General features: G+C 41.9%; 2 protein-coding genes across 2 annotated transcripts; both read left to right on the top strand.

Moving 5' to 3' along the window:
* The first annotated feature begins 13,110 nt into the window (after positions 1-13,110).
* Positions 13,111-33,313, top strand: LOC101831537 (zinc finger protein 157). The gene is given in 4 exon segments (XM_040733661.1): positions 13,111-13,125; positions 32,757-32,832; positions 32,835-32,882; positions 33,159-33,313. Coding segments are annotated over 4 exon segments (294 nt in total).
* A 517-nt stretch (positions 33,314-33,830) lies between these two features.
* Positions 33,831-35,627, top strand: Znf157 (zinc finger protein 157). Its single transcript, XM_040733660.1, is given in 3 exon segments — positions 33,831-33,841; positions 34,515-34,662; positions 34,665-35,627. Coding segments are annotated over 3 exon segments (1,074 nt in total). The 3' UTR covers positions 35,580-35,627.
* Positions 35,628-72,089: the final 36,462 nt, after the last annotated feature.

Genomic DNA, 72,089 nt, shown 5'->3' with positions numbered 1-72,089 from the left:
ACTTTAACTCCCTCTAGTGGCCTTTTCTAGAATAATACCTTTTCTAGAAATAATAACCTTAAAGGGCAATCACTGTGATTTGGGAGAGGGAAAAGAGTCCCCATACCTCCATGAATGTGCAGCCCACACCGTAAATATTCCTAAGAACACTCATACTCCACAATGGACTGTTCTAGTACCCACTTTGGGACATCCATTTAGATTTTGCTTTTCTAAATAAAGCTGGCCTGAAAATAACTGTATTTTTGATTGAATTTTTTTCCTAAGACAAGAATTTGGAAATCCCTTAACACATGAGAGCCTTGAACTGGTAACCCTCCTGCTTTTGCCACATAGGTTTCTAGAACTACGAGGCTCTACTGAGGTTTTGAAGAAATTTTTCTTTCTTTTGAATTTTTGAGACAGAATCTTTCTATATAGCCCTATCTGACCTGGTACTTTCTATTTTAGCCCACGTGTTATCAAAGGAGTTTCAGGGTAACCCTGGGCAGGTTTATTGTATCATAAGAATTGGACAAGATATGGAATAGCAGTAGTGAAAGTATAGGTTTAAAAATCATGAAAAAAACCCCATAGACTTATTACAAGCAAGAGTAAGATGCTGGGCATGGTGGCTCACACTGATAATTCCAGTACATGCGGCAGAGGCAGGTGTATCACCAGGTGGTCCAAGACCAGCCTAGGTTCCTGAGTTTCAAGATAGCGTGGGATACTGAGTGAGACCCTGTTCCAAAACAAAGAAAAATTAAATAACAACAAACAAAAAACTCATGTAGACTACATGGGAGACTTTCAGCAAGCATAGGGCTTAAGAGCCTTGAGTTCCTTCTAAACCTAACCTCAGGGGTAGGAATGGTGTGTATCCTTACCCTGACTGACAGATGCATGGTTACATGACTTTGGAGTGATATATCCCATACTCTGAGCACGTGTATGCCCAGTCATGCATATGTGTGAAATGGTTAGCAGGGGTTTTCTTCTGACAGGCCATTTCAGGAACAAACTGGGCTTCACCATACTCATACTAACTTCTGGATTAAACTAGACTCATCTGTCTCTGTCTCTGTCTGTCTGTCTGTCTCTGTCTCTGTCTCTCTGTCTCCCCCAGGAACTGTCTGACCTCAAATTACCCACAGGAAGGAGGTACTGGGTGTGGTCGTAGTATGCAGAGGTGCCTCAGGTTGCTGTGCTATGTCTAAGCTTGCCTAACCTAATTAATCTTGTATCCTGCCACATTACTGAAGGTTTTTTATCAGCTGTAGGAGTTCCCTGGTAAAATTTCTTGGGGTCACTTATGTGTATTATTTTGTAGAAAGCTTTTTCAGCATCTAGTGAGATGATCATGTGTTTTTTTTCCTTTCAGTTTGCTTATGTGGTGGATTACATTGTCAGATTTCTCTGGGATGAAGGCTACTTGATCATGGTGGATGATTTTTTGATGTGTTCTTGGATTCGGGTTGCCAGTATTTTGTTGAGTATTTTTGCATCAATGTTCATGAGGGAGATTAGTCTGTAATTCTCTTTCTTTGTTGAATTTTTGTTTGGTTTGGATACTAAGGTAATTGAGGCCTCATAAAAAAGGATTTGGCAATGTTCCTTCTGCTTCTATTGTGTGGAATAATTTGAGTAGTATTGGTATTAGCTCTTCTTTGAAATTCTGATAAAATTCTGCGCTGAAGTCATCTGGCCCTGGTTTTGATTGGGAGACTTTTAATGGCTGTATCTATTTCCTTAGGGGTTATAGGTTTGTTTACATTTTTTATCTGGTCTTGATTTAATTTTGGTATGTGGTACCAATGTTTTACATTGTCCAGTTTTGTGGAGTACAAATTTTTGAAGTACTCCACAAATTCCCCACAAATTCTCTGGATTTCCTTGAGTCTGTTGTTATGTTCCCCTTTTCATTTCTGATTTTGTTAATTTGGATATTCTCTCTCTGACTTTTGGTTAGTTTGGATAAAGTTTTGTTTATCTTGTTGATTTTCTCAAAGAACTAACTCTTGGTTTCATTGATTCTTTGTATTGTTCTCTTCCTTTTGATTTTATTGATTTCAGCTCTAAATTTGATTATTTCCGGCCATCTAGTACCCTCTGGGTGACTTTGCTTCTTTTTGTTCTAGAGGTGTGCTATTAAGTTACTTGCTATTAAGTTACTTGCGTAAGATTTCTCGAAATTCTTTATGTAGGTACTTAGTGCTAGGAAATTTCCTCTTAGCAGTGCTTTAATTTTGTTTGGGTATGTTGTGCATTCATTTTCATTGCATTCTAGGAAGTCTTTAATTTCTTACTCTATTTCCTCCTTGACCTGGAAGTGGTTCAGTTGAGAGCTGGCTGAGTTCCACTGTAAGCATTGAAGAGTACAGAGATTTGTGTGGTGGTTTATACATACAATTCCAGTACTTCTGACACTGAGGCAGGATAATTGTCACAGATTTGAGGTCAGGGCCACCCTGGGACACAGAAGGAGTTCTAGGACATTCTGGGCTACAGAATGAGACCCTGACTCAAAGAAAAGCTGATATTTCCTACAAAGTGAAGACCTCATTTTTATGGAGCATACTGTTATATGCGGTGTGAATAAATGTTCCTAGAAAAAGGACAGGCCTGTTTGCTCTACAAAGGATGGCAAGAACTTCAGAGACTGTGGAGAGGTTGGAATGTTGGAGATCTAGGGCCTACTCACAAATTATCCTGGGTTATCTTTTTTTTTTTTTTTTTTGGTTTTTCGAGACAGGGTTTCTCTGTGGCTTTGGAGGCTGTCCTGGAACTCACTTTGTAGACCAGGCTGGCCTCGAACTCACAGAGATCTGCCTGCCTCTACCTCCCAAGTGCTGGGATTAAAGGCATGCACCACCAACGCCCGGCTTATCCTGGGTTATCTTGTCTCCTCTTTGTGTGTCCTAACATCCTTGTGGCTAGCACGTGAAACCTTTGGGGAAATGTCTTAACTTGGCAGACCACACAATCCAAAAGCTAGAAATGTCATCAGCTATCACTCGAGGCCTCTAGCAGAGTTTTCCTGTTTACTGTGATCTGTTTACCTGATGGACCCACCAATGAATTTGAAAATGCATTAATTTACTACGTCAGACTGTTTCTCAAATAAAAATTATGGTGGTAAGATGGCTTAGTAGGTAAAGGTACTGGCCACACAAGCCTGAGGACCTGAATTTGGTCACCTTGACTCAAGTAAAGATGGAAGGAGAGAGCCAGCCCTGCAAAGTTGTCCCCTTGCCTCCACCTGTGTTCTGTGTGTGCCCACACCTGAATCCACATATTGTACAAACACACGCACCAACAATAAATAAAATGACGTTTTTAAAAAATTGAAAAAGTGCTTCTGTAACAGAGAAATGAAACAATCTGGGGTTCAGGTCCCCCTTTCCCCATGAAAGAACTAGGTAACCTATGTCACAGCTAACCAATGCATACATATTTTCTTGTCTTTGTTTCATTTTCCTATAAAACTGTAACACTGACACAGAGAAGACAGAGAAACCAAACATCTTTCTCTCATTTGGCCAAACTATGAATAAACTGTTTTTTCTTCTTTACTAGTTCCTATTTCCTAATTTCTTTGGAACACAAGGAAACTGAGGCAGTGAGTTTATGAATTTCAGTGGTGCCTGGTACATGCCGTAGATGTAAAATGCATGTCCAGATTCACAACCTTTTTTTTTTTTTCGAGACAGGGTTGTCCTGGAACTCACTCTGTAGACCAGGCTGGCCTGGAACTCACAGAGATCCACCTTTCTCTGCCTCCCTAGTGCTGGGATTAAAGGCGTGTGCCACCAATGCCCAGCTCAGATTCACAAACTTATTAGAGCAAAATAAATGCGTCACTAAATATTTTGAAAGGATAGATTTGATGTCCACTCCACAGGAGAGAATACACATCTGATACTGTAAACCTTGGGGTTACTAAAGACCACTGATCCCCAACTGTGCTCAGTGTGTTTGCTCCACCTACCTTTAAGAGAACAATGTGGTGGTGCGGTGCTATATATCTTTGAGTCCAGCACTTGGGAGGCAGGAGCAGGTGGATCTCTGTGAGTTCAAGGCCAGCCTGGTCTACATAGAGACCTCCAAGATAGACAGGGTCACACATCAAAAAATGATGTTCAAATCCATTGCAATCTCAGTTCCAGTTTCCTTGCCCTAGAGCTGTGATGTGATGTTTCTGCTCCCTCCCTACGTAAGACCACAAAGACTTCTGCTGATACACACAGCAGACAGCTTCCTATTTGCCAGGGAGTCCAGAATCTGATTCCCACACAAAGACATTGGCGATTTGCAGCCTTTGTTCTGGCTGCCTGGCTTCACATGGTGACAGGGATTAGTTGCTACCTGGTGATAGCTCGCCGTTACCTATCATAGGCGGAAGAAGGAGCACTCAGTCTCTCCTGCAGTCAATTGGCTGCTTGTATCAAGTGCCTCTTCACTTTGCCTAGCAACAGCAGCTCTCTACTAGCAACAGCCTGCTACTTCCTCTCACTGGCAGCCACAGAGCCCACATCCTCCCCCTCCCTCTCCCTCTCCTCCTCCCTCTCCTCTTCTGATTGTTCAAGACAGGCTTTCTCTGTGTAGCTGAGGCTGTCCTGGAACTCAGAGATCAGTCACCTCTGCCTCCTTAGTGCTGGGGTTAAAGGTGTGTGCTACCATGCCCATTTCAGATCCCCCCCCCTCTCATTTTTTGAGACAGAGAGTTTTTCTGGGTAACAGCTCTGGTAGTCCTAGAACTCTGTAGACCAGGCTGACCTTGAACTCACAGAGATCTGCCTGCCTCTGCTTCCCAAGTTCTGGGATTAAAGGCTTGTGCCACCATACCAGATCCCACTTCTTATTTGTAGCTTTTGGCCAGCCGACTCATCTATATGACGATCTCTTAAGGCTCCCTCCCTCTCTCTCCTTTTTTTTTTTTTTTGAGACAGGGTTTCTCTGTATTGCTTTGGAGGCTGTCCTGGAACTCACTCTGTAGACCAGGCTGGCCTCAAACTCACAGAGATCCACCTGCCTCTGCCTCCCAAGTGCTGGGATTAAAGGTGTGCGCCACCACCGCCCGGCCCTCTCTCTCCTTTTAAGAAAGGATTTCACACAGCTGGGCAAGGCTGCCCTCATGTAGTCCAGACTGGCTTCAAACTCACTGTATAAGTCTGGCTAACTTTAACTTCTTATCATCATACCTTGGTCTCCCACAGGCTCCAATTACAGATATGATGCAACAGGCTTTAAAAATGTTATGGGGGCTGGAGAGAGGCTCTTCTATATTTCTTGTTTCTTTTCCCCCCCATTTTTTATTTCATTTTACATTCCAATCACAGTTCTCCCTCCCACACTTCCTCCTGCTCCCCCCTTGCCTCCCACCCCTCCCATCTCCATACTAGTCCACCCCCAGTCCACTCCTCCTCATGGGTAAGGGCTCCCATGAGGAGTCAACAAAGTCTGACATAATAGGTTAGGGCAGAGCCAAGCATAGTATCCCACTGTAGGGAATGGGCTCGAATAAGCTATTTCATGTACTGGGTTTGTATCGTGGTCCTACTGCCAGGGGTCCCTCAGACAGCACAAGCTTCTCAACTGTCTCCTACTTATGGAGGGCCTAGTTCACGCCCCTGGAGTCTCCTCAGTTGTAGGGCTAGAGTTCATGAGTTTCTGCGAGCTTGGTTCAGCTGTCTCTCTAGGTTTCTCTGGCTCACAACCATCTAGAGTCTGGTCACAGGGGATTTGGCACCCTCTGCTGGCCCCTGAGAGCATTGCATACATGTGATGCACTGTGCAGGCAGGGCACCCATAGACATAAAATAAAAATAAAGGAAAAAATGAAATGTTATTGGGGTGGCAAGTTCTGAAGAGATGGTTCAGAGGTTAAGAGTGGTTTCTGGCCTTTTAGAGGACCAGAGTTTAATTACCAGCCTCCACGGTAAGATGCTCACAGCTACCTGTAACTCTAGCTCCAGGAGATTTACTTACCTCTTCTAGCCTCCTCACATACTCACAAGTACAGGGACATACTGACATGACCCCCCTCTCTCATCAATATCTAATATCTAATCTCTCTCTCCTGTGACCACCACACATATGCCATGGCACCCACACAATGTAATAAAATGTTATTTATTTTATTCCTTAATTACATTTTCTTACCATTGTAACTTTTCTTATTTCCGTTTTTTAGAATTGCTTTAGTTTGTGGTACCAGTATTTGGGAAATAGAGGCAGGAGGAGCAGGAGCTCAAGGTCAGCCTTAGATGCATAGCAAATTAAAGGATAGCATTGGGCATGCTAAGCATGATCTTTATCACTGACCTACACCTTTTGGAGAGGCCCACATGCCAAGCTCCTTTGCTAATAGCTAGTGAGGAGTGAGCACCTAACGTTATGTGCATGAAACAGCTTATTGACCCGAGTTTGTTTGCAGAGCATAGGCAATCCCCAAACAACTATAACATCACAAGGTCCTGCTTTATCATAGATGCTGCATCGTGGACTTTCCCTGATGTTTCAGTTAACTTTTCATTTTCTATATGTTTAAGCATCTCCCAAGATTATTTGTAGCTGAAAGGAAGGAAGGAGTAATAGTTTGAATCCCAGGTGAGGGTCATGTAAACCTTCCCTCTTCCAGCAGTAGTGATCCCTTTGGGGGTTGAAGGACTCTTTCACGGAGGTTGTCTAAGACCATTGGAAAAACACAGATATGATTCATAAAACACATTATGATTATTCATAACAGTAGCAAAATTACAGTTATGAAGTAGTAACATAATTCTATGGTTGGGGCTTTCTATTGTATTAAAGGTTAGCAGCGTTAGGAAGGTTGAGCATACTGTAGATGTGGCTGACACTATATTGTTTTGTTGATTAGTTAGTGGCCATAACTAGCTGGCTCAGATATTCTATACCCCAAGGTTACAGTGCAGTAAACATGTGTATTAGGTTTTTTTTTTGCTATTTCTGTGACAAGACACCATGACCAAGGAACTTATAGAGGTTTATCCAGAGGGATAAGAGGTCCATCACAATCAAGATAGGGAAGTGTGGCAGCAGGCAAGCATATCATCAGAAACAGCTGAGAGCTCACATCTCAAACTGCAATGGGAAGCAGAGTGAGCACTATGAATGACAGGAGGCTTTTAAACTCTCAACATCCGCCTTCAGTGACATACTCCTCCAACAAGGCAGCATCTCCTAAACCTCTCAGCTTGGGACCAAGCATTCAAATGCCTGAGACTACAGAGGACAAGACAAATACAGGTTCGTCTAGTCTTATCTTAACTGCTAATATTGACTTTCAGGTCACACATTACATACAACACAGTAAGTACATCAATAAATATGCATATATGTAAGCTATAAGGTGATTATAAAGGCATGAGGAGACAAAGCAGCTTAGCATGCTGCAGGCCTTGTGTTCAATCACCAGCCCAAACCAGTGTAAAGCAAAAAACCAAAACCATAGGAAGAATAGTTGTAGCCAAAGAAAAAAAGATACGTGTACCCAACATTGGGACTCCACATTTATTTATTTAAGTATATGGGATGTGGGGGCACACACTCCACAGTATTGATATGGAGATCAGAGAATAACTGTGGTGTTGGTTCTCTCATTCCATAAAAATATTTATTATATTTCATGTGTATGTGGGAATGAGTACATGTATGTATGTGCACTTGTATTGCTTGTATCCATAATGGTCAAAGGTGGATGTCAAATTCCTTGGATCTGAAGTTACAAATGGTTGTGAGCTGCCATGTAGGTGCTAGGAACCAAACCCATGTCTTCTACAAGAGCAACCAGTGCTCATAACCACTGATCCATCTCTCCAGCCTCCTTTTTTCCCGTTTTTTGAGTTTCAGGGATTAAAGTAAGATCATTGGGTTTGCAAAGCAAGAACCTTTATTCACTGAACCACCTTGCTGGCCTGAGGCTCTCCATTTTATAAAATAAGCAATAATGAATATAAAAGGTCAAATAAGTCCTGATGCAGCTGGGCGTTGGTGGCGCACGCCTTTAATCCCAGCACTAGGGAGGCAGAGGCAGGCGGATCTCTGTGAGTTCGAGACCAGCCTGGACTACCAAGCGAGTTCCAGGACAGCCTCTAAAGCCACAGAGAAACCCTGTCTCGGAACCCCCCCCCAAAAAAAGTCCTGATGCAATAATAATGGGTGATTTTAGTTTCTAACTCTCATCCTTAGATAAGTCATCCAAACTAAAATTCACCAAAGACTCCTTAGATTTAGATACATTCAGCATGCACATTTTCTCAGCAGCTGTGGAACCTCAAAAATAGATCATAGACTGTGTTGCAGTCAACAAAGCTGAAAGGACTTGAGGATTTGAAGAGCGCTTTGACATCAGACATAGAGATGCAGAGTTTGGAGTTTGCACAGCTGGTTTTCAGTCTTCTTTGGTCCAGTGTTTCCTCACCATGCTCCCTTTTCTCCATTTTGCAACAGTAATGTATATCTTGTGCCACTGTATGTTGGACGTATGTGATGTTTTTTTATTTTTATTTTATAAGGGATTGCATGGATTTCAGAAGAGACTTGAACTTTAAAACACTTGTTGCGACTATGGGGACTTTTGAAGTTGGACTGAATGCATTTTTGTAGTACTTTATGGTTACAAGCCTATGGGGGCCAAGGAGTGAAATGTGATGGGTGGGTGACTGATCCCCACAGGACCCCGGCCTTGGAATAGTGCTGCCCTAAGTTAAGGTGGGTCTTTCTACCTCAATTAAGCTAATTTAGATAATCCTTCACAGTCACGTCTAGAGGCTTGCATTCTGGGTGATTCTAGATCCTGTCAAATTGAGAATCAATATTAAACATCATAGCTCCACCTCTCATTCACTTGACACACAAACACATCATGTACTTTTTAGATTTAGATTTATCTTCTATGCATGAATATTTTGCATGTATGTGTGTATGTATATATGTATGTGCTTTATGTGTGTGCTCTAAATGACTGCCACATCTGTCCAGGCCCCACAAGCACGCACCTTATACTTGGCATTGTGCAGTTCGCCTTTAACGGCCGAGCCACCTCTTCAGCCTAACACATCACTTCCCCCTGGGTTTTGAGACAGGGTTTCTCTGTGTAGCCCTGGCTGTCCTGGAACTTGCTCAGTAGACCAGGCTGGCCCCAAACTCACAGAGATCCACCTGCTGCCTCTGTTTATCAAGTGCTGGGATTAAACGTGAGCACCAACACTACCTGGCCCAACACATCACTTTAAAGAGATAAGATTTCACTGGGCAGTGGTGGCACACACATTCAATCCCAACACTCTAGAGGCAGAGACAGGTGGATCTTTGTGAGTCTGAGGCCAGCCTGGTCTACAGAGCGAGTTCTAGGACAGGCTCCAAAGCTACACAGAGAAACCCTGTCTCAAAAAAAAGAAAGACAATATTTCTCTTCTTGTCCTTATAGATTCATGACCATTTCATAATGCAAAATGTATTCAGTCCAAGTCCAAAAGTAATCATAGTCTTTAACACTTCCAATATGCTAAAATGTCAAAATCTCTTCTGAGATTCAAGGCAATGTCTTAACTGTGTCCTATAACACCAAAAATAATTTACATGGCTCCCACATATAAAGGCAGAAAGTAAACATTCATGTTCTAGAAGGGAAGATGTTGTGGGATATTTGTATACTGTGTGAATATGTATTGCGGTGATTGGTGTGATTGGTGTAAGAAAGAACTGAATGGCCAATAGCTAGGAAGGAAGTATAGGCAGAGCTTCCGGAGACAGAGGGGAAGACGAATGGTGGAGATTCCAGGAGATGTAGAGCTAGCAGGATATATAGGAGGAAAGGTAACAGACCGAAGCCATGTGGCAGAACATATGTTATTATAAATGGGTAATTTAACTTATAAGAACAAGTTAGAAACAAGCCTATGCTATAGGCCGAGCTTTCATAATTAATAAGAGGTCTCTGTGTTATTATTTGGGAGCTGGTAGGGCAGAAAAACACTTGTTACAGGAAGAATTAGTGTATAACAAGGAATTATGGGACAAAATAAAGGATAAAACACAACAGGCAAACATAAAACTCTATAAACCCATGTTTAACACCTGGGAATTATGGTAGAATCATCTGGTCTCCAAAGAGTTTTGGTAGTTCCACCCCTCAAGCTTTGATGCCTACAGCATACATAGCCTCTCTTGTGGACCAGGACCACTCAACGGGTCTACTGGAACCAGAGTTACAAATGTTTGTGAACCACTGTGTGGGTGCTGGGAACCAACAATGCATCTGCAAAAGCAACACAGGCTCATAATGGCTGAGCCATCACTTCAGTCCTGCCTTTTAATATATTTTAAAGATAGACTTGAACTTATAGCTATAATATTAACATGTGGGTCTCAGTGGGCAAACGCACCTGCCCCCAAGCCTGAGTTTGAGCTCTTGGATCCACATGGTAAAAGGAGAGAACTGACTACTGAAAGTTGTCTCCTGACCTCCACACACATGTCATGGCATGCACACATCAACACAAAATAAATAACTAAAAACTTACATTTTTTTTGGGTTTTTCGAGACAGGGTTTCTCTGTGGCTTTGGAGGCTGTCCTGGAACTAGCTCTTGTAGACCAGGCTGGCCTCGAACTCACAGAGATCCGCCTGCCTCTGCCTCCCAAGTGCTGGGATTAAAGGCGTGCGCCACCAACGCCCGGCAAAACTTACTTTTTTTTTTTCTTAAAAGATATAGCACTATTGCTCCTGCCTTCCTCCTCCAAAAGCAGGGTTAACAAGGTTTTTATCTTGTCCAATTTAAACTAAGAAAATGGAGGTCATCTAAAAACTAAAACCTGCTCAAAAACCTTATAATAGCCGGTCATTGGTGGCCACGCCTTTAATCCCATCACTCGGGAGGCAGCGGCAGTCTGATTTCTGTGAGTTCGAGGCCAACCTGGTCTACAGAGGGAGTTCCAGGACAACCTCCAAAGCCATACAAAGAAACCCTGTCTCGAAAAACCAATAAAAAATAGTTAATCCATGTGCCCTTTAGTTCATCACATAAGCAAAGTTTTAAAATAGAAAGTATAAATAAATAAATTTGTAGTCAAGATGTTATTTGGTTAGTCATTACCTCAACTCTGATCCCGTAAGAGGTCTAAAATAGTCCTTATTGTATAGATAGATTAATTTGTTCCTAGGGCATGATGAGTCCTGTCCAGGGTAAAGCCTCACCCTCATGGACAAATGCCTTCATCTGCAAGATGATCTTCTAGTCTCTGCTAGTCATAGAATCCAAAGATAAGGACAATGACTTAGCCTATGCTTTCAGTTTTATTTAATTAATATGCTTCAAATGATCTTAAGTTTTATCAAACTAAGTGTGTCAGGATTCTAATTAAAAAATACGAGTTTTGAGAGAGTCAATATTTATTTAAAGCTCTGTCTGTGTCAAGCTTTATGTAAGTGTTATACAGCAATTAAATTTATTTTTTGTATTTATTACATCCCGACTGCAGTTTCCCTCCCCTCCTCTCCTCTGAGTCCCTCATCCTGGCCCTCCTTACCCCCTCCATCCATTCTTCCCCTGTTTCTCTTCAGAAAAGGGTAGGCCTCTCATGGATATCAACCAACCATGACGTAGCAAGTTGCAGTGAGACTCGGTACCTCCTCTCTTATAAGGGAATCAAATTTATTTTTATTATTTTAAAATTGTGTGTGTGTGTGTGTGTGTGTGTGTGTGTGTGCTGGTGTGGGAGGGTGGCTGCTGGGGCCATGAGGGTTGGATACCCATGGATCTGGAATAATAGGTGGTTGTGAGCCACCTGGTGCGGGCACTGGGAAGTCCAATCAATTATTCAATACTGATGATACTATTGACTTTTTTGGGTGTTCCATAAGCACACTTGGAGGTCAAAGGCAATGAAGATATAGGGACTAAAAATACAGCCAATGTTTTGGTCAGTTATATGCCAGGGTATGATGGAGTATCTCTCAAGATGCTCTGACAAATCACCCATCCTCTTGATCAAAGAATCTGTGGAGCCCTAGAAGTTGGACTCTACCCGTATACATTCCAAAAAGTGGAAGTTGGGAACAGAGGCAAATTGTTCTCAAAACTATCAAGGGAAGCCACATGCTCAGCAAGACCATGACCCACCCCAGTAGATGACACAACTAGTCAGGAAGGAAGAGTAAAGGAGCAAATTCATTCACTACTAATTTTATTGAGACAGGGTCTTATGTAGCCATGTCTGGCCTGAAACTCACTATGTAGACTGGATTTGAACTCACAAAGAGCCCCCTGCCTCTGTCTCCTGAGCACTTGGATTAAAGGTGGTCACCACCATGCCTGGCTCAGTTTTCATTTTTGGAGACAGAGTTTCAGTCTGTAGCCCTGGCTCTCCTGGAACTCACTGTGTAGACCAGGCTAGCTCGCCAAGACTTAAAGCAATTTAAACTGCAGCTTTCTAAACCCTATAACATTCAGTTTTCACTTTAATTTGAATTTACTTCAAATTAATTGTATTTAGTAAGTTCTATCACTTAATTAGAAAGAATGACAATTTTCACATTATGTAACCATTTCAAAACACATGCAGAGGTTTGTGAAGTCTAGGATGACCAGTGGTACTCCTAAATGTGAAATCAAACCAAGATCCACATTGTTGTTAAGGGGACACACTATTATATGTTATTATTAGGTTTCCATATCTTACAAGAATATGTTTCTATTTCCTAAGCCTAATGTATCCTGCAGACCATTTTTTCAGTGTAGCCTGAACTTGTGATCCCATGATGTATACCCACCACTTTGCCTTGCTAAACTCCTGAACTTGTGATATATGACTGCCCTTTGCCTTATGAAATGTATCTTCCCAGATACCTTGATGACTCCCCTTTTGCGTGATGTGTTCTTGCAATTATCTACCCCACAGGCATCCTTCAACCCTGAGTCCCCCACTCTTCTGTCCAGGTGCTAACAGCCAATTATCTCAACAGATGTTTTCTACCAACCCTAAGCCTCCCCCATAAAAGGGACCTCGAAAGTTGGTGAGGGGCTGCTCTCTGAAATTCCAACTTTGGAAGAGGCAGCCAACTGGCCAGTCTAAATAAAGTTTGATTGATCAGACAGCTGTGGAAATGGTGTCTTCTCAGGTCTAACACTGTCTACACAAGGAAGGAAGCAATCCTGAACACACAGTGGAGTGCCTTCCCCCTTCCCCTTCTCCTCTCCTCCGCTTCTGGACAGGAATAAAGAGAACACCACTTAGAAGGTGACCTCTGCCTTCCTCTCAAGCCATGATGACCTCTCTAACTTTACCATAGATATGTTGCTACCGCCTTATTCTGCAAGCACTCCTCTCAAGGTTCGTGTATTCTTTCCCCTCTATTTTCTCTACACTGGGTAGACTCCCTCTCCTGGTTCCTTCACTGGTATTTTGCTCCTTTTAAAATGTGGTACTGAGGACAGATAGAAAGACTAGGGAACCATAGTGATGAAGGAAGAGAAGTATGGGAGAGGGAAGAGCCTCTGTTTCCAGGATTTGTTCTGCCTCTTCTGCTGAGAAAAGAAACTTCAACTCTGGAGGCAAGAGGCAAGCTGGTGTGAGTTCAATACCACCCTTGCCTACAGAGTGAGTTCCAGGACAGCCAAGGCTACACATAGAAACCCTATCTCAAGCTGGGCGTTGGTGGTGCACGCCTTTAATCCCAGCACTCGGGAGGCAGAGGCAGGCAGATCTCTGTGAGTTCGAGGCCAGCCTGGTCTACAGAGCGAGTTCCAGGACAGCCTCCAAAACAATACAGAGAAACCCTGTCTTGAAAAAAACAAACAAAAAAAGAAACCCTGTCTCAAAACACCAAAAACTAAACAAACAAAAAACCTCCAAATACGAAAAAAAAGGAAACTTCAGATGTTACCGATAAATCTCAAATGGCCCATGGGCAGTAAGTAAACTGTGCTTACTTGGGACAAAATGATGTACGATTTTGAATTTCTAGTATTCTCCTCTCATTTCTAAATCTAAACAACCTCCTGCCCCCATTCATCTTACAACATTGTTTACTGAAGGAAATTCTACAGCTTTTGTGTATGTCTGGGAGGGCACAAATGCCAAGGGTAACTGTGGGATTGGTTCTCTCCTTTCACCTTCTCATGGATCTTGAACTTAAGTCTTGTAGCCTTTACCCACTGAGCCATCTCACAGACATGTCCACAAGTCCCACTTTAAAATATCCTCTCTCAAACTGGACATGTACTGCACACCTTTAATGCCAGTACTTGGGAGGTATAGGAAGTTTGAGTTTGAGGCCAGCTTGGTCTACAGAGCTAACATTCCAGAACAGCCAGTGCTACACAGAGAGACATTGTCTCAAAAAAAAACCATAAAAGTTAATCAAATAAAATATCTCCTCCCTTGATAGAGCAGTTAGACCACACCTAACTTATTTTTTATAATAATTTTTTTTTCTGGAGCTAGAGAGTTGGCTCAGCAGTTAAGAATACTGGCTGCTGCCGGGCGTTGGTGGTGCACGCCTTTAATCCCAGTACTCGGGAGGCAGAGGCAGGTGGATCTCTGTGAGTTCGAGGCCAGCCTGGTCTACAGAGCGAGTTCCAGGACAGCCTCCAAAGCCATAGACAAACCCTGTCTCGAAAAACCAAAAAAAAAAAAAAAAAAAAAGAATACTGGCTGCTCTTCCAGAAGACCTGGATTCAATTCCCAACACCCTCATGGCAGCTCACAACCATCTGTAACTTGAGTTCCAAGGGATCTGTTGCCCTGTTCTGGCTTCCATAGGCAACAATCACACACATGGTACACAAGCATACATACAGCCAAAAAAAGTCATATATATTTTATTATATATGTATATATAATAAGATAATAAATAGAAATTAAAATTTTTCTTTTCTTTCTTTCATTTTTCAAGACAGGATTTCTCTGTGTAGCCTTGGTTTTCCTGGAACTTGCTTTGTAGATCACACTGGTCTCAAACTCAAGAGATCCACCTGACTCTGCCTCCCAAGTGCTAGGATTAAATAAATATACCACCACCACCACTAGTCTTAAAATATTTCTTTCTTTTTTTATGTGTATGGGTGTGTTGCCTACATATATGTCTGTCTGTGTACCATGCCCATGTAGTGTCTGCAGAGGCTGGACAAAGGCGTCAGATCTCTTGGGGATACCATTATAGAGGGCTGTGAGCTGCTATGTAGATGCTGAGATTCAAACCTGGGTCCTTTGGAAGAGCAGTCAATACTCTTAACTGCTGAGCCAGGTCTTCAGTCCCATTTAATGTAATTGTTGAGATAGGGTCTTACTAAGTTGTTTGACCTGGTCTTGAATTTATTCTGTATCCCAGGCTGATCTGGAAGTTACAGTAGTCTTCTTTCAGCCTCCTGAGTAGCTGGAATTACTGACTTGTGCAATGGGGCCCAGCCTTTTTTTTTATATAGGAAAAGAAAATGGCAACAAAAAATTAGGGACATTCCCCTGAGTGAGTAGAATAATTAGCAGTACTGTAGTAGTAAATTCACCTTATAATAGTAAAAAATGACATCTATTGTGGGGATTTAACATTATAATGAGACATGTCACACATGATAAGAGAGTGAGTGAAGGCTCAGATGAACTCTACATCTACATATGAAGGTTCCAAGAACTAGGTCCTTCCTACTTGGGAAAAACTGTAAAATCTTTCTTTTTCTCATTTGAGACAGCTTTGGAACATGCTTTTTATCCCTTGAACTGGATCATAAGAATAAAAGGCCTTGTTCCCTCCTGTGAACTGTGCCTTTGCCTGATTCTTCTGATAGAGAGCATAAGAACCCCAAGATACAGTGTGAACTCGAAACCCAGACACCTGCTAAAAGAAGCCTGTGAATGTCTAATTAAAAGACTAGACTTAATGGGACAGAAAAGCTCCGCTTACAGCCAATAGCTACAATCCCAGCACTAGGGAAGGAAGCATCAAAGAAAGATGAGAGGTCACAAGATGAAGGCAGGAGCAGGTAACTGTCTTAAAAACCAAAAGAAGAAATGTAAGAAAGAAAGTGCAAAGGAAAGAAAGAAAACATGGTTTGCTGTTCATTTTCATCATAGTATGCTTGTAATGTTTTTTTTTTCTTTCTATCAGCAGTGTGCTGGAAAACACACGTTATTTATACCAGAGGCTGTTAGCATTGTATCACTTTGGCTATTATCCTTTATGGTGGTTTTGGAGATTGAGGGAGAGTCAAGTTTCTTTCCTAGCAGTTCTGGCCCAATTAGAGGGTACGTTATTGTCTTGACTCTGCTCTTGATCAGTTTGTCTCTCTCTCTCTTTTAGATTAGGATATAACTCGGTGCCCACGGGAAGGGAATTCCTTTTGCTTCGCTAAAATCTGCACATCACAGACCTACTGAGTGCAGCACCTAAGTCGAGCTTCTTGGCAGTTTGCCTTGGGGAGGGAGGCTTCTACCCGTGAACGCCCCTCTTGCCCCGCCTTCTGTGAACAGCGACCTGTACGGAATAGGTGTCAAGATGGCCGCTCTCGCGGAGGGCGCGGCCATGCTGGTCTCCTGACAACGTCACCACAGCTAAAAGTCTCTGCAGATCCCTAACTGCTCCTTGTTCAGTGCGAATACACTGTAACCATTCAGCCCTTATGCTTGTGTGCAAAATCAAAGGCTCTAGAAGGTGCAATATCGGGGCAAGGGCAGGAAATGGAAATGCGGTTGAAGTCTCTTGGCGCGCAGCGCTGAAGTGAGTGCTAGAGGGTTTATGGCGTGACAGTCACTCAGCTGATCTTCAAATGATGGCTTTGTTGCATTTGTGTGTGTGTGTGTGTGTGTGTGTGTGTGTGTGTGTTTGAGGGGGGTGAGACACTGCCAGTTTTTGGTCACATTGATGGTGAATGAAAGGGAATGGAAGTCTGTGGGGGTCAGGAATAAGGACCTCTGGGGTGTTCACTTTCCCTTCAAGCATCTTGACAGTGTGTCTGGATTCTTCTTCATCAGTCTCTACAGAAGCATACTAATTTTATGACTTGGTCCAAATAACAAATATTTGGCTTTGTTGATTCTCTTTGATGTGCTCTTTGTGTCCTACACCTGTACGGAATAGGTGTCAAGGGCAGCCATCTTGACACCTAATCCGTACAGGTCGCTGTTCACAGAAGGCGGGGCAAGAGGGGCGTTCACGGGTAGAAGCCTCCCTCCCCAAGGCAAGCTGCCAAGAAGCTCGATTTAGGCGCTGCACTCAGTAGGTCTGTGATGTGCAGAGTTTAGCGAAGCAAAAGGAATTCCCTACCCGTGGGAATCCCCCCCCCCCGTCCTCCCTTCCTCCCTCCCTTTTTGAGACAGGTTCTCAGTGTTATCATGTCTGGCAAGTCTCTATTTTCCGTTTCACTAAATTTTGACTATTAGCTGTACTATTTTATCTTTTGTTAACTTATACATTGAGTGTCAATTCATTAATGTTCAGCCCTTATTTAAAACAACAGCAACACATCTGCTTGAAGCTTGCTCGCCTACAATATCAACACTTTGGAGGCTAAGGCAGGAGGATTGCTACAAGTATGGCCAACCTGAGCTACACAGTGAGATACAACAAAATCTCTCTGGCAGTATACATCATCATATTATCATTGACCTTTTTGGCCAATCTTATTGACTGATCTTTTTAAAAATTTTATTTCTGTAGAGAGGGGCGCTCCTGCCAAGAGGCAGATGTGGAGGTCAGAGGCCAACCTTGCTGAATTGGTTCTCTCCTTCCATGTTTACATGGGCGTCAAGATTGAACTCAAGTTGTCAGGCTTTTGTATTCTCACCTACCCTGGTTGATTTTTTGATGTTTTTGAGAGGGTTGACTATTATTGTTATTGTTGTTGTCATGGAGTTTTGCTAGCCTACTGGTTCAAGTGATACTCCTGTGTCTCAGCTTCCCATGTAGGTAGAACTCCACGAGAGTCACAGAACACTGAGTGTTACACAGCTCAGATGGAAAGGTATCCTGGAACTCGGGAGCCAAGGACTACCACAAGTCACAGTAAGCATAGCAGTTTACAGCCTTGCCTCAGGGAGAGGCTGCCCCAGCGAATCAGCTCTGCTCTGGCAGCAAAGTGGTTACAGTTCAGCTCAGGTCCTTGGAGGGTAACAACTCCAAGGTAGCTAGGGGAAAGTTTCCCCAGTGAAAGTGTTCCAGCCCTGCTTTGCTCTCTGAGCTCTACTCTAGCTCCTGCTAAAAGTTGTTACTTCTTTCCTCTGCTCCATTCTGGTGAAGGAAGGTCTCACCCAAACCTCATAAGAGATTTATTGGGAGGGAAGCATCCAGGAGAGTGGCTGGTGGCAGAGGACAACTGGGCAGCTGGAACAGCCACAAGTTGAACAGGCACAGGGTTTACATAGGACTTTTTAGGGGCAGAGTTTTTCCAGGGAGATTTCTAGGGTGGGGACTGGTCTGATTTCAATCCCTGAGCTCAGACGACTAGGTTTCTGCACAGGTTTAGGGTCAGATTTGGCTCTGGTTTCAGGGCCAACGTGTGTTTCTTTTCACTGGTCCTTTTTAGCCTTTTGGCTCTAATTTTAGGGCCAGGGTGCATTTCTTTCATTGGCTCCGTGATTTTAGGGACAAAGTGTGTTTCTTTGGCACTGGTTGATTCAGGGTCAGGGTACATATCTTTGGTTCTGGTTGCAGGGCCAAAGTGTGTTTCTTTGGCTGGCCCTTTCCCCCTACACTCCAGACATGTGCCCTGCTAAGGGTTGACATTGTTTACGTATCAACTTATGCCGTGTCTATGTGACTATTTTGCATTTGTCAATTTTGGTCTTTTTAAATTTTGTGTTTTTAAAAGTAATTTTTTTCATGTTCATTTGTGTTTGGCTCACATGTATGTAAGTGTCAAGGTGTCAGATTCCCTGAAACTGGAAATTACTGACAGTTGTGAGCTGCCATGTGGTTGCTGGGAATTGAACCTGGGTCCTCTGGAACAGCAGCTAGTGCTCTTAATCACGAACCATCTCTCCAGCCCCTGTTTTTTTTTTCCGAGGCAGTGTTTCTCTGTATGGCCCTAGCTGTCCTGGAACTCATAGAGATCCCCCTGCCTCTACCTGCCATGTGCTACTCCTGCAAGGCCTTATTTGTTTTTAAATGAATAGAAAGGGCCTTTCTGTGTACCCCAGGCTATTTAGTAGTTCTAGGGTTATAGATATACACACAAGCACCACTATGGTTGTCCTTTTGAAATTACACTTTTGTTTATGTGTGTGTGTACACAATTTTAGGGAGTCAATTCTCTTCTTCCCCCACGTGGGTTCTAGGGATTGAGTTCAGATTCTCAGGATTGGCACTAAGTGCCTTTACCTGCTGATTCATCTCCCCAACCTATCTTTTATCTTTTAAGTTAATTAATGGATTAATTTATGTGTGATGAACTTATTAATTTGCTAAATAACTCATTAATTAATTGTCGGGCCTCGTGTACTTGTTCGCTTTTTTTTTTGAGACAGGATTTCTCTGTGACTTTGGAGGTTGTCCTGGAATTAGCTCTGTAGACCAGGCTGGTCTCAAACTCAAAGAGATCCGCCTGCCTCTGCCTCCCGAGTGCGCCACCGCCACCCGGTTCAGGCCTTGTGAAATAAGCTAGTATCACTGAACTACATCCCCAGCCCATTTAAACATTTTATTTTAATTACTTTTAAGTGTATGAATGTTTTGCTTGAATGTATGTCTGTGCATCATGTGCATCTTTGGTGCCTGAAGAGTCCAGAAGAGGGTGTCAGATCTTCTGGGACTGGAGTTACAGGCATTGGGAGCTACCATGTGGGTACTCCCTCTAGAAGAGCAGCCAGTGCTCGTAACTGCTGAGCCATCTCTCCAGCCCTACAAGTTTATTGCTATTTTATTATAATATTTAACTATTATTTAATGTATGTATTGCTATTTTATGAATGGATAGATTTTAAAAATCATTTATATTTTCCCATTGCTATTATAGAGGAAAAATTCTCTTCTAGCCAGGCGGTGGTGGTGCACACTTTTAATCCCAGCAGTTGGGAGGCAGAGTCAGGAGGATCTCTGTGAGTCTGAAGGCAACCTGATCTACAGAAGGAGTTCCAGGACAGTCAGGGCTACACAGAAAAACTCTGTTTAAAAATTTTAAACTAAAATCAGTTAAGAGCTAAGTAGCTCATGTGAAGCAAAAATCACTTATGAAACATTGTCCAAAAAGTACAATGTTGAAGCTGCTGTTAGTGAAACTAGTAAAAGGGGTTGAGGGTGTAGGTCAGTTTAAATTTTTTAAAGATTTATTATATATACAGTTTTCTGCTTGCACACCAGAAGACAGCATTGTTATGCCAAGTTCATGAGACTCCAAAAAAGACCACCAAGGAGCTGACTCACTGATGTAAGTGCATAAGTCACAAGCCTCGGCAGGGACCTTGTCCAGTAAACTGGCACAGCAGCTGCAGGAAAAGGGTCCTGGCCTCAGTTGTAAGGGGTTTATAAAGGAAAAAGCCACAAGCCTTGGCCGTTCAGGTTGGGTAAGAGTAGGTGACCTTTGGATTCATTGACTAGAGGCTAGGGGAATTTCAAAATTGTTACTAATAGTTGCCCACAGGGACAGTTGTGATGAGATGTTATTTACCAAAATTACTCATTGCTTGACCATCCAGATGGGGTCACTTTGTCCGGAGTAGGCACAGTTTGGGTGCTCCTTGGAACTGTTTATGATTCCTTGGCTGAAGCTGAATCAGCCTTGTGCCACACAGGGAATTTCTCAGGGTGACTTTTTCTGTGGATGGAGTTAACTCCATCCTCTCCAGCTTACCTTGTTCTTACAGGCATCAGATCTCATTATAGATGGTTGTGAGCCACCATGTGGTTGCCAGGAATTGAACTCAGGACCTCTGAACCATCTCTCCAACAATGTCTCACTGTGTATAGCTCTGCTGCTCTGGAACTCACTATGTAGATCAGGATGGCTTTAAATTCATAGAGCTCTATTTGCCTGCCTCTGCCACCTAAGTGTTGGGATTAAAGGCAGGCACTATCATGTCTTGCATAGTTTGAAATTTCATTAATAATGGTTGCTGAATTGTATAAGATGCTTAATTTGTTGCTATAATAACAATAGCATTAATATTCAACCATCGTCTTTTGGAAAGAAGCTGTGATGACTATTCTTAGTTAACTCGACTGCCATCTGGAATTCACTAAAACCCAAGCACTTGGGTTTACCTGTGAGGAATTTTTCTTTGTAGGATTATTTGTGAGGTAGGAGACCTGCCTTAAATCCAGGTAATTTAAGGTCAGAAGACCCACCCTAAATCTGGGCCACACCTCCTGGTGACAGCCATATAAAAGGACATGGAAGAAGGAAGCTTCTGCTTGCCCTCTATCTTGCTGTCAACTTCATCTATCTCCTTTTTTTCTTTTTTTTTTGGTTTTTGAGACAGGGTTTTTCTGTGTAGCTTTGGAGGCTGTCCTGGAACTCTCTTTGTAGACCAGGCTGGCCTGGAACTCAGAGAGATCAGCCTGCCTCTGCCTCCTGAGTGCTGGGATTAAAGGCGTGCGCCACCAACGCCCGGCTTCCTTTCTTTCATTCTTGATGTACTATTCTGTGTTTGTCTGTTTGGCAGCTCCCTGGCTGGTTGACTGGCCCTGGGCATCTTCCAGTCTTTCTCCCTCATTCCCTTTCTTCTCCTACTTATTCTCTCTGCTGCCAGTCCCACCTATCGCTCTACTACTTAGCTATTGGTTGTTCAGCTTTCTATTAGATCAGCCAGTTGCCTTAGGTGGGCAAAGTAAAACAGCAACACATCTTTATATAATTAAACAAATGCAGCATAAACAAATGTGACACACCTTTACATAATTAAAGTGATTTCCACAACATAAACAAATACAACACACCTTTATATAACCACAGTAATATTCCACAACATAAACAAATACAACACACCTTTACACAAAATTAAATATTCCACAACATTTCCCTGTTTTTGTCTAAATAAAAAGGAAGGGTTTTAACTTTAACATATTAGAACTATATACAATAAGAACAATTATCAATTAAGAATTATATATACAATACTCAATCCATTTGCATTTGGCTAATTCAGAGAAAATACTGACTTATCTGTCCTATCTTGGTGAGTTCAAAGTTTTGTACCTAATTTATCTTATGTCATAACTAAATAAAACTATACCTATTTAGTCTTCAACTTCATCAAAGACTCCAGAAAGATGAAATATTACCTGAGTAAATAGGAAGTGCAGAGCGAGCAACCTCCAAAAGTATAGAAATGACAGAAGTAGCCGGCTGTCTGGACAGCCATCCAATGTTCCTCTTCAACCTACAGGCCTAGAATATATGGCAGACTTTTCTATGAAGTAGGGATTTTGAAGGACTGTCCTGCCTTGTCTTGGCAGAGTTTGGCATTCACTTCCCTTTGTTTCATGCATGCCCAATTTGAACAGTATACTTATTTTTTTTCTCTTTGCTCTGTAGGGGCCTGCCACCCAGCTCTCAAATAAATACATGGAGACTTCTTTCTTATGAAGAATAGGAAGCACACCCTCTTAATCAAGAGTAGTTTGCCTTGGCTAGGCCCTTCAATTGGAGTGACAGTCCCTTCTCTTTGGGCCCCCCGTCTCAGGAAAAAAATACTGGCCTCATATTGAAAGACCCCTACCCAGGGCCCCCTAGGAAAAGAAAAGCAAGGCCAGGCCGTTGCCTAATGAAAGAAACCCAGACCAGGTGTCTCACCCTCAAAACAGGATGTCTGTGATCACTATAGCAGTCATGGGACCCGGATAATAATTGCTGAAGCGTGCTGGGAACTTTCATATGACAATACTAGAAAACCTAGTCCTTGGCAACTACCCTGGCCCCCAATTGTGTCTATGATCACCATAGTAGTCATGGGACCAGGATAATAATTGCTGAAGTATGCCTGGGTCTTTCATAAAGTAATACCAGGAAACTTAGTCCGTGGGAACTACCCCTGCCCCCAAGATGAGCCAATGAAATGCCTGTTACTTATGTAACCATTGAAACTCTATAAATATTGTACTCCCTAAAAGCCCGGTATGCTCTGCACCCGAGTTGCAGTAGCATCCGCAGACGTCTGTGTACTCAATAAATCACCTCTTGCATTTGCAGCCAGTGGTCTGGCCCCGGTTCTTGGGCAGAGGGTTCGGTTCAGTGCCCGGCGCTTTGATGCCGAGGTTTTTCATTGGAGCTTCCACCGAGATTTCTGCCCCAGAACCACCAGTGCCACCGGGAGGTAAGCTAGCCGGCACCCTGTCTGCTTTGTTCTTTGTTATATGTATGTATGTTGATCTGTCTCCGAGCAGGTTGGCTACGTAGTCATTCAGTAACTAGGGCGGCTTGAGAAGGGGCTGACGAGCCCAGACTTCTCCCCCGCCACCCTGGCAGACGTGCCAGGGATCTGGAGAGCTCAATTGTTTGGAGTTCATGGGCCTGAAAAGGGAAAAACAGGACCACTACTCCTGTTGACCCGTCTGAGTATTTACTTTCGGTTCTCCGCCGAAAGCGCGCAGCATGGCAGCATGTCTGGTTGTGAGTTGCTTAATTGTGTTATTTGTCTTGTTCGTCTATTTGTCTTTGTATTTTGAGTTTTCTGATTCAAGCATGGGACAAACCATAACCACCCCTTTGAGCCTTACTTTAGATCACTGGAATGAAGTGCAGATTCGTGCCTCTAACCAGTATAAACTACACATCTGAGTGGCCAACCTTCGATGTGGGCTGGCCACGGGATTGGACCTTTAACCTAGAAATTATCTTACAGGTTTAGGATCGGGTCTTTGACAAGGGACCCCATGGACACCTGGACCAGATAGCATACATTGTTATTTGGGAAAATTTGGCTAAAGACCCCCGACATGGGCAGCCCTGTTTGTGACTCTCCTACCTCCTCCGAAGGCAGGGAGAAAACCATCGGCTCCTCCCCTCCCCCCTTCTTCACCCTTGGTCCCTGTCCCAGCTCCAGATCATCATCTACTCCTAGATGATGCAGTTCTCATAGAAATCTTACAAGGGGAAAACTACAAGTAACAAGTTTTGTAAAGTTAATTTAAATTTGCTAATAGGTTTTCATGTTCAGGATAAATAATTTTTCAACCTTGTTGATAAGGTGACTTTCACATTAAGACAGCTGTTGCATGCCAATTTTTTTTATGTGTGTGTACAATTGGTTGAGTATCTAATATGCCCCAGGTTCAGTAACTAAACAATTCTTTTTATAAGTTGGTCCTATGGCTGAGGACTTTGGCCAAGCCTAGCTAGTCACTGGCCCATCTTATCCCTCTGTCTCTGTTCTTGCCCGCCTATACACATGGTGCAGGTCAGGGGTCTTCTCTTGCTGCCCTAAACACATGGCATGCTGGGCAAAAGTCTCTCCCACCATGTGCCATGGTATAGAACATGCTGCAACAGGGTCTCCTATCCCTGAGCATGCAGTGAGGCAGCTGCTCTGTTCTCCAACTGCTGCTGCAGCCCTCACAGCTTCTCTGATCTATCAGGTTTTCACCCAATATCTGACTTCTGAGTCCTTATTGGTATAGGTAAAAAAAAAACCAACACTATCCATTCTGACCCTGACAGCAAGGATTTCTGTATGACTGACTTTCTGATGACTACATAGCAAATCAACCCCTCCTAAGAAAGCCAAGCTCTACAGCTGTAGCTGGACTTTTTCGTCTGGACCACCAGCTCCCAATAATGAAATAGAAACTTACTATTAATTGTGAAAGCTTTGCTGATAGCTTGGGCTTGTTTCTAACTAGCTCTTATAACTTAAAAAGCTGTGAGGTGTGCAGGATGTGAGGATGGGGGTCTCTCTCTCTCTCTCTCTCTCTCTCTGTCTCTATCTCTCTGTCTCTCTGTCTCTCTGCCCCACGCACATGGCGTGCTGGCAAAGGATCTGCCAGCTTTTCCCTCCACCAGAGCTCCCTGCTCAAACACACAGGGCTGGAGCAGGTAAGCCATTTGGCCAGATCCGGTCTTTCCACAGAAACTAAATGGCTTTAAAGTTATAACTACAAGAGAAAAAATTGTAAACTGTTTACTATGATGTTTCATTTCTACAAATGCTAAATTTCAAAAATTAATTTCTCAAAAATTATGTATGCTTGTTTTGTTGAAAAGTTCTATCTGTATTTTCTGTCATAATCTAAGTTTTATTACAAGCATAAAGCTAAAACCAAAGTGGTGCAGGTTGCCACTGTTTTACAGTCAGCCACATGCCAAGCTGGCCACATGGCTAGCTGGTAGCCATTTTAAAAGAGATACCTGATCCACCATCTTAACTAAAGGTGACCACATGGAAGTTATGAGGTACCATCCTATCAACAAGTTTTTATTTAGATTTAAAATGTTAATGTGAGGTAGAAAGTATAGGTGGGACTTCTGGGCAGACAGAGAGCTCTGGGAAGAAGAAAGGAGGAGTTGCCAGCCAGATGTGGAGGAAGCAGGATGGACAGTATGGAGATGAGGTAACGAGCCATGAGGAAGATTGTAGATTCAAAAATATGGGTTAATTTAAGTTATGAAAACTAGTTAGGAACAAGCCTAAGCTAATAAGCCTGAGCTTTCATAATTATTAATCAGTCTCAATGTCATTATTTGTGGGCTAGTGGTCCCAACAAAAAAGTACTACTATATTTGCCACTCCAACATGGGGCATGACCACACAGGCAGAGAGGTCACACCAGCACGTGCTACTGTAGTTGCCACCTGGGCCTCTCTGTGAGCACTTACAACAATTACTTGCCACTCATGGGGACTCAAGAAAGTGGGACCAACAACTTCCTAGGGCTTTTGTGGTAAATGTGACTTCTGCTGGTACCTGCTGACATAAGACTAGGCTCTTAGAGAACTAAGCAGGGTAAAGCGCCACCAGAGGCACACAACAGAGGGCCTACCTGCCACATAACAGTTTACCATTTGTTTCAAGTGGTCAGAGAATATGTCAGGTTCTTAGTAAATATGTTACTTAGAGAATATGTTAGGTCCAGATATCAAAATCCTCTAAAAAGTTAAAGTATGCTTAAAAAGGTACTTAGGTGCTGAAGAAAGAAAAAATGAGTATAAACAGTCATAAAAATAGTTTAAAAGTGAAAAGTAAATATATATCCACTTAAGGATGGGAAATACCATAACACAGGACATGTGGATCATATATAAGGCTTTGTTACCTTTAAATATCTTAAATGTTAATGCATAAATAATGACAGCTACTAAGAGATATTGGATTGTGAAAAGAGCTGCTAAATTAAACCAGCCAGTATATTTTAGAGATGTCTTAATTTTAAAATGGAACTTGGAAAATATGCTGCACTGGGGGAGAGATTTTGCTTTTGTTTCCACAGGAAACAAAAAGCTATGGATTTCTTCAAAATTAATAAAGATCACATTTGATCGGGGGAGACCTACTGAGGATTTTGGCTACAGACATGAGGGACAAAGCCAGAAAAGACTATAAGTCAGGTAACATGTATGCTGATCTCTCTGGATGAGGCATGATAAATCTTGTTAGCTATAGATTCCTCATGACTTACTATTACATGCCACCCTTTCAAATGATATGGATAGAGATTTTTATTACAGTTTGGTTATGCAATCCAAAGGGACTTATAAAGTGACAGATGCCTTTTACTTGCTCAAACATAGAACAAAAAACATCTTTAGCTGATTTGTGCACACACCACATTCCATACTTTGTTATTGCAGATACATTTGTTACATTTAATAATTTGTGTGTTTTAAGAAAAAGGACTAGACACCAATAAAGACAAGTAGCCCAGGTGAACAGCCTCTCAGAATGTCTCTGCTGGCGTTTCCTCGAAATTCTGCATCCAGGACAACTTCAAAGCTGCCAGCTGAGAGGGTCCAGGCTAATAGACTACTCTATCCAGGACTTCAGACAAGCCCTGTACTTTTCCATTACACAGAGATAACAAATGACACACCTAGTTTTCCTAGGAGTTGACCATTATCCCAATTATCTCCAAATTTTCTCAGGGTCCCCTAAAGATGCTGACATCCTCAGACAATAGTAAGTAATTTTAAGAACATGATACCAACATTCCCAAAAGATGGGGTAAGTAGTTTTTGATCATTCGGTAGGTTATGGATGTTTGTCATTACTTAGGGGGTTGCTTACATATTGTTACTGGTCATGGTAAGGGAGTAAACAAAGCAAGGGAGGTTAGATTCAATGATCTCTTTTAGAAAAGAAAAGGGGAATATAGAAATGATAGAATTAAAGGTAATGTGGTGATATCTTGTTTATACTCTAACAAATAAAGATTTCCTGAAAATCAGAGGGTGGAGCTAGCCACTATTTAGCCATAGAAGTCTGGAGGTCTGTACAGACAGACAGGAAGTGAGATGGTTAGGCCTTGAGAAGGGAATATAGGTGGGTGGAGACAGGAGCTCAGTCTCCTTTTGGTTGGAAAGTTTAGGAGGTGAGGTATGGCTGTGGTTTGCTCCTTTATCTCTCTGGTCTTTCAGCATTTAACCCTATATATGACTCCAGGCTTTTATTATTATTAAAACCTATTAGATTATTGAATCTATTTTAAACTAGAAAAAGTAACTACTAATCTCAAATAGTTTACATTGGTATAGATTTTTGTATATTGATACAAATTTAAGCGTGTTAGAACATACTCTATATGTTTTTATTCTTGTTCAAGGTATTTTTCATATTTTGATACAAATTTAAGGTTATTTTTGTTAGAAAATACTCTGTGTGTCTACTCTTGTTTAAGGTATTTTTGTATATTGATACAAATTTAAGATTATTTTTGTTATGTTGTCTATGTGTTTCTACTCTAGTTTAAGATATTGTACCTATAGAGCTCATTTAAAAATGTAATATAAAGTTCTAGTCTTTGAAAGGTATTTAGGATAATAAAGAAACACAGGTTAGTGGTTGGTCATCTATAACAATCAAACTTATAGTTATATTAGATATGTTTTCAAGGTCAAACATATATTTTAGATAGATGGATGGTCTTCAAAAACTTCAGAGACCTATAGAGTATAGCATTTAAGATGTTTTTAATAACATAAGGATTTTTATGACAGTGAGACACATCTGCCCCTGGCAGCACCAATTTACTTCAAAAAAGGATGATGGGCATTGATGAACCTTCATATGGAGTTTGCTAGTTTACTTTTATTGTGGCAGAGTTAGCCATTGGGCAAGAAACTGCCCCTCCCTTGACTACTGACAGTATGCTGTCCAAATTGGACTAGGAGAACACACACACACACACACACACACACACACACACAACTTCCAAACTTGGCCAAGACAAGGTAGGATAGCCCTTCAAAATTTCTGCTTCACAGAAAAGTCTGTTAGATATTTTAGGCCTGTATGTTGAAGATGGATACCCCAATGTTACAAAGGAACCTTGGGTTACTGCTCAGGAAACCAACTACTTCTGTCATTTCTATAGTTTTGAAGTTGCTTGTTCTATACTTTGTGTTTACTCAGTTAATATTATTTCTTTCTTGGGTCTCTGATGGGGTTGAAGATGAGATAGTTATAGCTGCAGTTTTCCTTGTTAACCAAATTCAGAAAAAAATCACAAAAGAAATACAACATGTAGAAGGTTGAGAGTCATAAAAGCTTAAGTTTAAGAAAATATTTCAAGGTCTAAAAGAATATTTTTAGGCTGGTAATACAAGATATGATAGAAAGTGAATTAGGTCAGGTGGTGGTGGTGCATGCTTTTCATCCCCAGCACTCAGGAGGCAGAGACAGGCTAATTTCTGTGAGTTCGAAGCCGGCCTGGTCTACAGAGCTAGTTCCAGGACAGGCTCCAAAGCAATACAGAAAAACCCTGTCTCAAAAAACCAAAAAAGGAAGTGAATTTTTTTTTTTTGGTTTTTACGAGACAGGGTTTCTCTGTATTGTTTTGGAGCCTGTCGGTCCAGCCTGGCCTTGAACTCACAGAGATCTGCATGCCTCTGCCTCCCGAGTGCTGGGATTAAAGGCGTGCGCCACCACTGCCCGACAGGAAGTGAATTATATACAAAAGTTTGGACTCACCAAGATAGGATAGATAATGGAGCATTTCTCTGAATTTGCCAAATGCAAATGGACTAGACATTGTGAATGAAATTCTTATGTGATCATTTTTCTTTTTGTATATCGTTTTACTATGTTAGAGTTAAAATTTTTCCTTTTTATTTAGACAAAAAGGGGAAAATATTGTGGGATATTTGTACACTATGTGAAAATGTATTGCTGTGATTGGTGTAATAAAAGCTGAATAGCCAATAGCTAGGCAGGAGGTATAGGCAGGACTTCCAACACAGAGAGAGCTCTGGGAAGAAGAAAGGTGGATTTGCCAGAAGATGCAGAGAGAAAACAGGAGATGCAAGATGGAAGAGAGGTAACGCCTTGTTGAGACAAGCCTAACCTAAAGACCAAGCTTTCATAATAATAAGTTTCTGGGTTATTATTTTCAGGCTGGCAGCCCAAAGATAGTCCGACAAGGAAGCTTGCTACAGAGTTCAGCATAGATTTATTAAGGAAAAGTGAAAAAGAACTCCCAAGGGTAGGAGGGGCTGCAATGGAGAATACTCTGTATGGGGCTTTTGGAGACAGGGTCTTGCTATGTAGCTTTGGCTGACTTGTAATCATGGCATTACTCTTGCTTCAGTCTCCATTGATCACAAGTGTGTGCCACCATATCTGAATATGTGTCTTTTGAAGCAATTATAGATTCAGCGGCAGTGTGTGGTTTACAGTTTTCCCCAGTGGTAATCCTGTGAAACCTTTGTGGATCATTTCTTGGATTCTCACACACAGAACATTTCTATGGCCACAAGGATCTCTCCTCTTTTTTCCATCGTTGGGGACGGAATCAGGGCCTTGTGAAGCCTATGCAAATACTTTATTATTGAACTGCACCTGTGTCTCTTATTTTACCTTTAAAAGCCAAGCCAATTTCCTTTTTGTGTCTTAATTCATGGCAGTCATTAGTGTAATGAGCATTCTTCCCACCAGCCTGGTCCCAGAGCTGTGTCAGTCCCAAATGAACATGCAGGGTGCTATATTAATTATGAAGCTGTTGGTCATTTGCTATGGCTTCTTCTTGTCTATCTCATGTGGTCTTCTCTTACCTGAGAAAGGGTCTGGACCTCTTACTCCTCTCACATCCTTCATGGTGACTCTCTACCCTTTACTACATTTCCCAGAATCCTCCTCGACTCCTAGTTCCACTTATCTTGCTTCACTGTTGCCCAGCAGTGCTTTATTTATCAACCAATAAGACAAAACATATACACAGAAGGACTTCCCCCATCACATTAGTATGTTGTCTAATACAGTACAGTACAGTTGCATCATATCAAGAATATTATATAATCACACCATGCACTTTATGCTTTTTGGGGATTCACTATTTTCACTCTGCATAATTCTCCATAGCTTCACCCAGATTGCTGTATGTGACACAACAGTTTGTTCATTCTTATTTCTAAATAGTATTCCATAGTGTGGATAGAATACATTTTAGTCATTCATTGGCTAAAGAATGTTTTAGTTGTTTCTGTGGCACAGTGCAAGGAGCAGTAGACTACTTGAGCTAGAGTGCCAAGAAGACTGTCATTTACAGTAAAGTGGGTGGAACTGAAGGACATTATGTTAGGTAAATAAGACAAATGTAAAAATTCCTTTACATGTGGATGTTATAAATGTTAATTGGAATGTACAATAGTGATTAATAGAGGCTGGGAGTATATTAATAGAGAGAAGAGTATGTAGTGGAAGATTATATAGCAGACACCCAAATATAATTTGATGGTAATCTTTCTTTAAAAATTTTTTTTGCAGTTCTGAAACTTGGTATTTAACTGAGGACAACTTTGGACTTCTAATTTTCTTGCCTCTGCCTCCTGAGGTTTACAGATATGCTAGGATTACAGATATGCACCCCACAATTGTTTTATGCAGCACTGGTGATTGAACCCATGGTTTTCTGCATTTAGGCAAGCCACATCCCAGATCCATAGCACAATTTTCTTGTCATACTGTACTGTATATGATTCAGCAAATTTACCTTGTGTGTTCAAAACTTGTGTCTTGTGATCTTGCCCCATAGTCCCAGGGTATTAGTATTGTTTTGAGGTAAGGTCTCTATGTAGTAGAGACTAGCTTTGAACTCCTGATGTTTTCACTTACAAGTGGTAGAATTACAGTTGTGGGAGACTATACCCAACATTTTCTTCGAGTCTCTGTGTATAGTACAGGTAAGCCTAGAATTCTGTAGCTCAGGCTGGTCTCAAGCTCATAATCTTTGTTTATACATTATATATACACATATATGATTTATATTACATTTCTGGGATCAAACCTAGGGTCTTCTACATTCCAGGAAAGTGTCTTACTATTGAGCTACATCCTCAGACCTTTCTGATTTTTCATTTTTTTTTTGCATCCAAGTCTTGCTATACAGCCCAAGCTGGCCTAGAACTCATTATCCTTTTGTCTTTGCCTCTTCAGTGCTAGGATTACAGGAGTGTGCCACTATACTTGGTGGCTAACTTTATATATGTCCATAATTTTTAGTGTGTGTGTGTGTCTGTGTGTGTGTGTGTGTGTGTGTGTTGCCATGGTGTATATGTAGAAGTCAAGAGGACAACCTGTGGGAGTTGGTTCTCTCCTTTTCTGTTGAATTGAGGGAATGAACTCAGTTTATTATGTTTGGTAGCAAAGGCCCTTACCCACTGAGCAATCTTGCAACTCTCTTTCTTTCTTTCTTTCTTTCTTTCTTTCTTTCTTTCTTTCTTTCTTTCTTTCTTTCTTTCTTCCTTTCTTTCTTTCTTTCTTTCTTTGGTTTTTTGAGACAGGGTTTCTCTGTATTGTTTTGGAGGCTGTCCTGGAACTCGCTCTGTAGACCAGGCTGGCCTTGAACTCACAGAGATCCGCCTGCCTCTTTCTCCCGAGTGCTGAGATTAAAGGCGTGTGCCACCAGCGCCCAGCTGCCAACCCTCTTTCTTTTTTTAAAAATATTTTATTTATTTATTTATTTATTTATTTATTTATTTATTGTCTATACAGTCTTCTGCCTGCATGCCAGCAGAGGGCACCAGATCTCATTCAAGGTGGTTGTTAGCCACCTTGCGGTTGCCGGGAATTGAACTCAGGACCTCTGGAAGAACAGTCAGTGGTCTTAACTGCTGAGCCATCTCTCAAGCCCCCCAACCCTCTTTCTTTATACAAACTTATTTACAGCCACACACACACACACACACACACACACTATATATATATATATGTATATATATCAAATTATCACATAGTATCAAGTAAGTTTGTATAAACAAAATAATAGTCCTATGGTATGTAAGGCTCCAAGTTCAAGCCACAGCCCATATATATACATATATATATATATATGTGTGTGTGTGTGTGTGTGTGTGTGTGTGTGTGTGTGTGTGTGTTTAGATTTGTTTTCTTTGAAAGGTTTCCTGTAGCCCACACTGACCTGAAACTTGCTATGTAGCCAAGGATGGTTCTGGTCTTCCCACCTCCTCCTAAGTACTGGGTGCCACTGTCAGTCTAATAATTAGTAAATTAACATGGTGACAGAGTTTTTCGGGATTCTTTTCTAAAGTACAGTATCAAGTAAGACATGGACCAAGGTATCCAGCATGGCTCTTTCCATTCAGGTCCCAATGCGGTTGCATTGAGAAGATTAATATTTCTCATGTGCCCTGCTCTGATCACTGTAGACTGTCATTATAGGGATCTGTGTCCTTCGAGGATGTAGCTGTGGATTTCACCCAACAAGAGTGGCACAGACTGGGCTCTACCCAGAGAACACGCACAAGGATGTGATGCTGGAGACCTACAGTCACTTGGCATCTGTGGGTGAGGATGAGTGTGTATGGGTAACCCCTGGGAGCATGTGGTTATTGTCATTTGTGCCACCACTGAAGTTTAGTGACAGTTTTAGAAGTTCAGGTTACAGCTAAATGAGCAGTTTTAGGGCTCCAGAAAGAATGTGTGTTCTCGTGTCCCCAAATGTAAGGTTTAAGTGGACCCTTTCCTTGTGCAGCTCATGAAGATTCACTTTCCTCCTCCTCCATCAGATGCTCTAATGCTCAAACCTCTTGACTCATGACCTGTGCCATTTTCCATTAACAGGCCTCTGTGTGGCCAAACCAGACATGATCTTCAAGTTAGAGTGGGGAGAAGAACTCTGGATATTAGAAGAGGAATCCTCAGGTTATGATTACTCAGGTGTGTGGGCAAGAACCAGAAACATTGAACACATGGTAAGCCATTCCCAAGGAATTTAGGTAAAAGGGCATCATTATGTAATATTTTAGGGGTCTTTTTAGAGCCTTGGGCTCTTTGAAGTAAGGATGAGAGGTTTTCAAGCTGCAGAAAACTTAATTACCTACCCCAATATTATACTTACATTTCAGTACTCATGTATTTTGATGTTTATAATGCTTTCTGCTGTATTTACTGAGCTCTGCCTCATGTCAGAAATCTATTCTTTTGTTTCTTCATTGATGTTGATGTCTTCTGATGTCAGCCATCTGTTCATATATTCACTTAGTTATCTGCCAAAACTTAAAATAGTGTAGAATATATTCTGGTCTAGGTGCTGGGGTCCAGCAGTGAATGCATTATGTCTCTGTTTTCTTGGAGCCTGCAATCTAGTGAGGAAAAGCACCCAGAAACAAACAAATATGGAGTGTTCTGGATGATACAAAGAAAAGCAATCCAAGTTAAGAAATACATCCATTTGTGTGTACTTTAGGGACTATATCCAAGGAAGGTTTTTGGTGAGATAACGTTAGTGTGCATATGTCAGTGAAGTGAGAGACAGAGCTATGTAGATTTGGTGTGTTCTGGGCAGAGAACTGTGAATGCTGATTCTTAGTTGAGAAATGTATCCAGGGACTGGTGAAGAGGTCTGTGAATTAGCAAGGGGCCAAATTGTAGGTGGATTTCTTTTTTTTTTTTCGTTGTTTTTCTGAGATAGGTCTCGCTGTTCAGCCCAAGTTGTCCTGAAACTCATGATCCTTCTGCTTCAGTCTCCCAATGACTGGGAGTACTGGTGTGTAATACTGTGTCTAGCTGCAAATGATAGCATTGTAAAGACTATGTTAAGTATTTTATATTGTGACAGGGAAAGCCATTTGGGGACTTTACATGAGTGAGTGACACACTTATTGTTTTTACAGGATCTCTGTCTCTGTTAAGTGACAACAGTTCAGTTAGGGGTGATGCCCTTGTGCTGGAGAACAACATTTTTCAGTATCAGAGTATTCAGTGTGGGGAAGACATTCATGAAGAAACAGACTATGTTCAACATAGAAGAGCCGGGCGGTGGTGGCGCACGCCTTTAATCCCAGCACTCGGGAGGCAGAGGCAGGCGGATCTCTGTGAGTTCCAGGCCGGGCTGGACTGATAGCCTCCAAAACAATACAGAGAAACCCTGTCTTGTAAAAACCAAAAAAAAAACAAAACAAAACAAACAAACCATAGAAGTACTCATGCCAGAGATAAAAACTTTGAATGCCATGAGTGTGGTAAGGTGTACTGCAGGAAATCTAACCTTGTTGAACACCTGAGAACATGTATGGGGGAGAGGCCCTATGAGTGTGGTGAATGTACAAAGACTTTCAGTGCAAGGTATCACACCTCATTGCTCATCAGAAAACGCACACAGGAGAGAAGCCCTTTGAATATCATGAATGTGGGAAATCTTTTGGCAGGAAGTCCCAACTCATTGTACATTGCAGAGCACATACTGGAGAGAGGCCCTATAAATTTACTGAATGTGGGAAAAGGTTTTCTGAGAAGGTGACCCTCACAATCCACCAGAGAACCCACACTGGTGAGAGGCCTTATAAATGCAATGATTGTGGGAAGACATTTCGTGTTAAGATGTTGCCCATCCAGTACCTGAGAACTCACATGGGGGGAAATCCCTATGAATGTGGGGACTGTGGGAAAAACTTCAGGGCAAAGAAATCCCTAAACCAACATCAAAGAATTCACACAGGTGAGAAACCTTATGAGTGTGGAGAATGTGGGAAATTCTTCTGAATGAAAATGACTCTCCAAAATCATCAGAGAACCCCCACAGGTGAAAAGCCCTATCATTATAATGAATGTGGGAAGGCTTTCAGGGTACACTCATCTCTGGGAATCCATCAGAGTATCCATACCGGAGAGAAGCCCTATGAAAGTAATGAGTGTGGAAATGCTTTCTGTGTGAAAGCTCGTCTCATTGAACATCCGTGTGTTCATTCTGGAGAGAAGCCCTATGAATGTAGCGACTGTGGGAAGATCTTTAGCATGAAGAAATGCCGTCATCAACCTAAGAGAACTCACACTAGTGAGAAGCCTTATGAATGTAGTGAGTGTGGAAATGCCTTTTATGCGAAAGTGCGCCTCATTGAGCATCAGCGAATTCACACAGGAGACAGGCCTTTTGAAAGCCAGGAATGTGGAAAGGGTTTCTGTCATAAAGCTCACGTCACAGAGCACCAGAGAACCCACTTGGGCCGATCCTTGCTTTGTGCATTGGAGAAAGCTTCTTCCTGAAGACTCTCTTATTCCCTACACTGGGCATCTAATCAAGCAAATCTTGCAAAGCACACTTGCCACTGTGTGGTACTTAGACTAGTATAAAAATGTGTCTGATCCCTTTAGGGAATAGCTCATTATTGCTTGACTTTGAGGGGGAACACTTTGTAGCCCAGGCTGACCTTGAACCTTTGCCATAGTCTTCTGAGTGCATCACCAACAGGTGGGCAAACAGTCTGTGACTGTTTTCAGTTGTATTTCTCCATTTAGTGAGGAAGTTGAACATACTGTGTGATGATTAGCTATATGAATATTTTATCTGCACGGATTACTCATATCTTTTGCTCACTGTTTCCTAATGAGAACTTTATCTTTTACTCTCTGGTTTAAACGTTGTTGGTGGTGTTATTGTTTAACGTGTAAGCATATAAAGCCCTTCATTCATGTGTTAAAACATCTCCTCTCAGACTACTCAGCTAGGTTTTCAATTTTGTTAACTCTTTTCTTGTGCTAAAGTTTTATGTTTCTGTTATTGTCTGTTTTAAGGTAGTAATATTTATGTACACTTCCCCCAAAGTGAAGATTGCTTATAAACATTTTGGATTTAAATCTACTCTGAGATTTTTTGGAATAGTATGGAGCCTGCAATGTATAATAATTACTATATTGTCTTGTTAAATTTTTACAGAAATGGTGTCACACTGTAGGTAAAAGCTTAGCAATTGACTTCTTTTCAAGTGACGTTACCTCCCTAAAATCTGTCCCTTTTGGTAGCTATAGGTCTTGTGCCAGTTATGAAACTATTCTGTTCTTGCCGGAAGCTTGTCCATCTAGATTGTGCTTTGTTTCTCTGAAACATACTCTGCTCTGTCAACTGCTCTCTGTTGGGACTTGGGTAACAAGTGTCTAGATATAGCTGGGCAGTGGTGGCACATGCCTTTAATCCCAGCACTCAGGAGACAAAGGCATGCAGATCTCTGAGTTTGATGCTAGCCTGGTCTACAAAACCCAGGACAGCCAGAGCTACACAGAGAAACCCTGTCTTGAAAAAAAGAGGAAAAAGATACTATATGTATGCTTTGGGCTAATGACGAAGGGACTTGATCTCTTCCCCTTCCCAGGAGCTCCCTGTTCATTGAAATATTTTCCCAGAATCACTTCTACACAGGGCAGCAGAGTTCCTGATGGAAGTTAAGTTGAATGCTCAACTCTGAACCAGCCTTGTGGTATTGCATCTTCTTGAGATAAGAATCAGCTGGATAATGTCACCTTCTTAAGCCTGTGAGCCCTAATTATGTGGGACCCCTCTCATACCCTTCTAATTATAGTTTGTTTAATTAAAGATAGGTCTCATTTTATAGCCCAGGCTGGCCTAGAACTCATGATCTTCCTATAGCTATTTCCCTTCCAAGTCTTGGTATTATAAGCATGTTCCTTGTACTTTTAAATAACAGATACTAGGCAAGAATAAAGAGAAAGAAAAGGACTCTCTGCAGCATCTACTTTGCAGGAACCATTTCAGACACAAGAACATGTTAACTTTCTCTGCTAAAATGGTCAATGGTCAATAATTGCCCAGCAAATAAAGCATTTAAAACATTATTTTTTGGAGACAGGGTCTCACTATGTAATCCTGGCTGGTCTGGATCTTATGATATAGACCAGTCTGTACTTGAACTCATAGAGATTTTCATAGAAAAATCTCTAAGGTGTTTGTCATTCATTTTCAAGCACTGGCTTTCCACGTGTGTACAAAAACAATCAACTAGCGCTGGCCTTTCAATGAGGGTTAGCAGTCCATAAGCTGCTTGTAATGAATTGCAAGGTTGAAGTGACAGGCAGGGCTTTAAACTGCTCCAAAGCTAATGAAACCAGAACAGAATTAGACACTGATAGGTATTTAGTCCTTCTTTGGCCAAAACTAACAAAACTAGATGATAAACTGGCAAAACACATGTAGTTATTCTTATTTTAGAAAGAAATGCCCTGAATTCTAGGTCACCAAGAGCAACTCTTAGCTGACTATAAGGTTAACTCAAGTGATATTGAGGTTAAACATTTTCTCCTTGGTTGGCTCCAAAGGGTAGAGCTCTGCCTTCAAGCCCAAGGCCTATGTCATCTTTTTCTTTTTGAGGAAAACCATTTTCTTTTCCCCCCTCCCTCCTCTCCTACTGCTCCCTCTCCCACCTCCATCCCTCCCCCCATCCACTCCTCCTCAGTTCTCCATTCAGATGTGCTAAGGCCTTCCATGGGAATCACCAAACACGGTAAGCTGAGGCAGGACCGAGCTCCTCCGGCCTGCATCAATGCTGCAGAAGGCATCTTGAAAGGATGGCAGCTTGTGCCCCTTCAGTAAAAATGACAAAGAACAAAGTGTTGCTGGGCACTGTGGGTCTTAAACCTGCTGCCTTGGTTTGCATGCATTTAAAAAAGACATTAGAGATTGGTAAAGGAAATGGATTTATTAAATGTTTGAGCAAATCCCATAGCAAGAAAGACTCCTAGTTTCCTTCCACCCTTCCTGTAGCATCGTTGTAGTTTTGTAGAAGAAATGAAACAAAAGCTAGAAGCTACTCATGTGTTAACTGAAGTAAGCTCTCAAAGCTATTGGAAATCTCTTTCCCAAAGGCAAGCTCCTCCTCCGGTGTTTGCATGCCAGTGCCCTTTAGTCTGTCCCTCTACTCAGCTCTTGGGGGTCCATTGTTTTAGGACTCTTGTTTTCACAGGAGAAGGGAAGGGCACAAATCTCTAATATATTCTCTCACCAAGGCTTCAATTTAGGATAATGTTATAAGTGACCCCATTCACTCCATTTGTTTTCTGCAACGTGTCCCCTTTGTGCTCTGTTAAAAGGGTAGCTTTCTCCTTTCCCTCTTCCAGTTTCCTGTCAGCTGCTAAGATCTCCAGCTTGTTTGCTGTGTTTTCCCCTAAGACTGCAATAAATTGTCTTTGAGTCCTTTCTGTGTCTTTTTAAGTTCTTTTATTGATGAGACCACGAACCTACAAAGGGAACTCTGTACCACTCACCTCCATGACATTACTGCCCTTGTCCGGCTGCTTTCTGCAGTTGCTACCTCCCTGATATCCTAAACGTTCTCTTTTGACTGTGTGGTTAACAGTTTAATAGCAGTCAATCATTTGAAGTAGGTTCTCTGTGTTAAAACAACTGATACAGTTTCTGTGTCTGGCTTGGGCTCTAATTGATGGAGAAGCTTTCCAGCTTTATTAAGTGTTGGACTTGTCCTGTTCCAAGTTATATACACTACAATGTAAAGAGCAGTGTGAGAAAGTTTCCATTCTCCACAGCCACCATTACTTATTATCAGTCCTCTCTATTTTTTAACATTTACATGTCTATGTAGAAACAAGCATAGGTATTTCAAAATAGAATGATGTGATATAGTATCTGTATGCACAAACCATTTTTAAAAGTGTGTGTGTGTGTGTGTGTGTGTGTGTGTGTGTGTAGGTTTTTGAATGGCTACACAAAGGTTAATGATGCTGCAGCAGAGTCTACAGTGGCTTCCCTGGAGACAGCGGAGAATTCACTACCAGTGGTTAGAGAAGATTAATAGGCATGCACGATGCTAAGCTGGAGGGTCCCTGGTTTCAGTCAGGGCTGCAGGATGGAGTCAAGCTGTAAAGGCTAGGTATAGAACTGGGTCAAGAAAGATGGACAGATGAATGGCAATTTGAGTTTGTCATACCAGCGATAGGGACCAAGCTGAGCACAAACCTGCAAATCCTTTAATATACATGCCAGGTGGTCAGATCAGATGGGCAGAGCCATCACAGTGTATGTGTCCTTTTTTATAGGATTCAGATGACAGTGTGCCGTACATCAGACTACTGTGTTCAATAAGTCACTGGGTTTAGTTTTTCTGTTTTTCTTTTCTTTTGCCAGGCAGCAGATTAAACTCAGGACCTTGGCATATAGGTAAGCACTGTACCAGTGAGCTACATCCCCAGCCTTCTGATGTGATTTTAATGCACCCATGTGTTCATATGTTCCCACTTTTATGATAGCTGGAGCCCTTTTATTTTGAGGAATAAGTTATTTATCAGGCTGTGCCTTATGGTTGGTGCTAGACAGGTGGTGGTGATCTATATGCATAGTGACACACAAACTCATTTCACCTCTGTATTTCCATGCAAAATGGAGCCAAATGTGCTTTTGTCAAATGGAATCACCTAGGACAAGGCACAGTCTAAAAGCCACTGTTTCATATAATACACAGTGATTGTGAACAGCCTCATTGCTGTAATTTATCCCCTGATCGCTGAGAGCAGGAGTCTAGTGCCATATAGCAAGAGGAATTTTACATTGTGTTTTGTACAAAATGTTGTTACAGAGATTGATGGCACAAATCTCAAAGAAGTAGAATCATTTTAGTATTTTGCTAGCTGTTTTTGAATCACACCCTTCTCCCTTTTGAGGCAGTGTCTAACTATATAGCCCTGGCTGGCCTGGGACTGATGATATAGACCAGACTGACCTTGAACTCACAGAGATCCACTTGCCTCTTGTCTTTCAAGTGCTGAGATTAAAATTGTGAGCCACTACACCTGGTCCGAGTCATCTTTCTGATGTGCTGATATGTGTGACACTGACGTTAATTTTTTGTAGCTTTTAAAAATTCTTTTTTTCTTTTTCAAGATTTATTTATTATGCATATGGTATGCCTTCTGGCCAGAAGAGGGCACCAGATCATTACAGACAGCTGTGAGTCACCAGCATGTGTTTGAGGGGAATTGAACTCAGGACCTCTGGAAGAGCAGCACTTTCAGGACCTCTGGAAGTGCTCTTAACCACTGAGCCATCTCTCCAGCCCCACCTTTTTATGGCTTTTTAAATGTCTTTGACATTTATTCTATAATCACTTTGTACCCATTTGTGTGCCACAGGACTGTGTCATTTGTAACTGTTCTTGAGTCTTCACATATGTAGAGTTTTGGTTGATTTTTCAACTATGGGTTGTCTGAATGCAGGGACTACTGCTGTGAGTCCCGCATGTCATGTGAATGGTGAGGTACCTTGTTTGCTGAGGAGTGTGTTGTCCCAGGGTCTCTGGCCACTGCTTTCTGTTACATTTTTAGCTTGGGTTTGATTTATGTGTAAAGCAGGCATTATGTAGATTATTTGATCAGGCAGGACCGAATTTCCCAGTATTGGTGCGGATATACTCTGCCTTCAGCACGAATTCCAGCAAATCTGTCTCCATCTTGTGCTTCTCCCATGTGTGGAGTGTGGTTGGCTTTTAAAAGCAGTGTGTGTCTGCCTTTTGTGTACCTTGTGTGCACCAGTTAACAAGTTTCTTGGTTGGTTTCCTGCCAGCTGTTTAGGGCTCAACTTTATCAACGGCAGCGAAGTTAGCATGTATCTGATCATAGTAAGTCTCTTAACACTTGTTTTAAAGTCTCCTAAGTTAGCCAAATATACATTTAAGATGGCATATTTTGGTTGCATATGGGAATTTAGTTGTCCAAAATCTTAGTGGAACAAAATTATGTTAAGTGGGTTCAATGGTCTATATCCACAATGACTGGGTGTCATAATCATGATTTCTTTCTTTTCTTTTTGGTTTTTGTTTGTTTGTTTTTGAGACAGAGTTTCTGTGTGCTACAGCTCTGGCTGTCCTGGAATTTGCTTTGTAGACCAGGTTGGCCTCGAACTCTCAAAGATCCACCTACCTCTGCTGGGATCACAGGCGTGTGCCACCACTGACTGGCTAATCATGATTTCTAATCTTCATCTGGCATTAGGTGTTGAGTAATGCAGGTTTTGCTAGGTATAAGCATAATCTTCATGGTTTTTAGTGCCCATTCCTCCTCTTTTTCTCAAAGGAAGTCCTGTGACTTCCTTACAATTTTAGATATAGGCCATAGTATGATATTTCAATGAGGTATGTGTTGTTTTTAGTTCTCAAATAGAAATAGTCTTACAAATTTTTGTGCTTTCTGTTTACATATAGGAGGCCTTATTGTCACAGTTTTGTCTGTTGCTATCGTTGGTATCTGAATATCCTCTCAGATGACCACATACTACCCCCAAATGTCAAGAAGTATCCAATTAACTTTTCTTTTTGTTGCAAATGTTTTCTTATTATCTTCACCATATCTCCATCTAGATATGTCCCTTTCAGCTGTTCCCAACCTGTGCGAGGTGTTATGTTCCAGCTTGCTGCTATTGAGTCCAATAATTGCAGGATTCTTTATGAGTGCTTAGCTGTGAGCCGTAGTAGCTACCTTATGCTTTAAATTTGGGTTTTCTTCCAAGGAAGTAACATGATTAACTAAAATTTGCTTTAAATTTTTATGTATATCAGCGTTTTTCTTGCATGTATGTCTGTGCATCACATGAGTATATGCTACTCACAGAGGCCAGAAAAAAGCATCAGATCCCCTAGGACTGGAGTCACAGACAGTTGTGAACCTCTATGTGAGTGCAAGGGATTGAACCTGGGTCCTCTGGAAGAGTAGCTAGTACTCTTAAGCATTGAGTCATGTCTCCAACCCCTGATTTGGCTCATTTTAGAACTAGTTAGATGTTCATTTTTTCCAAGTTCCAGGATTTATTGAAAATTCTGCCAAAATTGGTTTGACTTTTTAAAAAATAATCACATAAAAACTAATTTGTAACCAGGTATCAGCCACTATCAGAATAACTCCAGGGGGAGACTGGGGTTCCAGATAGGATACTACAACCCTAGCTCTGTTGTTCCCTTAACCTTCTAGGGTCCCCAACCCGAACTGGTTCAATCAGTCCTGGGTACTAGCTACCCAATGTGGGAGTGTCTCCTTCTAGGAAGAGAGGGGTCATGTATAGCAAGTGCCAGAATAGTGGCTCAGGGCCAACCCCATTCCTGTCATTCAGCCCATACCCAGGTGGGAGATGGGACAGGACATCTCTTCAGGGTATAAGCCAGGTAGGTGCGTGCCCTGGCATGACAGTCCCACAGAGGAGCGACAGCACCCATCCAACCTCCGCTGACAACCCAAGGCAGAGACTCCCTTCTCATGCGACCCTACTCCTAGCAAAGGGAGAAAGGCACAAGATTAGGGTTTTTCCTCAGAGCCCCGAACCACAAGTACAGAATAAATAACTTAAAAACGGCAATGGAGCGGGCACAGGGCAGGCTTTAGAGGCGGGGGCACTGAGGGGAACCAAAGCTGGTTAAGTTGAAGGGTGGCAAGCAGCAGCTGGGAACTCAGACTGCCCCAGCAGGGCAGGGGGTTGGGCAGGATGGGAGGGAGAACACGGGGCCACCCCAGGAAGGCGAGGCTGGGCCCCTTCCTGGGGTAGGCAATGAGGTAAGAAACATTTCAAATAAAGCGGCACTGTCCTTACCTGGGCTGTCCTCACAGTCCTGGGCAGGGAGGGCAGGGCGCCACCCTGATACAGGCTCCCTCTTCCTGCCCTCTCCTCCCATTTCTTGAAGTTGTTGAGACTGGAGGCCCTTTGCTGGCACCTAACAACAAAAGGACGGCTCCTGCTGCCAAGGAGGCCCATGAGGCAGTTCTGGATGCTCACCTCAGCAGACAACACTCTGCCTGCCGACTGGGAACATCTGATAGGACTCTGCACACAGACAGGACTCACCAGCCCTGCCCCTCAGCTCCAAACACCGGACCCATTCACGTTGCTGAGGGCAGCCACGTGAGGACCCCTTCTGGGCTCAGCTTCCAAACCAAAGCCGCCTGGGTAGCCACAATGCCCCTCGGCAGGGCTTAGTCCAGTTTCTGGGGTGGGGAGCAGGCAGTGCCCTGGCACAGTGCCCAGGGCAGGCCCCCAGTTGTCCTCAGTTTTTTTTTTTACAATTTTGACCAAGTGTATTCCAAATCCTCTCCTATGTTTTGAGGCTTTCCTTGTCCTTGATTTTAATTTGTCACTATCTTCTTGGTTATGACTGACCTTGACACATATATCCTACCCCAAGGACCATTAAAATTTCCTGGATCTTCAGGATGGGTCATGAATTACATTGTGCTACCAGTCAGGGTAGTATCTGCAGTTATACCTCCAAATGTTTAAATGCTGTTTACCGGAGTGACTGTCCGGAGCAATTTTCTTTTGTTTTGGTGAGATGGCCTTATGTTATTTCAGGCTTCCCTCAAACGTGCTATGTAGGCAAGAATGACCTTGAACTCATGAGCTTCTGTTTCAGTGTCAGGAATTCTGGGATTGCAGGTGTCCACCACCATGCATAGAAACAGTTGATTTTTGTATAGATATTTTTATGTGGATGTTTAAGTTTGTCTTTCTTTTTGAGAGACAATATTATTCTGTAGCCTAAGCTGTCCTGGAATTCTATATATAGCCTAGGCTGGTCTTGAACTTGTGAGAGGAGTTCCTCCTGCTTCCACCTCCCAAGCTGCTAGGATTACTGCACATGGCTTACTATGAAAAAAATTTATATTCTTATTTTTTGCCAATAGCCCATCCATTCATTGGTCTCCTTTATTAATGAATAAAATCCTACTTATTATGCCAGATGTGTATATGGTATCTCAGAAATGTGGTATCTGTGGACCACATGTCAGCCTTCAGTTTTTCTGTTGGTCCTCCATTGGCTACTGGTCCCATGTATTTGACCCGCTGGGTTGCCTCACAGTGTTTGCTCCCTAGATGTTACTTACACCGGTGCTGTTTGCTCACAGTGCTTTCAGTATAGCTCACTGGCACCAAGTGTGCGGCTCTCCAGTCATCTAAGCCCCCGCCCCTTCCGCCCCGCCACTAACCACCGACACAGTGTCAGCGGTTTGTTTAGGCCCCAGTAAAATCTACTTACCCACATCAGTTTCCAGTTTGGTTGCTGCTGATCCTACATTAGCAAGCTGTAAAGTTGGAGTTTTGTGTTTAAATTATCAGATTTATTTAGTGTGTACTTGTGTGCATGTGCCAGAGCGTGTGTGGAGGGCAAAGGACAATTTTGGAGAGCCAGATCTCCTGCCACTTAGGTCTGGCTGTTGAGTGTAGGTTGTCAGGGTAAAGCATCTTCACCACTGAACCATCTCTTTTGCCCTGCCTTTTGTTTGGTTTTCAGTTTCATATAGCCTATGCTGCGCCGAACTTACTGTATAGCTGAGGTTCTCCTTCCTTTACTTCCTTAATTCTGGAATTGCAGGTATGTGCTACCATGCCTCGCAACTGTAGGGTGTTTTCAGCATCTCAAAGGCCCCCACAATGTGTTATGTTTATTCGTGTTGGGGAGTATAAGCCACAACACACATGGGAGGTTGGGGGACAGTTGAGAGTTGGTTCTCTCCTCCAAGGGATTGAACTCAGATGTCAGGCTTGGCAGCAAGCACCTTTATCTTACCAGCCAACTTTTTTTGAGGTAGGGTTTCCTCTTGCCCAGGCTGGCCTCAAACTTGCTAAGGATAACCTTGAACTTGTGTTCTTCTTGCCTCTACTCTGTAATTGCTGAGATTACAGGCATGTGTCACTACACCCAATTTTCATGGGGTTCTGGAGACCAAACCCAGGACTTTGTGCACATGTGGCTAGCACTCTTCCAACTGAGCCCTAGCCCTATGTTTCAGAACAGAGATTTTGACCTCTATGAGCTCGCAGCCCAGTACCAGAATCCACATTAGCCCCACCTTGCTGCTCACCCAATAGCTAGGAATTATAGGGTCTTTGACTCTCATAATCCCAACCACAAATGTACTAGTGCCCTAGTGCTGAGCAAACTCCCTAAATATGAATCAGCCCCTACATTTACATGTACAGCATTTGTTTCCTACCAAAAGAACAAGATTAATTTACATGAAATTTATTGTACTTATATTCCCATCATTTTACTTTTAAATTATCAAAGAAATATAATTAATAATTTGAAATATTAAAAATTTGGAAAAACTAAGGTTCAAATTTATACCCAAATTATACTAAAAATGTTTAATAAAATACAAAGGAGAAAACAGAAAATAACTTAAAAGTCTATTGTTATTATTATTACATTATTAATTTCTTTCCATTATTTGGCATTTAATAAAGTATTATAAACATAAGATGCACAAAATTATTTAAGGAGGCTTGAGGAGCTCAGAGAAATGAAGCTAAGCATAGAATTATGACCTAAAGATACTCTGAAAAGTAATTTTCAAATTTTAAATACTATTTTCTACTGTATTATAATAAATACCCCATTTTTAGTAAATAGCAAGTCAATGGTAGCATCTGCAATAATATTTGTTTGTAGTTCAAATGCAAGGATCTGTCTTGGTCTTCCAGGCTGTGCAATCTCAGAAACTTTCAGAACTTGATAATCAGGTGGAAAGAAAAACTCAACACAACAAGGAAAAGGAGTAATGGCTGTTAGTCAAGCACAATCATCTTTGCTAAGGGACCAAAATCATATTTTAACCTATCATTGCTATCCCATTACCGAGTGAGACGTGGGCAGACTACAATTGAAGTGTATGTGAGCTGTAAAAACATGCTACAAGCACATCACTTGTGCAAATGATCAAGAACTGAAAGAAGTTACCTTAGTTCATCATTCTCCCTAAGTGAATTAATGTTTCCGAGGAAACCGGATCAGCCTCCTTGTCTATAACAATAACTTATCTCAGAGAGTGGCACTGAGGATTAAATACAAATACTTACAGTGTGTGACACATGGAAGAATTTTTATATTATTTTCACAGTCACTCAAAAAATTAACCTTTATTTTTATTTATGTGCACAGGTATTTTGCCTGAACAAATATCTGTGCACTTCATGGATGTGTAGTGTGTCTGAGGGATAAAAGAGGGTGTAAGACCCCCTGAGACAAGAGTTATAAACAGTTGTAAGCCATCACGTGGGTGCTGATAATTCCAGGTGTTCTGCAATACTAACCAGTGCTCTTAACTACCAAACCATCTCTCCAGTTCCCCACAGTCACTTTTAATTAATGTAATATCAACAAAATGACAAAGAGCAATATATTCTAAAAAGTAAGCAAGTATTTAGTTGCTGAACCTAGTGTTATGTCTCCTTATATTATTTGACAAGGATGAAAAAAACTTAAGAAATGTTCAACTTAGAGTCTTCTATATGAGTCAACATTAGTTTAGTATAATGTTCAGAGACTGGAGCAGTGCATGTCTTTTAAATAATAGGGTTGAAGAAGGAGTTAGCAGTGGCAGTAATGACTACTTAAAAGACTTGGAAAATGGTAGATGAACAGAACAAATCTGAAAACTGAGATTCACAGAGTTCAGCTTGCCATAATATGAAAAGACATGAAAGAAATTCTGCAAATATTCTGATACTCACAACATATTAAAGCAAGACAAAAAATACAGCACACCTAAAGGTCCAGGCAATGGACTATGATGGAAAGAACACTAGATAGGAAGGGCTGATCTGAACCCTGACTTTTATTACTACGGTTTCAATACTCTCCCCACATCACACAGCCATCTCTCCATGAGAGTAGGGAAGCAAACGCTACCCACGCGAACAAAGCACACTGAAAAATAAACCTTGTGATTTAATGAGCTCTGAGTCTAATTGCAGTTCTCTCTCAGCAGGGGAAAACCTACTAGAGAGTTGTGAAAGTGACATTCTATTACGTATAAGTACAGTATCATTTTTCTCTAATACTGATTGGTCAATCTCTAACATGAAATATTGTGCTAGGCATGGTGGCACACCTGTAATCCCAGTACTCAGAAAGAGGTAGGTGGATCTTCATAAGTTTGAGCCCAACCTGGTCTACATAGCGAGGTCCAGGAGGACAGGATATGTAGTGAGATGCTGTCTAAAAAAAACCAAAAACTTACATAATTTAAGAAGAATCATGGTTTATTCGAGTAAAAAAGTACAAAAGCATTTCATGTTTTCTTTTTAATATAACTGTTCACCAGGATGCCCCTGCAAAGGATAATTTTTTTCTAAGATTTCTAAAGATAGTTCAAATAGTTAACTCCTTACTTAATATAAACATCTCATTTTCAACTCATGTCACAGTGACTACAGCATTATTAAACTAAAGAACAGAAGAAAAGAAAAAATTGCTATAAAAGGAAAATTTAAATCCAATAACATAAAGCTGCTGGTGGTGGCACACGCCTTTAATCCCAGCACTCCGGAGACAGAGGCAGGTGGATCTCTGTGAGTTCAAGGCCAGCCTGGTCTTCAAAGAGAGTTCCAGGACAGCCTCCAAAGCCACAGAGAAATCCTGTCTCGAAAAAAATCTAATAACATAAAGAGTTTGCTTTATAACCTGAAATTTTAAGCTCCATTGATGTTCACGTTTAATAAGTAATCTAACATAGAATTTAGCAATTGTAATAGCATATTTCAAGGGTTTTCAAAAAACTTATTGCATTTTTGAATGACTGTTAAACAATGACTTACTGGGGTATGTTATTTAAATATTCCTGAAATGTTAACATTAAAAGACCATACTGAACAAGTAGCAAGAGATGCTCAACCCTTTCCAGGTGTGAACTGGCAGAGAACACCGATGTCTTCTCTAGCACTTCTTGGTTGGGCACCATCATACCAAGCACTGCCTGAGGGTTCTAGGCCTGGGCATGTGAGAGAAGAAAAGCAACAGCTCCACACCATGGCTTGTGGCTGAGGCACCCAAGACTCAACCAAGCACCCACTGTAACCCAACCAAGAGCCCTGGAGCAGGGAGAATGGGCACCACTATGGTGAGTACAGGGTGGGGAAATGGAAGAGAAGAAGGCAGAATGGTTTAATGGGCTGTGGTTAGCGGTGGATCTGAAAGGGGTGGTGAGGAACAGGCTGTTAGCCACCCAAATCCAAGCTGATGTCTGGGCCTGGCCTATTGCCAAAGGCCAGGTTTGGTCTGAGGCTCTGAGGGAGTCTGTGCTGATGTTTGTGGCTCCTGTCACCACTGAGGGCTTTTAAGTGGCCTGTAGTCTGAGCATGTTGGTATCTGAGAACCATGCCCATCTGAGTGGCCTGCGAGACTACCTGGAGCCATGGTAACATCCTGGCCCAGGCTGCCGCTGAGGACTATGTCTGAGTTCATAGTCCTATCATAGCTGTATTGATGTCCATGGTCCATGTTGCCACCAAAGACCACACAGATGTCTGGGGTCTTGACTGCAACTAGTGACCAAGAGAGTGTCCAAGGATCATGTTTTCTACACTGTCACCTAGGGCCATGGTGTTGTCTGGGCCAGAGTTGCTACTGAAGGCCATGTCTGGGTCTGTGGCCCTAAGCAGACAGGGTCTGACTTGATATCCATAGTTCCTGTTACAACTGAGGGTCATGCAGATGAATAGGGTCTGGTCAGCTTCCTTAGACTATGTTGGTGTCCCAGGACCATGCCACTGCCAGGGCCATTCTGAACTAGGTGGCTGGTGCTGTCACCTGGAGCCACAGAGGTATGTGGGCCCCGGTCACTGTCTGACTTCTGTTACCACTGAGGGCTCTGCAGATGCCTAAGATCTAGTCAGTCACCTGAGACCATGTTGGTGCACGTAAGCCATGCTGCCACTAGGGCAATGCTGATCTAGGTGGCATGTGTTGTCACCAAGGCCATAGTGACATCTGGGTACAAGTTACTACTGAGAACCATGTCTGAATCTATGATCCTGCTGCAACTGAGGTCTGTCATAATGTCAATGGCCCAAGTTAGTGCAGGAGGTCATTGGAACATTCTGTGCTACGCCAGCCCCACCCTTCACTGGTCCTACGATGGCTGGCTCTGTCCCTCTGGGCTCCAGATGAAGCGTGATGCTAATTGATCTTATCAATAAAAACCCCAAGCCAGGATCTTGGCTCTTTCTGTCTGAGGTTACAGAGAGGTAAAAAGTGACTGTGGCTGTTCCTTTGTTTCTCTGATATCTGATTTACCCCAATATATGATTCCTGTTTTTTATTGATAAGACCAATTAGGATCATGCTTCATTGCTGGATACTATAGTAAGATAGCTGGCTTACAGTAGGTTCTCAGTTTCAGGAGGTCTCATTTATTAATTGTCAATCTCATTGTCTGTGCTACTGGTGTTATGTTCAGGAAGCCGTCTCCTATACCAATTTGTTCAAGGGTACCTCCCACTTTCTCTTCTAAGAGGTTCAGTTGTGGCTGGATTTATGTTGAGGTCTTTGATCCATTTGAACTTAAGTTTTGTGCATGGTGATAGACATGGATCTATCTTCAGTCTTCTGCATGCCAGCATCAAGTTATGCCAGCACCATTTTTTGAAGATGTTTTCCATTTTCCATTGCATAATTTTAGCTTCTTTGTCAAAGATCAGGTGTTCGCAGGTGTGGATTAATATCAGGGGTTTCAATTCGATTCCATTGACCTATTTTTGTTCCAATATCAAGCTGTTTTCAGGATTATAGCTCTATAATAGAGCTTGGAGTAAGGGATGGTGATGCCTCCAGAAGTTCCTTTATTGTACAGGTGTACAGGGTTGTTTTGGCTATCCTGGGTCTTTTGTTTTTCCATATAAAGTTGATTCAAAAAACTCCAATAGACATTATGCAAAGGAGGAAAAGGTGAATTAACAAGGATTTTTTTTTGTTTTTTTTTTTTTGAGACAGGGTTTCTCTGTGGCTTTGGAGGCTGTTCTGGAACTAGCTGGTCTTGAACTCACAGAGATCTGCCTGCCTCTTAAAGGTGTGTGCCACCATTGCCCAGCTTAACAAGGATTTTTTAATGCCACTTTCTATTTCTTATGCTGGGATACAAGTAAACAAGAAATGAAATGTGTACATATTTCTATCTAAATAGAAGACCATGATTCACATTAGTAATGCCTTGATTCTGTCAATCAAGGTAGGCAAATCTCCGGGAGTTAGAGGCCGACTTATGGTCTACATAGCAAGTTCCAGGGTAGCCAGGGTTATACAGAGATACTCTGTCTCAAAAAAAAATTTAAAAAGAATAGTCACTAAGAGAGGCATGATTACTATTAAAGATCATAGTAAAAATCTATTTTAATAAGGAGTATTAATCGTCTACATGATTATTCATCTATATTTTCCCAAAGTTAACAATTATTATGTTTATATATTAAATAAAAATATTAATAATTTTCATCACCTCTGTGTATTCTCCAATATTCAACAGAATAATAACCTTCCTAGTCAAGTTTACTCTAGGTAACATGATCTCTTGCCATCACATGTTTGGGATAAATTATAATAAAATGTCAAACTAAACAGAAATGGTCAATTGTGTAGATAATTATGTATATGTACTGGTTTGAATAAAATGGACCCAAAAGCTCATATATCTGAATGTTTAGTTACCAGGGAGTGGACATTTTTGATAGGATTAGAAGGATTAGGAGCCTTATTGAAGAAGTATGTCACTGGGGTTGGACTTTGAGGTGTCAAAAGCACATGCCAGCCGGGCGTTGGTGGCGCACGCCTTTAATCCCAGCACTCGGGAGGCAGAGGCAGGCGGATCTCTGTGAGTTCGAGACCAGCGTGGACTACCAAGTGAGTTCCAGGACAGCCTCCCAAGCCACAGAGAAACCCTGTCTCGAAAAACCAAAAAAAAAAAAAAAAAAAAAAAAAAAAGCACATGCCAGGCCCAGTCTTCCTCCCTCTCCACCTGTGGATCAGGATGTAGCTCTCAACTGTTTTTCCAGCACCATGCCTACCATGCCTGCGACCATGCCCCCTACCATGATGATAATGGACTAAGCCTCTGAAGCTGTAAACAAGTCTCCAATTAAATGGTTTCTTTTTATAAAAACTGCTTTGGTTATGGTGTTTCTTCACAGCAACAGAACGGTGCCTAAGACAGTATGTGTATCCACATACACAGACAGTCAAGTAGCATGATTGTGGTAGTGTAAATGAGAATGACTTCCATAGTCTCATATGTTTAAATACTTGGTTCCTAGTTGGTAGAATTATTTGGGAACAATTAGGAGGTGTGACTTTGTTGGAGGAATTATGTTATTGGGGGTAGGCTTGTGGTTTCAAAAAACTCATCATTGCCAGTGTGCACCTCTCTGCCTCCCACTTGTGGATCGATGTTCTCAGCTGCTGCTTTAGCCATTTGTTACCATGCCTTTGCCCTGCCATCATAAACAACCCTCTGGAACCATAGCCAAATTAAACTTTTTCTTTTATATGTTGCCTTGGTCATGGTGTCTTTGTCACAGCAATAGAAAATAAAACTGATACAGCAGTTGATACAAAGAATTGGGCTATTATGCTGTGACAGGCCTGGAGGGTCAGGCCTCAGAAGTAGGGGATAGAACAAAACACAACTGGCAAACTTTCAATGAAATGATTCCTAATGTTCGTCCGCTATACTATTAGATGGGCTCCTAGACCAATTGTCATCAGAGAGATATCATCCAGAAACTGATAGAAACAGATGAAGTGATCCATAATAAAACATTAGGCAGAGATCAGGGAATCCTGTGAGAGATGGAGAGGAAGCATTGTAGGAGTCAGAGGAGTCAAGAACATCATAAGAAAACTCACAGAATCAATTAACCTGGCCCATAGGGGCTCACAGAGAATGAACCAACAATCAGAAAGCCTGCATGGGACTGACATGGGCTCTCTGCATATATGCTACAGTTGTGTGGTTAGGCCTCCTAACATGGAAGTACGGGCTGTCTCTGACTCTGTTACCTGTTTTTGAGATCCTTTCCTCCTACCAAGTTAATTCTTCCAGCATTAGTAGAAGATGAGGTGTTTAGTGCAATTTGATACATCCAGGCTGGTTGACATCCATGGGAGGCCTGCCCTTTTCTGGAGAGAAATGAAGGAGGAGGAGTGTATTGGGAGCCAGGGGCAGGGAAGGAACTAGGAGGAGAGAAGGGAGGGAAAACTAGTCAGGAAGTAGAAACAAATATATAAAGAAAGAAACAAAAAAGCAGATTAAAACAAAAAAGTGAAACAACCCAACGTCCATCAACTGATAAGCAAAATGTCACATGTCCATTCTATGGCATGTTATTCAGAAACAAAAACACATGACATGAGGCCAAGGAGATGGTAAAGCGCTTGCCACATCAGTATCAGGACCTAAGTTTATCACCCATTTCAAATGCTGGCCATGACAGAACACTTGTAATGTCTTTGCTGGGGAGTTGGAGATTGAGGGTGGAGCAGAGAATCCCTGCGGCTTGCTAGATTGCCAATCTGGATAAACTAGTAAGCTCTGGGTTCAGTCTCAAAACACAAAGGGAGAGCAATTGAAGAACCCCAAAGTTGACCTCTGGTCCACACAAGTCTCTCTCTCTCTCTCTCTCTCTCTCTCTCTCTCTCTCTCTCTCTCTCTCTCTCTCTCTCTCTCTCTCTCTCTCTCTCTCTCTCTGTGCCCAAATCCCAGCTTGGAAGCAGCATCAGAAGAAGGCCTGAGCTTCAGGTCTGGAGCAGCATCAAGGGAGCAATGAATCTTAGAACTGGAAGCAGTGTCAGAGGGAGGTACTATCCTCAAAACCAGGAGCAGTGTTGGAGGAGGAGCGTTCACTGGAAGCCCTGCTCTACTTGTGCCTTAAGGAGAGATCAAAGGAGCCACAAACACCAACTATAACAATTGGAGAAAGAGAGAACTCCTGAAACACAAGCTCCACCTATACCCATTAGAGGAAGAGATGCGTAGACAACAATGTAAGAGCACACTCAACAATATAAAGAGCATTAAGGCACCACTAGAAACTAGTGTTACTACAACAGCAAGACCTGAATTTCCCAACACAGAAGAAGAAGAAAAAAACAACTTGAAAAATAACTTTATGAGGATGAGGATGATTGAGACCCTTAAAGAGGTAACCCAGTCACAAAAAGACAAACATGGTATGGACTCACTCATATATGGATTTTAGACATGGATCAGGGGAATGTCAGCCTACAGTCCAGTGCCAGTGAGTCTGGGAAACAGGGATGTTCCCAAGAGATATGCATGATACCCGAGAGAAGTGGAATGAGGCAAGCTCTCCTGAGCAGATTGGGAACATGGAGGGAGGGGAGAGGGAACCAGGAAAAGGAGAGGGGGATAAGAGGAGGGTAGAAGAAGACATGGGGGAGCAGTGAGGTTGAGTTGGGGTAAGAATAGAGGAGAGCAGGATGAGAGATACCATAATAGATGGAGTCATTATAGGTTTGAGGAGAGAGCTGACACTAGTGAGATTTCCAGAGATCTACAAGGATAACACCAACTGGCAAACTAAGCAATAGCGGAGAGACTGCATTAATAGCTCCTCCCTGATGATAAGGTTGATGACTACCTTATATGCCATCCTAGAACCTTCATCCAGTGACTGATGGAAGCAGAGGTAGACACCCACAGCTAAACACTGAACTGCACCCCTGGAGCCCAGTGACAGAGATGGAGGAGTGATGAGCAAAGGGGTCAAGACCGTGCTGGTGAAACCCACAAAGACAGCTGACCAGACAAGGGGGAGCTCTTTAACCCCAGACTGATGGCTGAGAGGCCAACAGGGCACTGATCTAGACTCCACGAATGCAGTGTCAGTGAGGAGGCCTCAGAAATCTCTGGGGCCTTGGGTAGTAGATCAGTGTTCACCATAGTGTACGAATGAACTTTGGGAGTCCATTCCACATGGAGGGATGCTCTCTCAGCCTGGACACATGGGGAAGGGCCTAGGTCCTTCCCTGAATGAAATGACAGACTCTGGAGATCCCCCCAAGGAGGGCCTCACCCTCCCTGGGGAATGATGTGGGGATTGGGCCGGGAGCTGATGGGGGACTGGTGGAGGGACAAAGGAGAAGGTGTGGGAGAGGGAGCTGGGATTGACATGTGAAGCATGCATGTTTATAATTTAAATAAAAACATATATTGAGAAAAAAATTTCCAATCAAATGGACCTAAGAAACAAGCTGGTATAAGTATCCTAATATCTAACAAAATAGACTTCAAACTAAAATCAATCAAAAAAGATAAAGAAGAGCACTTTATATTCATCACAGGAAAAATACAGCAAGAGGAAATCTCAATTCTGACCATCTATGTCCTAAACACAAGGGCTCCTACATTTGTAAAAGAAACATTACTAAAGTTTAAATCACGAATCAAGCCCCACACACTAATAGTGAAAGACTACAACACCCTACTCTCACCACTGGACAGATCTGCCAGACAGAAGCTTAACAGAGAAATAAGGGAACTAACAGAGGTCATGACTCAAATGGATTTAACAGATATCTACAGAACATTCCACCCAAACATAAAAGAATATACTTTCTTTTCAGCACATCATGGAGCTTTCTCAAAAATTGAGCACATACTCAGTAGCAAAGCCAAACCTCAACAGATACAAAAACTTGGATTAAACCTCTGTACCCTATCAGATCACCACAGCTCAAAGTTAGAATTCAACAGCAACATTAATTTCAGAAAGCCCACAAATACATGGAAATTGAACAATGATCACCTGAGCCACCACTGGGTCAAGGAAGAAATAAAGAAAGAAATAAAAGACTTCCTAAAATTTAATGAAAATGACCTCACAACACACCCAAACTTATGGGACACAATGAAAGCGATGCTGAGAGGAAAGTTCATAGCACTAAATGCCTATATAAAGAAGCTGGAAAAATCTCACAGTAGTGAATTAACAGAACAACTGAAAGCGCTAGAACAAAAAGAAGTAAACTCACCCAAAAGGAATAGACGGCAAGAGATAGTCAAATTGAAGGCTAAAATCAATAAAATAGAAACAAAGAAAATAATTCAAAAATCAATGAGACAAACTATAAACCCTAAGGATATAGAAACAGTTATGAATTGTCTCCCAACCAAAAACAGCCCAGGCCCAGATGGATTCAGTGCAGAATTCTGCCAGAAATTCAAAGAAGAGCTAATACCAATACTCCTCAAATTGTTGCATACAATAGAAACAGAAGGACCATTGCCAAACACCTTTTACATGGTTACAAATACACTGGCAAACCAAAATCAAGAATACATCAGAAAAATCATCAACTATGACCAAGTAGGATTCATCCCAGAGATGCAAGGATGGTTCAACATACAAACATCTGTCAATCTGATCCACCATATAAACAAACTGAAAGGAAAAAAACCACATGATCATCTCACTAGATTATTAAAAAGCCTTCAACAAAATTCAGCACACATACATGATAAAGGTCTTGGAGAGAATAGGGATACAGGGAACATACCGAAACATAATAAAGGCAATATACATTAAACCAACAGCCAACATCAACTAAATGGAGACTCAAAGCAATCCCACTGAAATCAGGAACTAGACAAGACTGTCCACTCTCTCCATATCTATTCAACATAGTACTTGAAGTTTTAGCTATAGCAATAAGAGAGCAAAAGGAGATGAAAGGGATACAACTTGGAAAAGAAGTCAAACTGTCACTATTTGCTGATATGATAGTATACATAAGTGACCCCAAAAATTCTACAAGGGAACTCCTACAGTTGATAAACACCTTCAGAAAAGTGGCAGGATACAAGATCAACTCAAAAAAATCAGTAGCCCTACTATATACAGATGACAAAAGGGTTGAGAAGGAAACAGAAACATCACCCTTCACAATATTCACAAATAACAAAATATCTTGTGGTAACTCTAACCAAACAAACGAAACACCTGTATGACAAGAACTTCAATACTTTAAAGAAAGAAATTGAAGAAGATATCAAAAAATGGAAAGATCTCCCATACTCTTGAATAGGTAGGATCAACATAGTAAAAATGGCACAAAAGTAATCTACATATTCAATGCCACTCCCATCAAAATCCCAGCACAATTCTTCACAGACCTTGAAAGAACAATACTCAACTTCATATGGAAAAAACAGGATAGACAAAACTATCCTGTACAATAAAGCATCATCTGGGGGCCTCACCATCCCAGACTTCAAGTTCTGGTATAGAGCTATAGTAATGAAAACAGCTTATATCAAGCATATAAACAGACAGGTAGACTAATGGAATCGAATTGAAGACCCCGATATCAACCCACACACCTATGAACACCTAATTTTTGACAAAGAAGATAAAATATAAAATGTAAAAAAGAAAATATATTCAACAAATGGTGCTGGTATAACTGGCTCTCAACATGTAGAAAAATGCAAACAGATCCATATGTATTGTCATGCATAAAACTTAAGTCCAAATGGATCAAAGACCTCAATATAAATCCATCCACACTGAACCTCATAGAAGAGAAAGTGAGAAATACATTTGAACACATAGGCACAGGAGACAACTTCCTAAATAGAACACAAAGTAGCACAGATTCTGAGACGCTTCTGTAAAGCAAAGAACACGGTCAACAAGACAAAACGACTACCTACAGAATGGGAGAAGATATTCACCAACTCCACATCAGCTCTGTCGGTAGTATGCTTGCCTAGCATACACAAAGTCTTCATTTAATTCCCAGAACTACATAAACTGGGCATGCTGGGACATGCCTGTAACCCCAACACTTGACAGGTGGAAGAGGTTCAGAAGTTCAAAGGCATCCATGCTACATAAGAATTTCTAGGTCAGTCACAAGATTCTTTCTCTCCCCAAAGTCACCCTGTTCCTTCCTTTCCACAAATGTTTCCTTTAAAAAAAGAATATTAAATATACCTAGAATTTGCTGTGTTAGTAGATGTGCATCTTAGCACACTCACTTTGTAAAAGTGATTGTATAAAGCTGAACACAGGGATACACTGTGACCTGAGAGCCCAACTCCTAAGTGCAAACCTAACAGAACTCTCATTTTTGTTCACCAGTAGATAGCATCATTGTTCCAAGCTGCAAACAGTCCAAGTGTCTATCAACAGTAGATTGAATACATACCCATTCATGCACTAGAGTATATAATAATGAGAATGGGTTATGTATAACCACATGTGGCAACATGAATGAATCTCACCTTCAAACTCTGAATTACAAAAAACATCAAAGAATCTATCATTCATTATATGATCTATAACTGACTCAATTTATATAACACACAAAACAGGCAAAACAGAGCCTAGCTAGATAGCTCATCTGTTAAGAGCACTTCTTCTTTGTGAGGACCTGGGTTCAATTCCCCGCACCCACAATGTGGCCCACAATCATCCATAACTCCAGTTTCCAAGGGATCCAATGGCCTATTCTGGCCTCAGTGGGCACCAGGTATGCACATGGTGCACAGACATACATGTAATCAAAAGACTCATACACATAAAAGTGAAACAAACCTAATTTCTTAAAACCAGGCAAAATAAGTCTGTGCTGTTAAAGTCAGGAAAGTATTTATCTTTAGGGTGTGTGTAGTTCCTGGAAAGGTACAGCACAGGGAGGGCATTCTGGGATACTGGTCATATTCTGTTTATATTGCAAGAATATGTTGTGCTATATATTTATGATATATGCCTTTTCTGTGTGCACTGTACTTTCATCAATACGTTTCAGTGCTGGATGTGTAGTTTAGTGGTAGGGCACTTGCCTAGCAAGTGCAAGGTACTGGCTTCCATTCCCAGTACCACGCATATATCCAGATGTTAAAGCATAATTGTATGCCCGAATGCCTTTTCTCTTGTGAATATTGTAAAAACGTGTAAGAGGAAGTGTCTGCTAGTTCTTTAAAAAGCAATCCTGAAGAACTGTGCCAGTTATTCAACGCGATCAAGCTAGACTTCAGATAACTAACTGCAGTGAAGCATGGCTATCTCTTAGCAATCAACACAAATAGACTCTTAATTTATGTCAAAGGTAAAGGTATTTTATGCGATTGAAAAATACCAAAATTTTATGTATTGAAATGCAGCTTCTCAATGATTCCTTTTTAAAGCATGAATTCCAAAGTAACAAGGGTGTCAGCAGATATGACCAAAAACCCAGAGTGCCATGATTAATTATTGTCTTGGGCTCAGTTACCAAGGGGACAAGGATCTTGTGGTTTTAGCTCATACAAATGATAGCTGTGGAACACACATTAGAAGTTATGCTGGATATAAATCATCTGCTATCACAGTGGGACATTATTAAAGGAATACCTGCCCTTTGTTGCTTTTGATTGCATTCCTGTTTCACAGGCTAGAGAGAGCTAGATGTATATTTTACCTATAAGGTCGATTTTACACAGATGCTCATGTAGCCCTGGCTGCCTTGAAATCGCTGTAACCGAGGATAGCCTTGAACTCCAGATCTTCTGCCCCCACCTGCCAGGTATGTGATCATAGGTGTGTATTGCTCACCCAGTGTCTCAGCCTGCTCCAACGAGTCAGCTAGGGTACCTGAAATGGGGCACTAGGACTGAGAGAAATAAAGAAGACAAGAGACGGTTGGGAGGCCTGCGTGATCAATGCCAGACAGCCCACCCGACAGACCCGAGTTTAATTTAGAACCTGCTTTTATACAGACTAAAGGCAAAGCAGAACAAAGGGCAGCATAGTCAATGAACCAGCCCCCGTTGTGTCCTTGAATCAGAGCAACCAGGCTCGCTATCTTGTCATGTGAGTCCCGCTCGCAGCGGGCAGTGTCATTCCCTGTCTCTGTGTGCCTTTTGGCTGGTCACCTGCTAGTGTCTTAAGATAATGTGTTCTTTCCCATGGGCCTAATCAGAACTTTCTCACAACTCTCAAGGAGACTGAAACAAGCAAGCTTGAACCCAAATGACCTGTAAGTCAGAATCCACTCCAGATGGAAACTGAGTCACTTGTGGGTTCCCACAACCCAGCTCATTAAGTCAAGTTGTGAATTTAAAAAATTGTTCAGGACCATGTAAGCCTTTAATCCCAGTACTCTGGGAGACAGACACGGGCTCTGTGAGCTAGATTCTAGCCTGGTCTACAGAGTGAGTTCTAGGACAGCTAGAAATAGACAGACCCTGTCGCAAAAGATGTTTCACTTTTAGGAAATCGTTGACTTCCAAGGATAAGAAGATAAACAATTCTTAGTGGCAATATTTTGTATCATGTGTCAATGATCAGAAAAACTGGCTCTGCTCACAGTTCTATGTTCCCAAATGGAGTTTTGGCCTTGATTTCAGTGCTGTGCAAATGGTAAGACAATGAAAACACCCTTTCCATCCTAGAAATCTGAAAACTTTGGCCAACATTGAGTATGTTCATGTCTCCAGGGCATGAAGAACTAACGAGTGCTGAATTTATGTCTTTTCCCCCCAAAGATAAAATATAAAAGATGGCAAATCATTTTGGATCTTTATTTCTATTATTCTTGGGAGCTTGGGAGACCCTGCTCCAATACTCGATCGAAAGAGTCTCCCTAGGAGTGTAAGTCGATGATAGACTACCTGACTAGCGCTCATGGAGCCCTGGGTACCACCCCCAGCACTTGGAAAATCAAAGGGTCTCCATATGCGCATGACTGCAACTCAACTGTGGTGAGGGTGATTGACTGAAGGGTACTTGGCGTTGCCTTCTCACTCTTAAACGTACCCCACAGTGCTTATAGCAGCAATTGCTCCTCTTTCCAACTATGGCATACCTGATGCGGGATTTACTGTGGTTCCTAGGTGTGTTAGTCACTTTCTGTGAGCATATAAAATGCCCATTCCTGATAATGAACTTGATGTCTATAACCATCCTGGAGCCTTCATCCTGTGACTGATGGAAGCAGAGGCAAACACCCACAGTTAAACACTGAACTGAACCCAAGGAACCCAGTGACAGAGAGAGAGGAGCGATGAGCAAATTGGCAAAGAATGGGCTGTCAAAACCAGCAGAGACAGCTGATCTGAACAAGGGGGAGCTCTTGGACCCCAGACCGACATCTGGGAGGCCAGCATGGGACTGATCCAGACCCCCTGAGTGTGAGAGTCAGTGAGGAGGCCTGGGCAACCTATGGGGCCCTGGGCAGTGGATCAGTGTTTACATAAAACAAGGTATTTAAAATTAAAATAATAATAAAAAACACAAGAAAAATACAACCACCAGGAGAAGCTTATGAAGGAAGAGTTGGTTTATTTGAGCTTGTGGTTCCAGAGGGATCATCCACAATGGTGAGAGAGGCATGACAGCGGTTGCCCAGAGAAGGAAGCTGAGGGATCACATTTTCAACTGCAAATCAAAGCAGAGAGTGAACTGGATGTCGGGTAAAGCTTTAAATTCTCAAAGTCTGCCCCCAGTGACATACATCCTCCAGCAAGGCCAAACCACATAGAGATTTCATAACATCATCTCAAACAGCGCCATCAATTGAGGACCAATTGTTCAAATACCTGAGCCTGCAGGGGACATTTCTCATTTAAACAGCACATTCCTCTTCCTGGTCCCTAGAGTCTAATCATCATATCATAATGCCAAATGCACTTAGTCCAACTCGGAAAGTCTCTCTAGTCTCTCACAGTGCAAACATTATTTAGAAGTCCAGGTTCTTCTGAGACTTAAGGCAATCTCTTAACTATAACTCCCTGTAAAATAAAAAGCAAGAACATCTTTCCAACATAAAATGGCAGAGTATGTATCCCTGCTCCTTAAAGGAGGAATGGGGGCATAGTGAGGAGATCCTGAACCAAAGCAAGACTAAAACCCAATAGGACAAACACCAAATCCTGTAGCTCCATGTCTAAGGTCTGGAACTTTAGGTGTAAAGGGTTAGATAACCCAGTTCTCTCCAGCTTTGCTGCCTGCAGTTTACATCTCCCACTGAGCTGGTTCCACTCGTTGTACACAGCTGTCCTTGGCAGATGTCTTGTGGTTCTGGTATCATCAACTTCTCGAGCTCTCCACTGTGACTCCAGCTTTACTTTCACAGCTTCACACAACGGTTTCCAAAGGCCTCCTCCCCTCTCAGAGCCTTCACACAGAGATTCCTTGCCACCTGTTTCTTGGGCCCCAGTGACTTTCTGAAACAACAGAAGAAGAAAGCATGACTCACTCATCCTTGCAAACTTTATGTCTCAAAAGCCACATAGTACAAAGTATCACATAGACAGCACTGCCAAGTTCAGCTGCCAGCTTGGGATGGACTGTCTTCAACCTCTTTGACCACATTAGCAGCAGCTTTTGTATGTTGAGGCAACTACTTTCTAGAAGCAAGTCTTTTAGGTTTCCCCTTTAACAAGCTAGAGTTTACGTGGGTAGGGTCTTTCTCTGAGGACACCCTTTCCACTGTTCCACTAAAGAGCAGGAGGCCTCTCCTTAATGGTACTAATCTCAGCAGCAGTTTCAATCTCCATGTGAGTTTGAGGACAGCCTGGTCAACATAGTGAGTGCCATGACAGCCAGAGTTAGATAGTGAGAATGTGTCCCAGAAAAAGGAAAACAAAAGAGAGGAGGGTGGGGGGAGAAATTATTGTAAAAGAAATAATTACAATATAACCAAAGCTTTCCAATTCTTAGAAAGTACAGATTAGAAATCAGATTTGGTGATGTACCCCTAAAAGCCCTGTCCTTGTCAGTATATAGTTCAGAGTCACATAGCATGTAGGAAGCTTCCAGAGGTCCCCTCTCAACATTGTCATCCACCAGCTCTCTAGAACATAAGCCCTAAGCTCACTGGGAGCAGGACCTTAGCATTGGCTTTAGTCAGGAGTTCTATTACTGTGAACAGACACCATGAGCGCCACAACTCTTGTAAAACCATTTAATTGGCTGACTTACATTTTCTGAGGTTTAGTCCATTATCATCACGGCAGGACATGGTAGTGTGCAAACAGACATGGTGCTGGAAATGAGAGTTCTACATCTTAATCCACAGGCAACATGTTGCTGTTGGTTTTTCTCTTGTCCCGCCAGGCCCCGCTGCCTCTTCAGCCCCAAATAAACACACTGAGATGCTATATTAATCATGAAACTGTTGACCAGTAACTAGGACTTCTTTTTTAATCTTTTTTATTTTAATTTTAAATAGCTTGTTTTACATGTAAATCCCAGTTCCCTCTCCCTCCCCTCCTCCCGCACTCCCCACACCCCCCCCCAGCCTCCCACCCTATCGCCAGTTCCTTCCACATAGGGGATATCTAGAGTCTGTCATTTCACTCAGGGCAGGGTCCAGGCACTCCCCCCTAAGAGTCCAGGCTGAGAGAGCATCCCTCTTTGTGTTAAGGACACACGATGTCCGTTTGTATGCCAGGGATAAACACTGATCCACTGCCCAGGGCCCCATAGGTTGCCCAGGCCTCCTCACTGACTCTCACACTGAGTATCATTTTTAACAGAATGTGATATAATATCCAGGAAAAGCCAGAACTATAAAAAGCAACTAGCTTTCATATTAGAATTTGATTGGATAACAAATAAAATTACAGAATCAACAGATTTTCTCTTTAGAAATAGAACAAAAGTATGTGTTGTGGTTTGTTTGGGGAGGTTGGTTTGTTTATTTGTTTGGCAGATAGGGGTTGGTTTGGTTTTTGAAACAGGGTCTTACTGTGTGGCACCAACTGGACTGCAATTCACTATATAGACCAGGTTGGTCTTGAACCTACAGAAATCTCCCTGCTTCTGCCCAAAGTCCTGGGATTAAAGGCTTGTTCCACCATACCCAACGTCCTAAGCAGCTATTTAGTTGGGATTTGGGGATCTGAACTCAGGTCCTCATACTTTCAAGCAAGCACTTTACCTAAAGTCTGAAACATCTCCTCAGCCCTCAGTTTTATGGTATTTAAAAGAAGAAATGTTGGCCAGGTATTGCAGTACTTACTTATAATCCCAGCACTTGAGATACTGAGGCAGGAGAATCATGACATTGAGGCTACCTTTGGCTACGCTAGACCAACCATGTATGTATGTATGTATGTATGTATGTATGTATGTATGTATGTATATATATATGTATATATATATGTGTGTGTACATCAATGTATGTAGTATGTATATGTATTAGTCATGATTCTCTAAAGTAACAGAACTTATAGAATGAATCTTTATATACATATAGAAAGGAGATTTATTAAAATGATATACAGGCTGTGGTACTGCTAATCCAACAACAACTGGATATAAATGGAAAGTCCAAGCATCCAGTAGTTGCTCAGCCCATGAGGCTGGAAATCAGTATATGCTAAAACCCTGAAGAAGTATGCTCTAATGCTAGTGAAGGGATGGACTTTCTATCAAGGTGAAGGCAAGCAGGCAAAGAGTAATAACTTCCTTCTTCCATATCCTTATATAGGCTTCCAGCAGAAGGTTTGGTCCAGGTTAGATCTGGTTTAAGGTCTGAATTAAAGATCTGGATTAAAGGTGTGTCTTCTCACCTCAAAGATCCAGATTAGAAGTGGATCTTCCCACTTTAAATTAAGCAGAAATCTCTCATAGACGTGTCCTACTTTTTGAAGTTTTAGTTTCAGATGTAGTCAAGTTGACAACCAAGAATAGGTATCACAGTATATGTAGAAAGACTTTGCTTCAAGAAAAAGCAGATGGGAAGACCAGTGACATAGCACTGGGTAAATACACTTGTCACCAAGTCTGATGACAGTTCAATACCCAGAATCCACACGGTAGGAGGAGAGTGACGGATTATCCCCATTCCATCTTAAGGAAGCGATTTTGTTATAAAATCAAAATAAGTTCATTTCTGTTTGCTGCAAAATTCAAGTTGACCATGCTTTAACCTGTTTCTGGAACTTGACCTGCTCCCCATCCTATGAAGTTTGACTCACATCTTGAATGTTCCTGATAAGATGTTCTCTCAAATAATTCTGAAATGTCCAGCCAAGTTCTACTAATGAAAATTCCTCTGGAAATATCCCTGGTCTTTCAGGAGTTTGGACTATATAAAGCCTATCATTTGTGTGCAAAGCTATTTTTTGAATCCCACTTTTGGGTAATGGTCTTTACTCTCAACTTCTGCAAGTTGTCCTTTGCCTTCTAAGTGTGTATCACCACAGTATGCACACCCTAAATTAAAAAAAAAAAGAAAAGTTGGCCAAGTGTGGTGGTGCTCACCTTTAACCTCAGCACTCAGGAGGCAGAGGCAGGTGGATCTCAGTCAGTTCGAGGCCAGCCTGGTGAGTTCCAGGACAGGCAGGAGTGTTACAGTGAGAAACCCTGTCTTGAAAAAATAACCAACTTAAAAACAAGAAATATAGTAATAATAAGTGGCAGTAGGTTGACATTCCAAATAAGTAACAAACCAGTTAAAGACTAGCAGAAGACATAAAACTTTTAAAAATATATTAAATGGCTAGTTGTTGGAAAAGTGTATATCAAAGCATATTATAGCTACTGTTGTATTTGGCTGCTGGAATGGAGAAAATGAAAAAAGAAGCAACAATATTTATATGAGAGAGGATATTGGAATGAGCCTTTATATGTTCCTGGTAGGAAGTCCAATTTTATATATAAAAAATGGGGGTAGCACCTAGAGAGATGGCTCACTGTGTGTACTGCTCTTCCAAAGGATGGATTTCGATCCCCAGCACCCATGACAGGTGTCTCACAATCACCTGTAACTCAGGCACCTGCATTCACATCTACCTGCCTCTGCTTCTTAAGCGCTGGATTTAAAAACATGTGCCACCACTATCCGGCTTCAGATAAATATTCTTTATTGTTAGTGGGTCATGTTTTCCTTGTGTCAGTCAGTTTCTGCTTTGGAGAGTTTGAAGCTTAGTTATTAAATGTGTTTACCACAGAGTTCGGGGCCCAAATCATCCAGGGCTACACAGTGAGAACTTGTCTCAACCTCCCATCCCCAACCATCTAAACTCAATATACCATTTCAACCTCCTTTTCATCCCTCAGCAAGGGAGAAACAAGAGAGATATAGAAAAGAGTTACTAACTGGAGACTTTCAGGCGTTGCTTGTGCTTCAGATGTCTGGAATAAGACACAGGGAAAACTGTTCATTGATATAGCATAATCCAAGGCCATGATACACCTGTAAGCCTCGAAAATATCTTAGTTACCCTAACTTTGGCATCATTAGCATAGGAGAGAAACAAGAGGTAAGGGAAATTTGAGGTATATTAATTTTGTTCCACCAAACCGCCACACATATTCACTTAAGGGCCTAGATGTCTACATGCAAAATTGAACAGAAAAGATCTGGTTCAAAGATTATAGTTGCAAACAAGACAGGTACACTGCATGCAGAGATGCCAGGTAGTATTAGAAAATAGCTTTGCTTCTTTTAATAGGACCCACCAACATGGGATTCATTCACACCAAAATGGTGAAGGTGGCCAGGATCATCACCTAGAAGTACTACTACGGTAGTTGGACCAGCTCCCTAGTAATGACACGGAGGCTTACTATTAATTATAAAAGCTTAGCCATAGCTTAGGCTTATTACTAACTAGCTCTTACAACTTACATTAATCCATTTCTATTAATCTACATACTGCCATGTGGCTCATGGCTTTGCCCCCAGCATGTCTTGCACCCTCTGCATCTCCTGGAGACCCTGCCTTTCTTCTTCCCAGAATCCTCTGTGTCTGACTGTCCTGTCTATACCACCTGCCTAGCCTAATGGCCATTAACTTTTTTATTAAACCAATAAGAAGGAGCCTTGGCAAAGACACACCTTCACAGTTTCCAGAAAGTTATTCCACAACGTACCACTATATGTGCCTGGTTAAGTACTTCCACACTAAGATACCAAGAAGTGAGTATGCAAGGACATTACTATTATCTCCAACAAGAAACTCCCCAATAAGCCAGCAGACTATTCTATAACATGATCCTTTGGCTTTTTCTACTACATTCCTCTCTCAAAGTGGTTTCACATCCATGTTTCTACCAACAGTTTGTTTTAGGCAATCTAGAATTTTAAAGTCACAAGTTTCTCAACAGGCTTCTAGCCTCTATCTATTCCAAAGCTGCATTTTAAATGGTTGTCACAATAACACTCTTCTGGTGTCCAACTGTGTCAGTTTTCTATTTTAACATAGAAATTGCCTAAAACAGAAATTTGACCAATGAGCATGGTAGTGTATGTCTTTAATTCCAGCACTCAGAAGGTAGAGGCAGATATGGATCTCTGTGAGTTTATGGCCAGCCTAGTCTATATAGGAAGTTCCAGGCTAGTCAGGTTTACATTATATGACCCTATTTAAAAAATATATCATAAATTTAAGGCTGGGGATATAATACTTGCCTAGCATGCAGGAGGCCATTCAGTCATCCCTCAGCATGGACAAACAAACAAACAAGAAACAGAAACTTACTTTTTCATAACTAGAGTTTATAAATGGGAAATAATACTAATCAGTCAAGATTAGAATATTGACTAGGCCATGGTCCCTAGGAGCTTTAAGGAACCCATTCTTGCTTTGTCTAGTTTCTGGTAGTTGCTGGCTTTCTTTGGCTTGTGATCACATAACTGTAATCTTTGACTCTGTTGTTGGGATGATCATGTTGTACACTGTGTGAAGATATGTCTGTTTAACCTCACCTGCCTAAGGCATCTTCTGATAGATTTAATAAAGAGCTGAGTGGTCAAAGCAAAGCAGGAGAAGATAGCCGGGACTGTCAGGGAGAGCTAGGATCTCTGGGAAAGAACCTGAGGCACAGGAGAGTGGCCAGCCAAACTCAGAGGAGGTCAGGTATAGGCAGCAAGCCATGTGGCAGAATTTAGATTAATATGAAAGGGTTAATTGAAAGTATAAGAGCTAGTTGGTAACAAACCTAAGCTAAGGCCAAGCTTTCATACTTAATAAGAAGTCTCCCTGTTATTATCTGGGAGCTGGCAGTCTAAAGAAAGACCTGTTACACTCTGTAGTTGCATTTTCTCCTCTTCCATTTATGCCACCTATTTCTGTTTCTTCCCTGTGACTTGTATTTAAGGGCCAGATGGATAATCTAGGATAATTTCTCCATCTCAAAATGCTTAATGCAATCTCAGTGGGAAAACTTTTTCATCATATGATGATACTGGCCTAGGGGTTAAGACATGAATCTCTATTAGGGTTGCAAATTTTGGGTTATTTGAGTTACCTTAGGATGAAAAAGAATGTCTATTTCAACATGGTGGAAGAGAGCAAAGAAAACTCAAAAGATTAACTTGCATAATTTTAGCACTATGCAAAAACAACAGAAGAGGGAGCTCTGACATTTGAAAATTTACCATGAACCCCACCATCTTCAGAAAGTTCAGGAACATTGATTTAATATAAAGAAGAGCAACAGAAATTTACAGGGAATATCTCATGCAGCAACAAGAATGGGAGAGTAAAGGGTAAGATTCCATTATTACAGATAACGAAAATATGCCAAGAACACTGGCTACAAAAGATCAAAATTATAGCCAGCTCTTTGGAACAAATTAAGAGACATCATGAAAATTATTCAACACAATGAAAGAAAAACTTAGAAACTACCATAAAAGCATGGGTGGTAGTGGCGCATGCCTTTAATCCCAGCACTCAGGAGGCAGAGGCAGGCAGAACTCAGTGAGTTTGAGGCCAGTCTGGTCTATAAAGTGAGTTTCAGGACAGCCAGGGATGTTACACAAAGAAACCCTGTCTCAAAAAAAAAAGCTACCAGAAAAACTCAGAAATAATGGTAGATTTAAGGAAATATTTGGAAATGAAAGAAAAATTGGCACGAAGCAAACAAGCACATTATGTGATGACTTAAGAGAAACAGAAGGTAGCACTTCAAGTAGGTGGATTGCAAGTTCAAGGCTGGCTTGGGCTGTCTAGCGAGTTCAAGGCCAGCCTGAGGTATGTAATAAGACTCAAAAAGAGACTAGAAAGGAAAAAAGAGAAGTATGTTTTCTTTTATATTTATTTGTTTATGTGGGGTTTTTTTTTCCGAGTTAGGGTTTCTCTGTGTAACCCTTGCTGTCCTGGAACTCACTCTGTAGACCAGGCTGGCCTCGATTTCACAGAGATCCACCTGTCTCTGCCTCCCTAATGCTGAGATTAAAAGTGTATGTCAACACCACCTGGCAAGAAATATGCTTTAACCTGAGAGAGAAGGGGCTGTGAAGGTGCCTCAGTTGGTAAAGTGCCCAGTGTGCAAGCCTATGGGTGTCAGTGGATTCTCAGTACACAAGTAAAAAGGGATAGTACGTGCTGCCTGTAATCCTAGAGCTGGGGAGGCTTAGGCAAGGGTGTTCCTGAGGTAAGGGGGTGCCCAGAGAGTGAGGCATCTGGAACACACAGAGCAGGGCACCAGAGAGGAAAGAGCTAGGTGGAGAGGGAAAGCTCTGAAGACCTCTGCAGTAGGTTTCCTTGGATCTTCAGCTGTGTCTTCCATAGCTCATGGTTTCCATCTGGACAAAGAATTACCAGAACTAAATTAGGGATTGGAAATAGTTTCTGTTCCCTATGACTAGAATAAAAAGCCTGAACGGGAAACTGAGTTCAGCACTTAGAAGGCTCTTACCTCAACACTGGGGACAAAAACCCCAGACCAAATACACTTAAGTATTTTTCCCAAGTGAGGTAAATGTCACCGTGGCTCACACCTAATCAAAAATAACCAGACATAGAGTGGGAAATGTAGCTCAATGGTAAAATGCTTACCTGGTGTGAGTGAGGCCGTGAGTTCCAACACACACACACACACACACACACACACACACACACACACACACACACACACACACCACTAGCCAGTAGCCATGACACAGAAAGCAGAGGCAGAGTTTAAGACTATGTGAGTTTGAGATCAACCTGTGTTGCATAGTATCAATAATCAGGAATATTAAACAGCCACTATAGCTTCATCCCAGAAATTCAAAAACAGATTTTGAAAGGCTCAAATAGAAAGAAAAAATGCAATGTGTTAGATAGTATTAACAGCAGGTTCAAGTTTACAGATGCAAAGCTTAGGGAACTTGATATAGTAGTAGAAATTATCCAAAATTGAAGTGCAGAAGGGAAAACAGCAACAAAAATGAGCTGAATATCAGGCGTGAGACAAATTCAAGTGTGTGTTGTGGAGAGGAAGTGTTGTTTTGGAGAGGTGTGTGGGACATAAGAAATATTTGAGATACCATGTACCTGAGAACAAGAATATCTATCTCCAGTGAACAGCAAGAAGTTCTATTCTTATCAATTATTAGAAAATAACCATTATCAGGTTTGACGGGAACTCTTGGTACCAGAATAAACTGGAATCACAGGCTATATCAAGAAATGAAATGGGAGCCAAGGGATTTCTACCAAGCAAGACTACTTTTCAACTCTAAGGGACTTGGACAAACTGTTCTCAACATGCATGAACTCAAGAGCTGTTTTTGTAAGTCCTTCCTGAGGGATCTATTAAAGGACAGGACATCTGGATTGATGATAGGCAATACCAGGTAAAAACAAGTTGTGTGACAATGTCTCTGGTAGAATAACTACTATATAACTGTAAAATTAACTGCTGGAAGATAACTGTTGTAGGATATTAATACACTGTGTGAAATGTATTGCTGGGATTGGTGTGATAAGAAGCTGAGTGGCATATGCCAGACTTCTGGAGACAGGGCAACTCTGGGAAAAAGAAGGCAGAGTTGTCAGCCAGTCTAGAAGGAAGCACCACGGGCAGTACAGAGAGATGAGGTAGTGAGCCATGTGCCAGATGTAGTTTAAAATAAATGGGTTCATTCAAGCTGTAAGAGCTACTGGTACAAGCCTAAGCCAAGGCTGAGCTTTCATGATTAATAAGCCTACATGTCGTTATTTTGAACTGGTGGCCCAAAGAAAAATCCATCTACAAATAGTGCTCAACATGCAGTCCACATGTTGTATCTCCACATAGGGCCTGAGAAAGGTGAAAAAATTAAAAAAGGAAAAAAACCCCAGAAACAGTTCCTTTAAGAGTCCCTGCTGTGCAGCAGAGCACTTGAGCAGACAGTGTGCTAGGTAAAAAATACCTGCTGCTCAGATTCAGCAAACTCCCAGAGCTGGAGTGGTAAATGCAGTTCTGCCTGGGACTGCTATCATGAGACTAGGCCCTCAGGGAGCCAAGGGGGACAGCAGAGCCAGCTGTCGGAGCCACACAGCAGCTGTTTAGCAGTTTAAGGTTTGTCTCACAGCAGAGAATGCTACAGGCACTTACTAAAGTCAGGTCCAGACAGAGAAAACCTCTGAATGCATATAGCATGTTTAAAAATGAGGTTAGCTGCTAAAGAAAGAAAAGAAATGGGCATAGACAGTCATAGAAAAAGCAGTTTAAAAATACTAAAGTAATGTCTTTTAAGAAAGAATAAAGTAATATAAAAGGGATTGTTCTGAGATATTTCATTACACTGTGTAAAGTTATGTCACTGGGAACCGATGGAAGCAGATGCAGAGATCTGCAGCCAAGCATTGGGCTGAGATCCAGGAGTCCTGAAGAAAGGGAGGGAGGAAGGACTTTATGAGTCAGGCAGGTCATGAAGAACCCACAGAGACAGCACATGGACAGCTTGTGGGAGCACATGGACTCTGGACCAACAGTTTGGGAGCTTGCACGCGACTGACCTCTGCGTGTGGGTGACAGTTGGGTAGCTTGGTCTGTTTGTAAGGCTCCTAGCAGTGAGATCAGGATCCGTCCCCTGGCACTTAGCTGGCCTTTGGGATCCTGGCACTTCTCTGTCTGGACCTGACCCAGTCTTGAAGCAGGAGGAGAAGCACAGTCCTGCCTCAACTTGATGTGCCTCACTTTGTTCAAGCCTGTGGGAGGCCCACTCCTTTCTGAATGGAAAGAGAAAAGGAATAGAAGGGGAGGTGGGTGGGGGAAGGGGGAAGGGAGGAGGGAAGGGAGGGAAAACCATGGTTGGAATGTAAAATCATTGAAAAGAGTGCTACTTAAATTAAGAAAAGATGTGTCACTGTGACTGGATTAATAAAAACCTGAATGGCCGATAGCTAGGGAGGCTTTTTGGAGGCAGAGAGGATGCCAGGAAGAGTCTTGAGGAAACACCATGGAAGCAGAGCAAGCAGCATGGGCTTTACAAAGTGAAGGCAACCAAGTCATGTAAAAGAACATAGATGGAAAGATATGGATTATCGATACAAACTGGCATATGAGTTAGCTTGTTGGAGCCCATTCCCTATGATGGGAAGCCATGCTCAGCCTTAATGCATGGGAGAGGGGTTTGGCTCTGTCCCAACCTATTGTGCCAGACTTTGTTGACTCCTCATGAGAGCCCTTACCTGTGAGAAAGAGTAGACTGGGGGCGGGCTGGGGGGGGAGGGGAGATGAGGAGGAGGCAGGAGGATGGGTGGGAGGAAGAACTGTGGTTGTAATGTAAAATGAACTCTAAAAGAATAAATAATTATTTCTAAAAAGATATGGGTTAGCCGGACAGGTGTCTTTAATTCCAACACTCAGGAGGCAGAGGCAGGTGGATCTCTGTAAGTTTGAGGCCAGCCTGATTTACAAGAGCTAGTTCCAGGACACACAGAGAAACCCTGTCTCGACCCCCCCCCCAAAAAGATATGGGTTAATTTAAATTATCAGAAATAGTTAGAAACAAACCTAAGCTATCAGCTGAGCATTCATAATCAATAAGCAGTCTCTTTGTTGTGATTTGGGAGATGGCTGGAGGGACAAAGAAAGACTCACAAAAAGTGGCTTCCAATGTGAGACACATATTTCCATATAAGACCTGAGGAAGCTTTAAAATAAGGTTCCAAACACACAAAAATGGAGCCAAATGAGGTTTCCTGGTCTCGCAGTCTCTCACATGGGTGGCAGTACACAGACACATCTCTGGACCTCAGCCTGCAGGCTTGAGCTAACAAAGCACC

Source organism: Mesocricetus auratus, unplaced genomic scaffold (assembly GCF_017639785.1).
Source record: "Mesocricetus auratus isolate SY011 unplaced genomic scaffold, BCM_Maur_2.0 Super-Scaffold_100033, whole genome shotgun sequence".
Lineage (NCBI taxonomy): Eukaryota > Metazoa > Chordata > Mammalia > Rodentia > Cricetidae > Mesocricetus > Mesocricetus auratus.
This window is presented reverse-complemented; position numbering and strand designations above follow the sequence as displayed.